Source organism: Spinacia oleracea, chromosome 1, assembly GCF_020520425.1.
Source record: "Spinacia oleracea cultivar Varoflay chromosome 1, BTI_SOV_V1, whole genome shotgun sequence".
Classification (NCBI taxonomy): Eukaryota; Viridiplantae; Streptophyta; class Magnoliopsida; order Caryophyllales; family Amaranthaceae; genus Spinacia; species Spinacia oleracea.
Window position 1 is genome coordinate 48583662 of NC_079487.1, and position 72089 is coordinate 48655750.

Genomic DNA, 72089 nt, shown 5'->3' on the forward strand with positions numbered 1-72089 from the left:
TACTATATTTTAAAGAATCTTATCATTTTTTTTATATGGAAAACCATTCCTTACAAAATTGTTATTCTTTATCAAATTTTTATTTCTTATATATAAATTAGCTATTTTTATATATGTGTTATGGAGTATATAATATCTTTAAATTGTTATTCGTTTCAAAATTTGGCAACATATATCTTTCATACTATATAATATTATTTTTTTACAATTTTATTTTTGAACAATTAATCAATAATTACACTACTTTATTTTAAAATAATATCGAGAATAATGTGGTACTCATGTGCGAGATTTTTTCTGGTACGTATTTTACCATCCAAATCAATAACTATAACTATCAGTCAATCAATCAATTACTATTACTAGACCTGGCAAACGGGTCATTTAGATCGTATTCAAATCAAGTCATATCGGGTCACTTTTACTTCGGGTCGGGGTTGGGTATGAGTCAAAATTTTAAGAGATTTTGTATTGTGTTTTATTACATTTTATGCATTTAATAAGTATTATAAAGTGAGCTCAACAAAATTATTTAAAAATATGAAACTTAGTCATATATTCGGTTTATAAATACAGTATCCGGAAAAATTTGCGTAACCCTATCAGATGCTGATGGTTGATCCAAAAAATTGGATATTGGGAACGATAACATATATTACTTAAAAACCAACGGGCAATTGATCCTGATAAGCCTTTTTCTTCTTTTTTTCCATCTTAAATATTTTTGTTAAACTCTTAAACTTCAAAAAGAGTAATTCGTACTAATCACTTTCTCATTCAAAAATGGTAATTTTCTCCTATTTTCCAATTAACGCTTGCCGAAATATGATTTTAATTTAACTTAATGAAAAAATTATTTTTAATAAATTAGTGTAAAATTAAAATGAATAAATAATTCATTAACATCGATGCGTTGCACGGGACCTAACCTAGTATAAAGATACTATTCGTGTTAAAAATAAAACTAACAAAATCACACATAATAACTTTTTTCTTATTTGTATGTTATTAAAAACGGTTAAATTTTTTTAAACTTTGACCAAATGAACAGTAAATGTTTTTTATAGGTAAATATTCAAGGAACGAATGTAGTACATAGCGTCGATTTTGACACATTTATCAATACACAATTTTGACCATCAACATCTTTAATTAATTAAACGTAGTAGTTAAAGTTGTAAAACTCAATAATAATAAAATTGATCGATGACATATATCTTTAAATAAATTAGTAACAAACTACTGTGTGGACCGGGTGATGCCCGGTTGCTACATTGAATAGTTAACTAGTGTGTGGCTCGGGCGATGCCCCGATCGCTACACTGAATAGTTAAAATGTTACATTTTTCTCGAGCTCAATATTTGACGAAATACATGTATTTTATAAAGTGAAAAACATCCATTAAGTTCGTCAACGTATTGCACAGACACACTACGTCATTTATCATGCCAAGTAATTTTTCAATTAGATCATCTTACACTTTGTATAATTTGTATTCTAGTGGAACTAAGTGATTCAAATTAATAAACACCAAATTAGATATAAGCAGCCATGCATGGTATTCCCAGTTGATGCTTATGAGATTTATGACATCATGCTCTTCATAGTTGTCCTAATTCTTTATTTTTATTTTTTTTTATCAAAATAGTCCATAGAAAATAAAAAATCAAATAAAAATTTAGTTGGATTAGACTTCATGTTAACATTTATTTGTAAATTTATGTGAAGAAATAAACCACAATTGGTGGTTGGTTAAGATGGTAATGAGAATTATCATCCAAACATGAGATCTAGAGTTCAAACCTCATTGTATTGATTTTTGGTTATCCATTACATGACATACCACTTAGTGAGTGAATGATGTGGCGCAAAGGGAAGAGTACTACGTGACACATAAACGTTTTCCACAACGCCTTTTAATATATTAGTATAGATTCTAAATTCTTCTTTAGCTAAATATTTTACCAAAAATATGTGTATTCCATAAAGGGAAAAAGATTCATTATATTCGTCAACTACACAAACGCACTACATCATTTATCATGCCAAATAATTTTACAATTAGATCATCTTAATTACAACTTCTATAATTTGTTTTGTAGTGGAACTAAGTTTTTCAAATTAATAAACACCAAATTTGTTACATGTATGACATTTCTATAGTTGATGCTTATGACACTTATGACATTTCAAATTAATTAAAGTCACATTAAAATTTAGTTATTTTAGACTTCATGTTATCATTTTTTGTTTTGGACTTCATATTAATGTGAATAGATAAACCAAAATTGGTGGGTGGTGAAGATGGTAATGAGAGTTATCATCCGTGATTGAGGTCTAATGTTAGAACCTCGTTGTATTGACTTTGGAATGTCCATGACATGACATAATACTTGGTGAGTGGATGACATAGCGTAAAGAGGATATTATTACGTGGCACATAGACATTAATTATTCACAATGCTCTTTAATATCTATTACTATATACTAAAAAAGACACCAGGAATGACACATGTCAATTTCTGGTACGATTTTTTCCCTCCAAAACCACTTTTCCAAAAAAGTGTATATGTTTTATTTTATTTTTATTCTCTACCTTTTTTAATAAATTATTTATGTATGGAAATAAAATTTAGTTTATAATTTATAGCAATAATAGATACGACGTAATAATAATTTTTCTAAATTGGTAATATTTTAGCCAAATCGCTATATTAATAATGGAAAATATATCACTCCAATTTTAGTCAAATTACCATATTAGCATCTTAAATATGCATATTAGATGAATTAATTTAAACGAGTATGTTAAAAATGTTTTAAATATGCAGTAATTTGGGAGATATTCATTTAAATATTTTGTAAAAAAAAATAATCAAAATCCGTGCGTGCACGGAATCTAATCTAGTATTAACCATTGTTTAGGCACGGGCAACTGCATTAGTAAACTTATTCTTACTTGAAAATGTTATTAATCAATTTGCCTTTCATTACATTTATTAGTTTTTTTTTTTTTTTTTTTGCAATTACAACATATAACATGTTATAACATAGTGGTGAAGACTTCATTATCTAAACGTGAAGTAAGAGGGAGGTAGACTACACCGTTGTTCACCAACGGATTTTTACCCCATACACAGAGGTAAAATAGTATTTTCACTTAATGCGTTCAAAAGTCAAACAAAGCACTAAGTATCAGCAATAATGACAGTAATTAATGCAACAATGACAGTATTTTAATATAACAATGCTAGTATTTACGCAAACGGTTACAATAATTATATAATACTTTGTATACATACTTTTACCCATTCATTTAATATGCAACACTTTTACCCATTCATTTAAGTGGTCCCTTTACTTTTTCCATTTCATTTCATTTCCTTTTTTTGTGGGTGATTGTGACAGTATTTTAATACAACAATGACAGTATATGTACAACAATGAATAATATTGTCGTTGACAATATATAACAAGTTAACACCATTTTTACACATTTATTTACGCTTGGACCATCATTTCCAATTTCTTTTCTTTTACTTTTTTTTTGGGGTTGGGTATGGGGCAAAAACCCTTCGTCCACCAGAGGTGTAGCCTACCTCGGTAAGGGGCTCAAGCCTTATGCATGCCCCATTTCTAAATTTAATAAATGACATTTATAAGAAATGAAATAGCCATAAGCAGCGCGCCACATGGCACATAAACTTATTTATAAACGCCTTTAATATATAGTATACAATAATTAATTAATATAGATGTGGTTAAAGCTAAAAGTTACTTGTGTAAATTGGTGTAATATACTCCCTTTTAGGTAAATAGTGTAACAAGTCAAAAGCAATGCATTTACTAAAAGAAAAGAAATGGATGAAGTATACTCCATCTATTCGTAAATGTTCTTCACTTTTCCATTACGTGTGGTCTCTAATGCACTATATTGAACATTAATAGTTTTAATTTCAAATTAATAAATCATCATTATCATTACCCCATTTCCTCAAAGAGGCTCCCGCAAAAAGCAATTTAATAAAAATTATAAAAATTTGATATTTAGAAAATTTACATCCAAAGTAACTCAATGAGATCTCACAAGTTAATATTTTATTAATATTTATAATACAAATTGGATAAAAGTTTTTTAAACTTTTACCATATACTAGGATTTAAACTTTAGAAACTTTTATCTGCTAAATCAAACACAATAGAGGCAAAAAAAAAAAAAAGCAAAAGCAAAAAAAGTATACAAGGATAGCCTAAGTCCAATTATATTTGGTGTCAAAACTTTTCGTTTTCAATTTCAATCAATTCTCATCCCTTCTCTTCATTACAATAACTAATTCTTATTGCCAAAAAGAGCAAAGACGGTAATTTCTGGTTTCCATACTGTCGATATCTATTCTCAATCCCATTTTCACTGGATTAGTCTAAAAATTTCAAGAATCGCAATGCAGCAAAGTTTATCACTGGGAAGTTTGAGCAGGACAAATGTTGGTTTTGTTGTATTTTTTTTGTTTAATAGGCTAGCCGACAAGAGAACATGAGATAGGGTAAGCCTGCCAAGTCAATCAAATCAAATCAAGCTAATATACCCATAGAACAACTCTAATTTGTATGAAATGTCATCTTCACTAATGAGCTACAAAATAAATGCAGTTAAAATCAACAGTATACTCTCGAAGCTTGTCTGCAACCTTGATCAGTTGGTTAAAAACAAGTTTTGTACTCATCTTTAACCAGTCCAGATGTATTCGAGATTGACAAACATGAAAAGTGCCTTGTTGACGACTTCACACTTGTTTTAGGCAATCACAATAGTTGAATATACCCAAATTAAACAAACACCCAAAGGGAAATGGGGCCTTTTACTTAAACATCTCTTGGAATTGAGGCTAGGCACTGGCATCACAGGCCCTCCTTCAGCATCCACGGGTTGAATCACAGTCTGTCGACCGAAGCTCATTTGATTGTCGTGCTCTTCTGGGCTAATTTTCCACCTTTCATCTATGGCCTTAACTGGCGCAATAGCTATCTCATACTCTCCGTTATATGCAAACACATCCTTGTAACCGTCAACTTGATCTCCAAACAGTGCGCCTCGCATTTTGTTACCTTGAGGAAAACGGTCCTTGAATATTAGAACAAAATCACATACGGAGTAACAGTTAGGATACAAGTTACAAGTACAAGTTATAATGGTGCAGTAAGTTAAAGATTTAACCATAACTCTCACGCTTGCCATCTACCCTGCAAAGAAATATGTTTTCATCTTTTCATCAAACAACGAGGATATACAACAATCAAATCCTTTCACTGGATCTTAAATACAAACTGATATCAGCGAGTTATCATACTCGGTCTTAGGAGCTCGATACATCTCACTTTTATATGCAAAGAATAACACAAGGCGACATTGTAATAAACAGGTTATATATAACTTGGAAATAACCATAAAAAAATACTTGTTATAATAATGTCTACATAGGTCACAACCAGTAATATCTGAAAATAAAGTTTCTTGTTTGAAATTATAAATATTTCCTAGAAACCACACTTAGTTTGGTAAGGCCTTTATTAACAAATGTTGCCTGGTTCAGGAAATTCTGTTAGGTGATAAACTGTTAACACTAATTTAGGGAGTATACGGGGAGACTTGTGTATTTATCAAACTAAAAGGTTTTTATTCTTGCAACCCTTTAACCTATATATTTAATTTAGGGAATAAAAATCCCTGGTCAACTCAGACACTTAATTCGATTTCATATAACAGTCTACAGCCAAGTTGCACAATTTCTAAAAAAACAAAAACTGAAAAGGAATTGGCAACGGCAACCAACAATTTCAGGCCACACTCAGTTCATCACATATCGTTTTAAGTGGGAGAGATGATATGTAATATATATTTGATGTTATGTATTTAGAGAATGCTTTCATTTGTAGGACCAAATGTGCATGAAGTGCATGTAAAATTGGTGCAAAACCAAAGTTGGACTTTTAAGCCTTGACATTTATATAGGTATACCTTATGATCTTCGAGAAGCAGTGACTGATACAACACTCCCTTCTTCGGAGACACCTTGGCTCGCCCTTTTTCTATGATTTTAACCTTCACTTTGTTGCCCTTGTTGTTACTTAGCATTCAGCTCATCGAGGTAACACGTTCAGATTCCATCTTTCACACCTTCACAAAGCCAAATGCAAAAGATTAGTGAACACATCATTAATCACAAATCCAAATACAAAACACGTTATGAACTACTTATGCAATCATTACAGGTTTATCTTGGCTGGTACTTTTGATCATCACCTACTGTTAAAGAAGCTTCTTCATATATAGGTTATAGTAACAAAAAACCAGAAGCCCTATAAACTATATGTACATTAGAACTATATTGATTATTTAGTAAAAGACTAACAAAAAGTTGTAACAAAATCTATGGACCATAACTTAATAGGTTAATCGCTAAATATATTATAATGTAATAAATTAATCAATCAAGACTATGGTGTAATATAGTATTATATGCCAGGACCCAGATTCAAACATGTGACCACAGAGATATCCCAACCATGTAAAACAAAGCCTTATTTTATGTATATAAGACATACCTGCAAAGCGGAGTCCCTGTTAGGGTCGTCTTAAATATTTTGGAGGCCTTGTTCTAAGCTTGTCCAAATCTTAAAAGTGGGCCCCTAATACAAAAAATTGTGATAATAAAAATATTATTTTACGAACAATACAATTTTATTCCTACAAATTGGAAAAAAACAAACAAACTTTATTTTAAAATAACAGCTCTACTCGACTCAGGCTGCTACTAAATTTTAGCCGGCCGAAAATTCACTTCCCTGCTCCTAATCTTTAACTTCAAATTAAAAGAAATAAAAAAAACAGGAATTAATTAATAAAGAAACGAAAGTAGAACAATAAAAATACATTACCTAAACAATTCAACCTAACAAAACGAATTAAGAAGAAAAACAATTGTGCTCATGGAACTTCAAGGGAACCCAGCATCCCCTTGCTGCGGCCCATTGCTGATTAATAAGAGTTCTTTTTTCACCAAAAAAAAGATGAAAAAAAATTGTAATTTCATAAACTGATTTTCTGATACTTACGAAATTGGTAAACATGCGATTATGTTCTTCATATTCATCGGATGTAATTCTTCTATTGATAACAAATTTAAGAGAAAATGCCATTGAATTGAATATCTGATAAAAAAATTGGACGAATTCTTCCTTTGAAATTGAAGAGAGTAATGAAAAATTGTTGATTAGAATCTGGAAGGATTGAAATGAGATACTGGAATTGGAAATTTGGGATAATATTAGAAACATGGAGTAATTTGGGGGAGATGAATACTATCAGCATTGATTTTTTTTGAAAAAGAAGCATTAATTTTGGGGAGTTGAAATGTTGAAAACTGAAACTTTGAAAAGGAAGCGTTTTGGGAGGAGCAGAGGACCGTTTTTTTTTTAATATGTACATTGGGCTGCGAAAATGGGCCCTTTTATTTTTGGTGGCCCTATGCTATTAACCAGGATGCACAGGGCACCACCGGGCCTGGTCCTTGTACAACCTCCTCCCACATTCGTTAATTGGGAACTAATCAACCTCCTCAACATATCTGAAGAGTATCCAGTGCATATAGCATGTGCAATCTAAAGATAGGGCTTTTAGGATTTGCAGCTGGATAATTGTTTTTGGCTTTTAGGATATGAAGATCATTTTTAGGATCTTAGGATCTTCCTAGCCCTTGATCTGAATATTATATGCAATCATTTTCAGGTTTATCTTGTAATAAAATTGGATATAACTTGTGATTATTATCTAGTGGAAAAGAAGCTTCTTTATTTATAGCTTATAGTAAATATTTGCTTGGCCTGGCCTCATATCGTATTTAAATTTTATCAATATATATTTAATAATCCTAGTATTATATATGACCAATATAATATAATATAATATAATATAAATGCAACATAACTAAGTCACAATCGCATGAATTTTAAAATTACAAGAGGACACTTAACATATCATAGTGAAATCACGAGAAATTAGACAAACCTTGTGTTCTTCAGTGTGGATTGCAGTTAATTAGGTGTATTCTCCCGTGGAATCCACCCTTTACCATTGCAACGTATACAGGATATACATATCTGTTGGAAGTTCATTTTGTAAAATATCTTCTGCATCCATTTCATAAACCTTTATACAAGGGAACTCCGTGTAAATAAAAAGAGAATGGAACACACATAGAGTACTTCATTACTATGGTTCATTAGCGTTTCATCGTTTTCCTAAAGTACAACATAAATTAACTTTAACATACTAATTGAGAGCTAAGATCAGTTTAAAAGTTTGACAGCTTGAAGAGGTCTTACCCTATGTAAAGAAAATTTTGAGAAACTCCACAGAGAAGATGGACTTCCTGGAAAAAACGAAAGAAGAGATACTGTGCACTGTTGGAACTGAGAGCTTTGAGCAGACATTTAGAGTTTGTTGTTTCTTTAACCCTCATGTTATGAAGTCAAATATATATGTGACATTGGTCCTGTATTGACATCAAGTAAAAGGATGAGCATCAAGTAAAATCTGAGAACATTCATCATTACACATGCTAGCAGTTCTGAAGATGTTTTTTCCTAATCAAAACCAAAGACTACAATCTTGGGTGTTTGTATAAGTAATGGACTAACCTCATTATTATTTTCCCATCTGCTAAATGGACGATACATGAGAGTTCTTATATTCTTCTCACCCTTCCTTGGCTTTGCAAGAACACTCTCATTTAGAGAAGCCATGGTAAATCCAAAATAATTATTCGTCACTTGAACTCTTTGGCCTTGACTTGTGCCATGAAAATCAATCTACAAGGAAATGCACAAATTTGTGAGTCATACGACTCATACAACATCAAAGGCATAAGAAAAGAAAGACAAAATATAGTTGATAGTTAAACCTCTATATGCGAGTATCCTTCATGTTGCATAGTGGTTATGCTTCCAAGCATGTTATAACAGAGAAAGCATTTTGTTCCTGGCTGCACAGGAGTTGCACCAGCTGAAATGACTCTTGTATTTTTTTTAAACCTTTCTGGGCAATCGTGGATTTTGGCTTCATCTCCACCCTCCCAACTTTCGTTGTGAACCTTAGAAAGTGATTCAGATCTTGTATACTTATTCAATTCTTTGTCAAAATTTTCTTCTGACAAAGATGAATTTAGTAATATTTTCCTGGTGTGACACTGATTCTCCAAATTCGTCTTCACCAAAATCACTAAAACTGGTAGATATACTTCACTCTTGCTGTTAGGTTATGATACATATGACAACTCATAAATCATGCGGAAAAACCATAAACCCAGGAATACATATTATTTACACATAATCATTTAGCATAGATTAGATTCATACTCTTTGTTGCGTGCCTTCCCTAGCTGCGCCCGAACCGAACAAGAACAAGTCTTTAGGACTCCAAGTGTCGTCCCTCCGTAGATAGTCCACAGCACGTCCGGATCCGCCTTAAGATTGACCAACTAGAATCGCCCTTAAGGTACTAGAAAATTTCGGCAATTTGAGCAAGATGTGTGTTTGAATTTTCTCTCAAAAAACTCACTTTTAAATACTTTGAAACTTGTGTTATAAATTGTGAGCCCTAGCCTCATATTTATAGCGGTATGGAAAGGGAATCGAAATCCTATTCAGATACAAATTAATCAAACTTAGAATCCTACAAGAACTCTAATTTAATTAATTTATCAATTAGAATTAGGAATTTAATCATTAACCGAACTCTGCATGTTTTAGGAAACGTGCACGAACACAAACACTTGCACACACACGCACGACAGCCACGATGGGCCTCATGCGTGCGCGCGAGCAGCAGCCCACTCAGCGCCCGCGCGCGCTGCGCGCTGCGCGCGCTGTGCGCGCTGTGCGCTGCGCGTGCTGTGCGCGCTGTGCGCGCTGCGCGCTGCGCGCAGCCTGCTGGGCCTGGCCTTGCTGTTTGTGCGGCGCGCTTGGCTTGCTGGGCGATGGCCTGGCTTCGTGCTGGGCCTCGTCCGGCAGGCCTCGTCCGATGCTTATTCGTACGATGCGCTTCCGATTAAATTTTCCGATTCCGAAATTCATTTCCGATACGAACAATATTTAATATTTCCGATTCCTGAATTAATTTCCGTTTCGAACAAATATTTAATATTTCCGTTTCCGGAATTATTTTCCGATTCCGGTAATATTTCCGATTCTGACAATATTTCCGTTTCCGATAATATTTTCCGATACGTACCATGTTTCCGTTTCCGGTAACATCTACGACTTGGATAATATTTATATTTCCGATACGATCCATATTTCCGTTTCCGGCAATATCATCGTTTCCGGAGTATTCATTTCTTGCCTGTGACGATCTTAGCTCCCACTGAAACCAAGATCCGTCGGTTCCGAATATTCATAGATAGAGTATCTAATGCCATTAGATACTTGATCCGTTTACGTACTATTTGTGTGACCCTACGGGTTCAGTCAAGAGTAAGCTGTGGATTAATATCATTAATTCCACTTGAACTGAAGCGGCCTCTAGCTAGGCATTCAGCTCACTTGATCTCACTGAATTATTAACTTGTCAATTAATACTGAACCACATTTATTAGACTTAACATAGAATGCATACTTGGACCAAGGGCATTATTTCCTTCAGTCTCCCACTTGTCCTTAGGGACAAGTGTGCATTTCCTAATTCCTTTGTCGCTCGATGCTTGCTCTTGAACATAAGGTAAGAGTTGTCATCCTTATTATGTCCAGAGGTGTTCCTCGGTTTCAGAGTTCAACTGATCAAATAAACAGATAATCATAGCCTATGATTCATCCGAGCACGGCCATGCATTTCACAGTTTCTAGCTCTCCGAGTGGCCTTGTACAACTTTTAAGCATCTCATCCCGATTTATGGGAGGACAATCCCAATCTTGCGATCTTGAGATTAGACTTCGTTTGATAGGTGATTACCTGAGCGTTGCCTTTATAGCCTCCTTTTACGGTGCGACGGTTGGTCAACGTCAAAGCAACCAGTTTTCAAACAAGTAATCTCAAATCACTCAGGTATTGAGGATTTAGTGTCTAATAATTTAATGAAATTTACTTATGACAGACTTTCATCTCTTACAGTAAAGTTTCATAGGTCTTGTCCGATACTAGTCTTCCCAAAGTAAGTATCTATGCAAATGATTATGACATTGCCATGTCCACATAGTTCAAGAAACAGAACTACTAGTCATCTTGCATTCTAATCGTCTAACGTTTTCTATGCGTCCAATTTTATAGAAAACTCCGATTAGGGACCATTTTCAACCTTTGACATTCAAGTTCACTTGATAGACATTTCTTAGTCACAGGACTGGTCCTGACAGTCTATCTTGAATATATCGTCAAATTGAAGGGACTCATCATTTAATAAACCATAAATTAAATGGAAAAATGAATTCCTTTCATTTATTGTGAATGATTAACCAATAATGTTTTACAAAGATTTAAACTCTAAAACTTTAAAACATTAAACAGAGACATCAAAGCCATTCTCCAATATGCTTGATTCCCATAGCTGCAGTGTGCGAGTTGTGCTTCGCTTGCGGCAGAGGTTTAGTTAATGGATCTGATATGTTGTCATCAGTTCCAATTTTGCTTATCTCGACTTCTTTTCTTTCAACGAACTCTCGTAGAAGGTGAAATCTACGAAGTACATGCTTGACTCTCTGGTGGTGTCTAGGCTCTTTTGCCTGTGCAATAGCTCCGTTATTATCACAATACAGGGCTATTGGTCCTTTAATGGAGGGGACTACACCAAGTTCTCCTATGAACTTCCTTAGCCATATAGCTTCCTTTGCTGCTTCATGTGCAGCAATGTACTCCGCTTCAGTTGTAGAATCCGCAATGGTGCTTTGCTTAGCACTTTTCCAGCTTACTGCTCCTCCGTTGAGGCAGAAGACAAACCCAGACTGTGATCTGAAATCATCTTTGTCGGTTTGGAAACTTGCGTCCGTATAGCCTTTAACAATTAATTCATCATCTCCACCATAGACCAGGAAGTCATCTTTGTGCCTTTTCAGGTACTTCAGAATGTTCTTGGCAGCAGTCCAATGCGCCTCTCCTGGGTCTGACTGGTATCTGCTCGTAGCACTGAGTGCGTACGCAACATCCGGGCGTGTACATATCATAGCATACATTATTGAACCAATCAATGATGCATATGGAATCCCATTCATTCGTCTACGCTCATCAAGTGTTTTTGGGCACTGAGTCTTGCTTAGAGTCATTCCATGAGACATGGGTAGGTAGCCTCGCTTGGGGTCCGCCATCTTGAACCTATCAAGCACCTTATTTATATAAGTGCTTTGACTAAGTCCAATCATCTTTTTAGATCTATCTCTGTAAATCTTGATGCCCAATATGTACTGTGCTTCTCCTAGATCCTTCATCGAAAAACATTTCCCAAGCCAAATCTTGACAGAGTTCAACATAGGAATGTCATTTCCGATAAGCAATATGTCGTCGACATATAATACTAGGAAAGCAATTTTGCTCCCACTGACCTTCTTGTATACACAAGATTCGTCCGCGTTCTTGATGAAACCAAAGTCACTGACTGCTTCATCAAAGCGTATATTCCAGCTCCTGGATGCCTGCTTCAATCCGTAGATTGATTTCTTTAGCTTGCATACCTTTTTAGCATTCTTTGGATCCTCAAAACCTTTAGGTTGTGTCATAAACACAGTTTCTGTTAAAACGCCGTTTAAGAAAGCAGTTTTGACATCCATCTGCCATATTTCGTAATCGTAATATGCAGCGATTGCTAACATTATTCGAATAGACTTTAGCATTGCAACTGGTGAAAAGGTTTCATCGTAATCCACACCGTGGACTTGCCTGTAACCTTTTGCAACCAATCTAGCTTTGAAAACTTCAAGTTTCCCATCCTTGTCCTTTTTCAGTTTGAAAACCCATTTGCTTCCAATGGCTTGGTAGCCATCTGGCAAATCGACCAAATCCCATACTTGGTTTTCAGACATGGAGTCTAATTCAGATTGCATGGCTTCTTGCCATTGCTTGGAGCTAGGGCTCGTCATAGCTTGCTTGTAAGTCGCAGGTTCATCACTTTCAAGTAATAGAACGTCATAGCTCTCGTTCGTCAAAATACCCAAGTACCTTTCCGGTTGAGATCTATATCTTTGCGATCTACGCGGGGTAACATTTCTAGATTGACCATGATTCTCACCAGATTCTTCTAAAGATCTCTGAGTTTCATCTTGAATGTCATCTTGAGCATTCTCTAGAGTTTGTTGTTCGACTCGAATTTCTTCGAGGTCTACTTTTCTCCCACTTGTCATTTTGGAAATGTGATCCTTCTCCAAAAAGACACCATCTCGAGCAACAAACACTTTGTTCTCAGATGTATTGTAGAAGTAATACCCCTTTGTTTCCTTTGGATAGCCCACAAGGATACATTTGTCAGATTTTGGATGAAGTTTGTCTGAAATTAATCGTTTGACGTATACTTCACATCCCCAAATCTTAAGAAAAGACACATTTGGAGGCTTTCCAAACCATAATTCGTATGGAGTCTTTTCGACAGCTTTAGACGGAGCTTATTTATAGTGAGTGCAGCTGTATTTAGTGCATGTCCCCAAAATTCTAATGGAAGTTCGGCCTGACCCATCATTGACCTGACCATGTCTAGCAAGGTTCTGTTCCTCCGTTCTGACACACCGTTCCATTGTGGTGTTCCAGGAGGAGTCAATTCTGATAGAATTCCACATTCTTTCAGATGGTCATCAAATTCATAGCTCAGATATTCACCGCCTCTATCAGACCGCAGTGCCTTAATCTTCTTGCCTAATTGATTCTCTACTTCACTCTGAAATTCCTTGAATTTGTCAAAGGATTCAGACTTATGCTTCATTAGGTAGACATAACCATACCTACTGAAGTCATCAGTGAAAGTGATAAAGTAGCTGAAACCACCTCTAGCATTTGTACTCATTGGTCCACATACATCTGTATGGATTAAACCCAATAGTTCATTTGCTCTTTCTCCAACTTTAGAGAAAGGTTGCTTTGTCATTTTGCCAAGTAAACATGATTCGCATTTACCATAATCCTCTAAGTCAAATGGTTCTAGAATTCCTTCCTTTTGAAGTCTTTCTAAGCGTTTCAAGTTTATATGGCCTAATCGACAATGCCACAGATAGGTGAGATCTGAATCATTCTTTTTGGCCTTTTTGGTATTTATGTTATATACTTGTTTGTCGTGATCTAATAAATAAAGTCCATTGACTAATCTAGCAGATCCATAAAACATCTCTTTAAAATAAAACGAACAACTATTGTCTTTTATTATAAAGGAAAATCCCTTAGCATCTAAGCAAGAAACTGAAATGATGTTTTTAGTAAGACTTGGAACATGGAAACATTCTTCCAGTTCCAAAACTAGCCCGGAGGGCAACGACAAGTAGTAAGTTCCTACAGCTAATGCAGCAATCCGTGCTCCATTTCCCACTCGTAGGTCGACTTCACCCTTGCTTAACTTTCTACTTCTTCTTAGTCCCTGTGGATTGGAACATAAGTGTGAGCCACAACCTGTATCTAATACCCAAGAAGTTGAATTAGCAAGTATACAGTCTATAACGAAAATACCTGAAGATGGAACGACTGTTCCGTTCTTCTGATCTTCCTTTAGCTTTGGACATTCTCTTTTGTAATGGCCTATTCCATCACAATAAAGACAGCTTGATGTGGACTTGTCCTGCTTTGATTTAGCATTGCCCTTGGACTTTCCACCTTTCTTGAATGGTCTCTTTCTAGCCTTGAGTAAATCTTTGGCTTCACAGTCCAGTACTATTTCAGCCTTTCTGACAAGGTGAATAAATTCTGCAACTGTTTCTTCTCTTGGTTCACTTAGGTATAGTTGCTTGAAGCGACCAAACCCACTGTGTAGTGAATTGAGCAAGACAGAGACTGCCATCCTTTCGCTTATTGGTGTTCCTAGTAGACTTAGGCGATCAAAATATGAACACATAAGATCCACATGGAACCTCAGTGGGACGCCTACCCTTTGTTTAGTGCGAAGGAGCTGAACATGTGTTTCTTGGACCTCCATCCTATAACACCTGTTGGGAGAACTAACCTTTAGACCAGACATTGATTCAATCAACTCATGGACGTTCAGGTCCCTGTCCTCCGTACTTCCATGACAGATATCCCTCAGATTCTTGATGAGCGTAAAAGGTTCATAGGCTACAAACCTTCTAGCCCAATCATCAGGGATATTGTTTAGCATGAGACTCATAACCTTTTTGAGATCCGCATCCCAGGCGTAAAATCTCTCAGGGGTCATGTCTCTGGCATAGTAGCTTGGCATGGGATGTGACAGTACATACTCAAGTCCATTGAGTTTGACTATTTCAACTAGCTTAGCTTCCCATTCAAGAAAATTTGTCAGGTTCAGCTTGACCATAAGCTCAGAACCCATGATGATGTTTTGATTGTTGTTTGCCATATTAAAACTACAATTGAAAAGAATAAACAAATAAATAACCATTCACAGTTTCTCTTAATAAACTTTAAATTCTAGCATACATGCATAATTCAATGTTTATTAAGCATTTTATTCAAATTATGTGTTCCGGCAGGTGTGAATAAAATGATTCCAAGATCCTAAAATCATTGAAGAACTAAGCACAGTTTGTCGACTTAATCCTAGAACATCTTAGGTAAGCAAAAGCCTTTTGCTAATAGTCTAGAAACTATTCTTGGTTGATAGGTACGTCTAAGAACTTATTAGGTAAACCTATCGAATTTGCCACGACATAAAAGGACTCCTTACTTATATCGTTGAGTTTCACCAAAACTAACATGTACTCACAATTATTTGTGTACCTTGCCCCTTTAGGACCAATAAGTAACACCTCGCTGAGCGAAAACTATTACTAGATTGATGTAAAGGATATCCAAGCAAGTGTATATTTTGGCATGGCACCTTTTAACTCAATTTTTAAGTTTGGAACTTAAGGCTCTTACTATGTTGGTTAGATTTTAAGTGAACTAAAATCCTTAATCATGCAACATAATCAAGCTTTTGATCTCATGCATTTTAAGACATATTTAAAACAATAAATAACTTAAAACATGCATAAGATATTTGTGATCTAGTATGGCCCGACTTCATCTTGAAGCTTTGACTTCAAAGTCCGTCTTGAAAATCTCCGTGGGAGGCACCATTTTCTTCAAATAGGATAAGCTATAACTAATTACAACTATTTGATGGTTCGCAGACCATATTTGAATTGAAAAATAACTTTGGTACTTTAGACCAATTACATTCAAATTAATGGTACGCAGACCATATTTTCTATCCTATTTGGGCCATACTAGTCACTTCATAACCTGCAAAACAGTACATATACAATATATACCATTCACCCATTCATTATCATGAATGGCCCACATAGCTGGTTAGTAAAACACATTATGCATCACGTAAACATTTGCAGCAATTAATCAAGGGCACCAATAATCTACCAATTATTCAGTCCTTATTAATTCTAATCAAGTTGTTTTAACCTTAAGGATTTGTAGACCTAATCAAGAGTTTATGACTAAAAAGCGCTCCCACTTAAACCAATAAATTCATATGCTTTACCAATTTTAAACATAAAAATGTATTTCTAGTCCAACCGGAAACATACAAATTTAATTAAAATTTAAAGCTCATATCAACTTATAATTGAATCCAAAATTTAATTTAATTTCAGTCGTATTTAAATTAATTCATGATTTTAATTTTAGTAAAATAATTAGAATAAATAACATTTATTATAATTATAATATTCAAAATTAAAATCCTAGAAAATAATTCAAATTATTAATTTTAAAATTAATTAAAATTACGTGAACTGAAATTTTCAAATTAAACATTCAAAAACGATCTAATCGTAACGCAAACACCCTACGCGTTGCACGCCCATGGACCGTACGCACACAGCCATTGCTGGCCATGTGCGCGCAGCCCATGCGCTCGTCGCATAGCTGCTGCTTCCCTATCGCAAGCCTCCGCACGCATTGGTGCTCGCTGCGCGCGCCAGCGCTCATCGCACGCGAGCTATCGCTCGCAGTGCGCGCGCGCGACATCGCTCGCTGGGCGCGCGACATCGCTCGCTGGGCGCGCGAGCCATCGCTCGCTGGGCGGGCGACATCGCTCGCTGTGCGCGCGAGTAATGCTGGGCGCAGCGCTCGTGGCACGCGAGCTTGCGCTCGCTGCGCGCGAGGCTGCGCGCTCTTGTGCGAGGCAGCGCGCGTTGTGGCGCAGCTCGCTTGCTGCCCACACGCGACTGCCTTGGCTCGCTCTTCGCCCATGCCCATTCGTTCATTGCTCGTGGCACACGACACAAGGCAGGGCTGCTGCCTTGTGCTCGTGCACTACGCCCTTGCTCATTGCATTCGTGCCGCACGGGCGACGAGCTCCCTTGCTCGTCGTCGCATGCCCGCATTATACAACACCCCTTAAGGGTAACACGAAGCGTCCATTGCTTTGTGCGTGCAAGTTATATGAACGAATCGCATAAAAATTTAAAATTTATATTTAAAATTAATGACAAATTAATAAATAATATTAATTTCATAATTTTAGGGCGAAAAAATCGAAAATTTATTATCCAATTGATTTCCGATTGATATGGATTCAAGTCTAGGTCATAAAAATTTAAAATTTATCGTAAATTTATAATTTTTATGGTGGTTTTTAATCATAGGTTTCTAATTAAATTACAATTAATTATGAAAATCAAATTAATTCTAAATTATTCTAATTTTCAACAAATTAATTATAATTAATAATTAGATTGCATAATTAACAAGACTAGGCATTCAAACTTGTTAAACATATGCAGTAGGTCAATCAAAAATTCAAGATTTATCAACAAGAATCGCAAATATTTAATTTAACATCTTAAATTTACGAAATTTTGCATTCGAAAAACTAAAACCTTCGAAAAGTCATAGTTAGGCTTCGAATTTGAGAATTCTGGGTTCGGCAGAAAAATACTATTTTTGTCAAAATTTTAGAATGCCTTTTACATGCGGAATTGACACAAAAATCACTCAATTCAGATGAGTAACGAAGAAACTGCCGAAAAACTGCGTACGTATAATTAAATAAACGCAATTTGCAATTAATTAACAATTACGAAAATTAATCACCCCTTTTAATTCTTGCAAATTTGTAATATTTAACCATGTTCATGCAATTTAGATTATGAAAATAATAAGGGGCTCGTGATACCACTGTTAGGTTATGATACATATGACAACTCATAAATCATGCGGAAAAACCATAAACCCAGGAATACATATTATTTACACATAATCATTTAGCATAGATTAGATGCATACTCTTTGTTGCGTGCCTTCCCTAGCTGCGCCCGAACCGAACAAGAACAAGTCTTTAGGACTCCAAGTGTCGTCCCTCCGTAGATAGTCCACAGCACGTCCGGATCCGCCTTAAGATTGACCAACTAGAATCGCCCTTAAGGTACTAGAAAATTTCGGCAATTTGAGCAAGATGTGTGTTTGAATTTTCTCTCAAAAAACTCACTTTTAAATACTTTGAAACTTGTGTTATAAATTGTGAGCCCTAGCCTCATATTTATAGCGGTATGGAAAGGGAATCGAAATCCTATTCAGATACAAATTAATCAAACTTAGAATCCTACAAGAACTCTAATTTAATTAATTTATCAATTAGAATTAGGAATTTAATCATTAACCGAACTCTGCATGTTTTAGGAAACGTGCACGAACACAAACACTTGCACACACACGCACGACAGCCACGATGGGCCTCATGCGTGCGCGCGAGCAGCAGCCCACTCAGCGCCCGCGCGCGCTGCGCGCAGCCTGCTGGGCCTGGCCTTGCTGTTTGTGCGGCGCGCTTGGCTTGCTGGGCGATGGCCTGGCTTCGTGCTGGGCCTCGTCCGGCAGGCCTCGTCCGATGCTTATTCGTACGATGCGCTTCCGATTAAATTTTCCGATTCCGGAATTCATTTCCGATACGAACAATATTTAATATTTCCGATTCCGGAATTAATTTCCGTTTCGAACAAATATTTAATATTTCCGTTTCCGGAATTATTTTCCGATTCCGGTAATATTTCCGATTCTGACAATATTTCCGTTTCCGATAATATTTTCCGATACGTACCATGTTTCCGTTTCCGGTAACATCTACGACTTGGATAATATTTATATTTCCGATACGATCCATATTTCCGTTTCCGGCAATATCATCGTTTCCGGAGTATTCATTTCTTGCCTGTGACGATCTTAGCTCCCACTGAAACCAAGATCCGTCGGTTCCGAATATTCATAGATAGAGTATCTAATGCCATTAGATACTTGATCCGTTTACGTACTATTTGTGTGACCCTACGGGTTCAGTCAAGAGTAAGCTGTGGATTAATATCATTAATTCCACTTGAACTGAAGCGGCCTCTAGCTAGGCATTCAGCTCACTTGATTCTCACTGAATTATTAACTTGTCAATTAATACTGAACCGCATTTATTAGACTTAACATAGAATGCATACTTGGACCAAGGGCATTATTTCCTTCACTTGCTCCTCTTGCTCGTCAAATGAGAAAATTCCATTACTGTTCTTTGAGTGTAAGGTGGGAATATCTTATGTTGGATATTTCATTGTTGAAGGAATTATTGACTCCCAAATACCATATTTTCCCATGACATCAATAACAGCTAACGAATTGGCAGATCGTTTCCAAGCCATACGGCATACCCTCTCATCAAAAAAAATTCGGTCAATGTCTTGTTTCTTTGCAAAATCCCATATTACACTTGGTTATCTAAAGCAGACGTAGTTAGATACTTTCCATTAGGTGACCAGGACAAGAAACAAATAGGTTTGAATTGATCACCTCTAAATGTAGATACCTTTTCAGTTGTATCTCTATCATACATTACCACATAATTTTTCAGAGGTGGAACAGATAATAATTCGCCATCAGGACTCCATCTAAACCCATTTATAATGGACATCTCAGAACTTATATCAAGAGCACTCCTTTGAGAGTATGCAACATACTTTCAGATATAAGTTCCCAAAATATCATCGTCCCCTTAGTATCAAGAGAAGCCAAGTATTCATTATTAGGATCAAAAGACAAGCTAATGACGGGCCCTTTATCCCCTTTAAGAACTCTTGATATTTCAGCATCTACAGACTACAGTGTTGATGAGTTTGATGCCCTCGTCATCACCAGCAGCCGCCAACAAACTTCCTAATTTGTTAAAAGTAAAGGTGTGAATAGGCAACGTGAATCTGGTAATATTGTTGTGAAACTCCTCACCTGACAAATCAGAAGAAACTCTGATTAGGTAAGTAACTAAATATTTATTATCCATGCTACAGGGGAAGATGTCAATCACAACAATATCGTCGTATTACTGTTTGAAACCCAAGTCATATTAATGTTTGAAACTCAAGTCATATTAATGTTTGAAACCTCGTATCAATCACAAGGCAAGTAACTAAATGTACTTGCACAAACCCAAGTCATATTAATGTTTGAAATTTAGGGAATAACCAGGAGTACTTAAAAATCAATCAATGGTAGTCACAACATATTGATACAAGCGAAGATATCAAACACAACAACATCGCCGTAAAAGAAAGACTGGATATAAACGGAGGACCAATCAAGTAGATGTTAGTCCGACGAGCAAGAAATGAATCAACGAAGACGAAATGAGTTGTCTGCACCCAAACACTATGAGGGTTCATACTATACGCACGTCGATATAGCACCCAAACACTCCTACATTATACTAAGCACCCACAATTAGATCGGAAATTTGAAAGGAAAGGCTAAACAAGAACAATCTCAATCTAAACCCTAAACCCAGAGTTCATTTTAGATCAAAAATTTGAAAGGACAGTCTAAACAAGAACAACCTCAATCTAAACCCTAAACCTAGAAATCATTAAAATCGAAGGTGAATCTACAATTGACATACCAGATTTCAATCACCACATACTACATACTGAATTATGAGCAAAATTAAGTTGAAATTCGATCACACAAGAACAACCCCAATCTATAACCTAAACCTAGAAATCAGTAAAAATAAGGGTGTGAAGGAAATAATGCCCTTGGTCCAAGTATGCATTCTATGTTAAGTCTAATAAATGCGGTTCGGTATTAATTGACAAGTTAATAATTCAGTGAGATCAAGTGAGCTGAATGCCTAGCTAGAGGCCGCTTCAGTTCAAGTGGAATTAATGAAATTAATCCACAGCTTACTCTTGACTGAACCCGTAGGGTCACACAAATAGTACGTAAACGGATCAAGTATCTAATGGCATTAGATACTCTATCTATGAATATTCGGAACCGACGGATCTTGGTTTCAGTGGGAGCTAAGATCGTCACAGGCAAGAAATGAATACTCCGGAAACGATGATATTGCCGGAAACGGAAATATGGATCGTATCGGAAATATAAATATTATCCAAGTCGTAGATGTTACCGGAAACGGAAACATGGTACGTATCGGAAAATATTATCGGAAATGGAAATATTGCCAGAATCGGAAATATTGCCGGAAACGGAAATATTGTCAGAATCGGAAATATTACCGGAATCGGAAAATAATTCCGGAAACGGAAATATTAAATATTTGTTCGAAACGGAAATTAATTCCGGAATCGGAAATATTAAATATTGTTCGTATCGGAAATGAATTCCGGAATCAGAAAATTTAATCGGAAGCGCATCGTACGAATAAGCATCGGACGAGGCCTGCCGGACGAGGCCCAGCACGAAGCCAGGCCATCGCCCAGCAAGCCAAGCGCGCCGCACAAACAGCAAGGCCAGGCCCAGCAGGCTGCGCGCAGCGCACAGCGCGCACAGCACGCGCAGCGCACAGCGCGCACAGCGCGCGCAGCGCGCAGCGCGCGCGGGCGCTGAGTGGGCTGCTGCTCGCGCGCACGCATAAGGCCCATCGTGGCTGTCGTGCGTGTGTGTGCAAGTGTTTGTGTTCGTGCACGTTTCCTAAAACATGCAGAGTTCGGTTAATGATTAAATTCCTAATTCTAATTGATAAATTAATTAAATTAGAGTTCTTGTAGGATTCTAAGTTTGATTAATTTGTATCTGAATAGGATTTCGATTCCCTTTCCATACCGCTATAAATATGAGGCTAGGGCTCACAATTTATAACACAAGTTTCAAAGTATTCAAAAGTGAGTTTTTTGAGAGAAAATTCAAACACACATCTTGCTCAAATTGCCGAAATTTTCTAGTACCTTAAGGGCGATTCTAGTTGGTCAATCTTAAGGCGGATCCGGACGTGCTGTGGACTATCTACGGAGGGACGACACTTGGAGTCCTAAAGACTTGTTCTTGTTCGGTTCGGGCGCAGCTAGGGAAGGCACGCAACAAAGAGTATGCATCTATTCTATGCTAAATGATTATGTGTAAATAATATGTATTCCTGGGTTTATGGTTTTTCCGCATGATTTATGAATTGTCATATGTATCATAACCTAACAGTGGTATCACGAGCCCCTTATTATTTTCATAATCTAAATTGCATGAACATGGTTAAATATTACAAATTTGCAAGAATTAAAAGGGGTGATTAATTTTCGTAATTGTTAATTAATTGCAAATTGCGTTTATTTAATTATACGTACGCAGTTTTTCGGCAGTTTCTTCGTTACTCATCCGAATTGAGTGATTTTTGTGTCAATTCCGCATGTAAAAGGCATTCTAAAATTTTGACAAAAATAGTATTTTTCTGCCGAACCCAGAATTCTCAAATTCGAAGCCTAACTATGACTTTTCGAAGGTTTTAGTTTTTCGAATGCAAAATTTCGTAAATTTAAGATGTTAAATTAAATATTTGCGATTCTTGTTGATAAATCTTGAATTTTTGATTGACCTACTGCATATGTTTAACAAGTTTGAATGCCTAGTCTTGTTAATTATGCAATCTAATTATTAATTATGATTAATTTGTTGAAAATTAGAATAATTTAGAATTAATTTGATTTTCATAATTAATTGTAATTTAATTAGAAACCTATGATTAAAAACCACCATAAAAATTATAAATTTACGATAAATTTTAAATTTTTATGACCTAGACTTGAATCCATATCAATCGGAAATCAATTGGATAATAAATTTTCGATTTTTCGCCCTAAAATTATGAAATTAATATTATTTTTTAATTTGTCATTAATTTTAAATATAAATTTTAAATTTTTATGCGATTCGTTCATATAACTTGCACGCACAAAGCAATGGACGCTTCGTGTTACCCTTAAGGGGTGTTGTATAATGCGGGCATGCGACGACGAGCAAGGGAGCTCGTCGCCCGTGCGGCACGAATGCAATGAGCAAGGGCGTAGTGCACGAGCACAAGGCAGCAGCCCTGCCTTGTGTCGTGTGCCACGAGCAATGAACGAATGGGCATGGGCGAAGAGCGAGCCAAGGCAGTCACGTGTGGGCAGCAAGCGAGCTGCGCCACAACGCGCGCTGCCTCGCACAAGAGCGCGCAGCCTCGCGCGCAGCGAGCGCAAGCTCGCGTGCCACGAGCGCTGCGCCCAGCATTACTCGCGCGCACAGCGAGCGATGTCGCCCGCCCAGCGAGCGATGTCGCGCCCCAGCGAGCGATGGCTCGCGCGCACAGCGAGCGATGTCGCGCGCCCAGCGAGCGATGTCGCGCGCCCAGCGAGCGATGGCTCGCGCGCCCAGCGAGCGATGTCGCGCGCGCGCACTGCGAGCGATAGCTCGCGTGCGATGAGCGCTGGCGCGCGCAGCGAGCACCAATGCGTGCGGAGGCTTGCGATAGGGAAGCAGCAGCTATGCGACGAGCGCATGGGCTGCGCGCACATGGCCAGCAATGGCTGTGTGCGTACGGCCCATGGGCGTGCAACGCGTAGGGTGTTTGCGTTACGATTAGATCGTTTTTGAATGTTTAATTTGAAAATTTCAGTTCACGTAATTTTAATTAATTTTAAAATTAATAATTTGAATTATTTTCTTGGATTTTAATTTTGAATATTATAATTATAATAAATGTTATTTATTCTAATTATTTTACTAAAATTAAAATCATGAATTAATTTAAATACGACTGAAATTAAATTAAAATTTTTGGATTCAATTATAAATTTATATGAGCTTTAAATTTTAATTAAATTTGTATGTTTCCGGTTAGACTAGAAATACATTTTTATGTTTAAAATCAGTAAAGCATATGAATTTATTGGTTTAAGTGGGAGCGCTTTTTAGTCATAAACTCTTGATTAGGTCTACAAATCCTTAAGGTTAAAACAACTTGATTAGAATTAATAAGGACTGAATAATTGGTAGATTATTGGTGCCCTTGATTAATTGCTGCAAATGTTTACGTGATGCATAATGTGTTTTACTAACCAGCTATGTGGGCCATTCATGATAATGAATGGGTGAATGGTATATATTGTATATGTACTGTTTTGCAGGTTATGAAGTGACTAGTATGGCCCAAATAGGATAGAAAATATGGTCTGCGTACCATTAATTTGAATGTAATTGGTCTAAAGTACCAAAGTTATTTTTCAATTCAAATATGGTCTGCGAACCATCAAATAGTTGTAATTAGTTATAGCTTATCCTATTTGAAGAAAATGGTGCCTCCCACGGAGATTTTCAAGACGGACTTTGAAGTCAAAGCTTCAAGATGAAGTCGGGCCATACTAGATCACAAATATCTTATGCATGTTTTAAGTTATTTATTGTTTTAAATATGTCTTAAAATGCATGAGATCAAAAGCTTGATTATGTTGCATGATTAAGGATTTTAGTTCACTTAAAATCTAACCAACATAGTAAGAGCCTTAAGTTCCAAACTTAAAAATTGAGTTAAAAGGTGCCATGCCAAAATATACACTTGCTTGGATATCCTTTACATCAATCTAGTAATAGTTTTCGCTCAGCGAGGTGTTACTTATTGGTCCTAAAGGGGCAAGGTACACAAATAATTGTGAGTACATGTTAGTTTTGGTGAAACTCAACGATATAAGTAAGGAGTCCTTTTATGTCGTGGCAAATTCGATAGGTTTACCTAATAAGTTCTTAGACGTACCTATCAACCAAGAATAGTTTCTAGACTATTAGCAAAAGGCTTTTGCTTACCTAAGATGTTCTAGGATTAAGTCGACAAACTGTGCTTAGTTCTTCAATGATTTTAGGATCTTGGAATCATTTTATTCACACCTGCCGGAACACATAATTTGAATAAAATGCTTAATAAACATTGAATTATGCATGTATGCTAGAATTTAAAGTTTATTAAGAGAAACTGTGAATGGTTATTTATTTGTTTATTCTTTTCAATTGTAGTTTTAATATGGCAAACAACAATCAAAACATCATCATGGGTTCTGAGCTTATGGTCAAGCTGAACCTGACAAATTTTCTTGAATGGGAAGCTAAGCTAGTTGAAATAGTCAAACTCAATGAACTTGAGTATGTACTGTCACATCCCATGCCAAGCTACTATGCCAGAGACATGACCCCTGAGAGATTTTACGCCTGGGATGCGGATCTCAAAAAGGTTATGAGTCTCATGCTGAACAATATCCCTGATGATTGGGCTAGAAGGTTTGTAGCCTATGAACCTTTTACGCTCATCAAGAATCTGAGGGATATCTGTCGTGGAAGTACGGAGGACAGGGACCTGAACGTCCATGAGTTGATTGAATCAATGTCTGGTCTAAAGGTTAGTTCTCCCAACAGGTGTTATAGGATGGAGGTCCAAGAAACACATGTTCAGCTCCTTCGCACTAAACAAAGGGTAGGCGTCCCACTGAGGTTCCATGTGGATCTTATGTGTTCATATTTTGATCGCCTAAGTCTACTAGGAACACCAATAAGCGAAAGGATGGCAGTCTCTGTCTTGCTCAATTCACTACACAGTGGGTTTGGTCGCTTCAAGCAACTATACCTAAGTGAACCAAGAGAAGAAACAGTTGCAGAATTTATTCACCTTGTCAGAAAGGATGAAATAGTACTGGACTGTGAAGCCAAAGATTTACTCAAGGCTAGAAAGAGACCATTCAAGAAAGGTGGAAAGTCCAAGGGCAATGCTAAATCAAAGCAGGACAAGTCCACATCAAGCTGTCTTTATTGTGATGGAATAGGCCATTACAAAAGAGAATGTCCAAAGCTAAAGGAAGATCAGAAGAACGGAACAGTCGTTCCATCTTCAGGTATTTTCGTTATAGACTGTATACTTGCTAATTCAACTTCTTGGGTATTAGATACAGGTTGTGGCTCACACTTATGTTCCAATCCACAGGGACTAAGAAGAAGTAGAAAGTTAAGCAAGGGTGAAGTCGACCTACGAGTGGGAAATGGAGCACGGATTGCTGCATTAGCTGTAGGAACTTACTATTTGTCGTTGCCCTCCGGGCTAGTTTTGGAACTGGAAGAATGTTTCCATGTTCCAAGTCTTACTAAAAACATCATTTCAGTTTCTTGCTTAGATGCTAAGGGATTTTCCTTTATAATAAAAGACAATAGTTGTTCGAGATGTTTTATGGATCTGCTAGATTAGTCAATGGACTTTATTTATTAGATCACGACAAACAAGTATATAACATAAATACCAAAAAGGCCAAAAAGAATGATTCAGATCTCACCTATCTGTGGCATTGTCGATTAGGCCATATAAACTTGAAACGCTTAGAAAGACTTCAAAAGGAAGGAATTCTAGAACCATTTGACTTAGAGGATTATGGTAAATGCGAATCATGTTTACTTGGCAAAATGACAAAGCAACCTTTCTCTAAAGTTGGAGAAAGAGCAAATGAACTATTGGGTTTAATCCATACAGATGTATGTGGACCAATGAGTACAAATGCTAGAGGTGGTTTCAGCTACTTTATCACTTTCACTGATGACTTCAGTAGGTATGGTTATGTCTACCTAATGAAGCATAAGTCTGAATCCTTTGACAAATTCAAGGAATTTCAGAGTGAAGTAGAGAATCAATTAGGCAAGAAGATTAAGGCACTGCGGTCTGATAGAGGCGGTGAATATCTGAGCTATGAATTTGATGACCATCTGAAAGAATGTGGAATTCTATCAGAATTGACTCCTCCTGGAACACCACAATGGAACGGTGTGTCAGAACGGAGGAACAGAACCTTGCTAGACATGGTCAGGTCAATGATGGGTCAGGCCGAACTTCCATTAGAATTTTAGGGGACATGCACTAAATACAGCTGCACTCACTATAAATAGAGCTCCGTCTAAAGCTGTCGAAAAGACTCCATACGAATTATGGTTTGGAAAGCCTCCAAATGTGTCTTTTCTTAAGATTTGGGGATGTGAAGTATACGTCAAACGATTAATTTCAGACAAACTTCATCCAAAATCTGACAAATGTATCCTTGTGGGCTATCCAAAGGAAACAAAGGGGTATTACTTCTACAATACATCTGAGAACAAAGTGTTTGTTGCTCGAGATGGTGTCTTTTTGGAGAAGGATCACATTTCCAAAATGACAAGTGGGAGAAAAGTAGACCTCGAAGAAATTCGAGTCGAACAACAAACTCTAGAGAATGCTCAAGATGACATTCAAGATGAAACTCAGAGATCTTTAGAAGAATCTGGTGAGAATCATGGTCAATCTAGAAATGTTACCCCGCGTAGATCGCAAAGATATAGATCTCAACCGGAAAGGTACTTGGGTATTTTGACGAACGAGAGCTATGACGTTCTATTACTTGAAAGTGATGAACCTGCGACTTACAAGCAAGCTATGACGAGCCCTAGCTCCAAGCAATGGCAAGAAGCCATGCAATCTGAATTAGACTCCATGTCTGAAAACCAAGTATGGGATTTGGTCGATTTGCCAGATGGCTACCAAGCCATTGGAAGCAAATGGGTTTTCAAACTGAAAAAGGACAAGGATGGGAAACTTGAAGTTTTCAAAGCTAGATTGGTTGCAAAAGGTTACAGGCAAGTCCACGGTGTGGATTACGATTAAACCTTTTCACCAGTTGCAATGCTAAAGTCTATTCGAATAATGTTAGCAATCGCTGCATATTACGATTACGAAATATGGCAGATGGATGTCAAAACTGCTTTCTTAAACGGCGTTTTAACAGAAACTGTGTTTATGACACAGCCTGAAGGTTTTGAGGATCCAAAGAATGCTAAAAAGGTATGCAAGCTAAAGAAATCAATCTACGGATTGAAGCAGGCATCCAGGAGCTGGAATATACGTTTTGATGAAGCAGTCAGTGACTTTGGTTTCATCAAGAACGCGGACGAATCTTGTGTATACAAGAAGGTCAGTGGGAGCAAAATTGCTTTCCTAGTATTATATGTCGACGACATATTGCTTATCGGAAATGACATTCCTATGTTGAACTCTGTCAAGATTTGGCTTGGGAAATGTTTTTCGATGAAGGATCTAGGAGAAGCACAGTACATATTGGGCATCAAGATTTACAGAGATAGATCTAAAAAGATGATTGGACTTATTCAAAGCACTTATATCAATAAGGTGCTTGATAGGTTCAAGATGGCGGACTCCAAGCGAGGCTACCTACCCATGTCTCATGGAATGACTCTAAGCAAGACTCAGTGCCAAAAAACACTTGATGAGCGCAGACGAATGAATGGGATTCCATATGCATCATTGATTGGTTCAATAATGTATGCTATGATATGTACACGCCCGGATGTTGCGTACGCACTCAGTGCTACGAGCAGATACCAGTCAGACCCAGGAGAGGCGCATTGGACTGCTGCCAAGAACATTCTGAAGTACCTGAAAAGGCACAAAGATGACTTCCTGGTCTATGGTGGAGATGATGAATTAATTGTTAAAGGCTATACGGACGCAAGTTTCCAAACCGACAAAGATGATTTCAGATCACAGTCTGGGTTTGTCTTCTGCCTCAACGGAGGAGCAGTAAGCTGGAAAAGTGCTAAGCAAAGCACCATTGCGGATTCTACAACTGAAGCGGAGTACATTGCTGCACATGAAGCAGCAAAGGAAGCTATATGGCTAAGGAAGTTCATAGGAGAACTTGGTGTAGTCCCCTCCATTAAAGGACCAATAGCCCTGTATTGTGATAATAACGGAGCTATTGCACAGGCAAAAGAGCCTAGACACCACCAGAGAGTCAAGCATGTACTTCGTAGATTTCACCTTCTACGAGAGTTCGTTGAAAGAAAAGAAGTCGAGATAAGCAAAATTGGAACTGATGACAACATATCAGATCCATTAACTAAACCTCTGCCGCAAGCGAAGCACAACTCGCACACTGCAGCTATGGGAATCAAGCATATTGGAGAATGGCTTTGATGTCTCTGTTTAATGTTTTAAAGTTTTAGAGTTTAAATCTTTGTAAAACATTATTGGTTAATCATTCACAATAAATGAAAGGAATTCATTTTTCCATTTAATTTATGGTTTATTAAATGATGAGTCCCTTCAATTTGACGATATATTCAAGATAGACTGTCAGGACCAGTCCTGTGACTAAGAAATGTCTATCAAGTGAACTTGAATGTCAAAGGTTGAAAATGGTCCCTAATCGGAGTTTTCTATAAAATTGGACGCATAGAAAACGTTAGACGATTAGAATGCAAGATGACTAGTAGTTCTGTTTCTTGAACTATGTGGACATGGCAATGTCATAATCATTTGCATAGATACTTACTTTGGGAAGACTAGTATCGGACAAGACCTATGAAACTTTACTGTAAGAGATGAAAGTCTGTCATAAGTAAATTTCATTAAATTATTAGACACTAAATCCTCAATACCTGAGTGATTTGAGATTACTTGTTTGAGAACTGGTTGCTTTGACGTTGACCAACCGTCGCACCGTAAAAGGAGGCTATAAAGGCAACGCTCAGGTAATCACCTATCAAACGAAGTCTAATCTCAAGATCGCAAGATTGGGATTGTCCTCCCATAAATCGGGATGAGATGCTTAAAAGTTGTACAAGGCCACTCGGAGAGCTAGAAACTGTGAAATGCATGGCCGTGCTCGGATGAATCATAGGCTATGATTATCTGTTTATTTGATCAGTTGAACTCTGAAACCGAGGAACACCTCTGGACATAATAAGGATGACAACTCTTACCTTATGTTCAAGAGCAAGCATCGAGCGACAAAGGAATTAGGAAATGCACACTTGTCCCTAAGGACAAGTGGGAGACTGAAGGAAATAATGCCCTTGGTCCAAGTATGCATTCTATGTTAAGTCTAATAAATACGGTTCAGTATTAATTGACAAGTTAATAATTCAGTGAGATCAAGTGAGCTGAATGCCTAGCTAGAGGCCGCTTCAGTTCAAGTGGAATTAATGATATTAATCCACAGCTTACTCTTGACTGAACCCGTAGGGTCACACAAATAGTACGTAAACGGATCAAGTATCTAATGGCATTAGATACTCTATCTATGAATATTCGGAACCGACGGATCTTGGTTTCAGTGGGAGCTAAGATCGTCACAGGCAAGAAATGAATACTCCGGAAACGATGATATTGCCGGAAACGGAAATATGGATCGTATCGGAAATATAAATATTATCCAAGTCGTAGATGTTACCGGAAACGGAAACATGGTACGTATCGGAAAATATTATCGGAAATGGAAATATTGCCAGAATCGGAAATATTGCCGGAAACGGAAATATTGTCAGAATCGGAAATATTACCGGAATCGGAAAATAATTCCGGAAACGGAAATATTAAATATTTGTTCGAAACGGAAATTAATTCCGGAATCGGAAATATTAAATATTGTTCGTATCGGAAATGAATTCCGGAATCAGAAAATTTAATCGGAAGCGCATCGTACGAATAAGCATCGGACGAGGCCTGCCGGACGAGGCCCAGCACGAAGCCAGGCCATCGCCCAGCAAGCCAAGCGCGCCGCACAAACAGCAAGGCCAGGCCCAGCAGGCTGCGCGCAGCGCGCAGCGCGCACAGCGCGCACAGCACGCGCAGCGCACAGCGCGCACAGCGCGCGCAGCGCGCAGCGCGCGCGGGCGCTGAGTGGGCTGCTGCTCGCGCGCACGCATAAGGCCCATCGTGGCTGTCGTGCGTGTGTGTGCAAGTGTTTGTGTTCGTGCACGTTTCCTAAAACATGCAGAGTTCGGTTAATGATTAAATTCCTAATTCTAATTGATAAATTAATTAAATTAGAGTTCTTGTAGGATTCTAAGTTTGATTAATTTGTATCTGAATAGGATTTCGATTCCCTTTCCATACCGCTATAAATATGAGGCTAGGGCTCACAATTTATAACACAAGTTTCAAAGTATTCAAAAGTGAGTTTTTTGAGAGAAAATTCAAACACACATCTTGCTCAAATTGCCGAAATTTTCTAGTACCTTAAGGGCGATTCTAGTTGGTCAATCTTAAGGCGGATCCGGACGTGCTGTGGACTATCTACGGAGGGACGACACTTGGAGTCCTAAAGACTTGTTCTTGTTCGGTTCGGGCGCAGCTAGGGAAGGCACGCAACAAAGAGTATGCATCTATTCTATGCTAAATGATTATGTGTAAATAATATGTATTCCTGGGTTTATGGTTTTTCCGCATGATTTATGAATTGTCATATGTATCATAACCTAACAGGGTGCAACTACAAAATTGACATACCAGATTTCAATCACCACATACTACATACTAAATTATGAGCGAAATATAATTTAGTTGAAATTCGATCACAATATGAAATTCGCACCCAGATTCTCTTACCCAAATGGAAGATCCGTCTCCTTCCACACGTGTAACGACTCTCCATCGGCTTGCTATCAGAAATAATCTTCTAAGGTATCCTTCAAATAAATAAAAAAACACCATTAAATCGGGAAAAGAAAGACCAAAGAGGGCAGAAGGTGGAAAAGAAGAAGCCCTATTGCAGAAACCTGAATGAATTGATTGAGAGGAGAGAGAAAGACGTATCACGACGAGGGAGAAATAAAGGTGGAGAAGGGAGTCACCGTGAAGAAGAAGAAGGGTGGAGGAATTACTTGAACAATTGGAGCATTAAGGGCATTTTAGTCGGCACACTATTGTTAAGAGAAATGTCATTTTTTTTATGAAGGTTTTGAGGGGTGTTGTGGGTAATAATAAAAAAGTTATTTGCCATCTTTTGGCTTTTTAAAGGGTAGAGAAATACTTCCCCCGTTCTTATTTACATGACATAATTGGGTTTATGACACTATTCACACAAATTTCTTTGACTTCATTTTGTGATTTATATTTAAGAAAAAACATAGTCGTGTGGGGTTTTATTAGATTCGTCTCAATAAATATTTTTTAAATATCAACTTTTTATAATTTTTTCTTATCCATAATTGGAGATATTAACGTTTGAAATCATGCATTGGGAAACGTGTCTATATAATTGTGTCATTTAAAAAAGAACAGAGAAAGTAGTAAACTTGAGAAAAACAATACTTTCTCCGTATTTATTTAAGAGATACAATTGGCCGCAGTGGCGGATTTTTCAGGGGGGCATATGGGGCCTGGCCCCTCATAAAGCCCAAAAAAATTTCCTTATAAAAAGCAAACTCAAAAAAGCCCAGCAATGTAAGGATTATAATATAATTGATTCACATACCATAGTAGCAACTAGCAAGTAGCAACCGATCAAGTTGACATCAAGAAATCTTACTCCCAAGTGGTCCCACCACTTACCTTTTTTTTTTTTTTTTAGTTCTTTTATAATTTTGTGAGGATGTGTCTTTGTACGTAATTTTTACATTAGAAAATCAACGCATGTACTTTCTTACTCCATAGCAAAATAACTTTAACAAACTCTAATTTTCTAATTTTCAAATTGACATCAGGAGTACTTTTCTTCTTTAATCAAGGATTTTTGTTAAGCTTGTTAATACTTACTCGTATTTTATTAGTAACTCTTAAAGTTTTAGTACAAAATATTTTATTGATTATTTTAAATTGTTAAAAACATGGACCTGTATTATTTAATTTTCACGTAAGCATGATGTTCTGACACTCAATTTTTTTCTTCATAGAAATTCATAGAAATAGTTTTTTTTAATTATAATATATATATATATATATATATATATAATGAATTTCAAAATAATATTCCTATTGTATTGTTTTTATTCTAGTTGTATACTTGTATTTATACTGCTTCGTACATATTTTTCGTGTTTAAGTTATGTTGGCCCCCGAAAGAAAAATGTTGAAGATCCGCCACTGCTTGGCCGGGCATGGGTATTAAGAAAAAGAATTGAATGAAATAAAGTAATAAGACAAGTGGGGTTGAGTAGATATTTTAATAAGAAAAACAAGTGAGGACCATGTCATTTTAGGGAGTGGGGGGTGGGACCGTGGGGGTGGGGTGTAGATATATTATTTAATTAGATGGTGGGGTTGATAAATTACTAAAAATGGCAAGTGTATCTCTTAAATAGATACGGCCGAAAAAGACAAATGTATCTCTTAAATAAATACAGAGAGAGTAAAACAGAGGAAATAATCCGTCAACAGAAGCAAACAGCAAAGTAGAAGAAAGTAAAGGAAATAACGTAATACTGTTGGATTTAACTAAAAAAGAATCCAATCATCATCATTTAGTATAATTATGTTAATTACATCCAACCACATGAAAATAATTATCAGTACTCTATTTTAATCTTAACAAAAAGAAACTTCCATTAGACGCAATAATTCTCTTTTGATATCATTAATTTTTACAGTACTTATTATGTAGCCAGGTTAGCTTGTTGGTTAGGCCAACTAATTTTAGATAAAGGTGGATTTGCTTGTTGGATGTACCTTTGCAATTTTATTACTACGGAGTAATAGTTGTCTACATTCAAGACTTTAGAAAAGAAGATATCAACATTCCCTTTTTTTGGATGTAGTTATCGTATTGCAGTACCACGTAGTTTGAATTGTACAAATATAGAATTAATTGGTTTTTATTACCGGAATATTTGGGATAAGTGTTAGGTTATCAACGATTCAATTGGCATGCGGAAAAATTATAATTCACATAATCAATTAACATAATTGAGTATAAATACAATTAAGGTAATTTTGTGAAACACTACCTTTAAGTTTGGTGGTTCTGTGAATTGCTACCTTTTAAAAAAACTTTTTAAAATTTAACTACCTTATAAGTTGAGTTTATTTGACTAACACTACTATTTGACGTTTTCCGTTAATGTTTTCCGCCTTGTATTTCTTCTATTCTTTTAAACCTCTCTGTTCATTTGTCGTTTTATTCATTTTCCATATTAAATAACCGTTGTAGTGGAGTTAATAGACGGAACCCAAATTCTTATATGAGACTGTCCTCACCATCAACTGATGGTGAGACCAGTTCACACTTGCGAATTTAGGTATGTTACTTCTATAGTTTAGACATGTTACTTTTTTTTTTTTTTAATGTTAGAGGAGGTATTTTTTTAGTTTAGGTATGTTACTTCTATAGTTTATACATGTTACTTTTTTTTATACGGAGTAGTTTTAGGGGAGATAACTTCTTAGTTTAGGTATGTTACTTCTATAGTTTAGACATGTTAATTTTTTTTTTAATAATTTTAGAGGAGGTATTTTTTTAGTTTAGGTATGTTACTTCTATAGTTTAGACATGTTACTTTTTTTTTTTTTATAATTTTAGATGAGGTACTTTTTTAGTTTAGGTATGTTACTTCTATAGTTTAGGCATGTTACTTTTTTTTATATAATTTTAGAGGAGGTACTTTTTTAGTTTAGGTATGTTACTTGTATAGTTTAGATCTGTTACTTTTTTTTTTTAGTTTTAGGGGAGGTACGCTATTGGTTTCGCGCTCGTCACACCATCAAGTTGATGGTGTGACTGGTCTCACAGGAGACGCGCTGTAGACGGAAAACATTAACCAAAAACGTCAAATGTTAGTGTTAGTCAAATAAACCAAACTTATAAAGTAGTAAAATATAATTTTCTTTTTAAAATGTAGCAATTCACAAAATCTCAAAATTAAACATAAAGGTATTGTTTCACCAAATTTCTTAAATCATGCGTGCTCTCCCTAGCTGCTCCCTAACCGAACAAGAACAAGCTTAGGACTGCAAATTTTGTCCCTCCGTAGATAATCCACATCATGTTCGACAAACAAGAATATCAATATAAGGTTTTATGCATTCGGGAACTCACTTTTAGGTGATAGGCAATGTGTGAAAACTCATGTGTAATTTTATGTACACAAGAGACGTATATATAGGAAAAAGGAAAACCCTAGGATGCCAAAACCCTAGAATTAGGATTAGGAAGTATTTGGAAAAACCCCAAAAAACCTTAGGTGAAATCTGTCGGCTAGCTTGATGCCTTGCGGCCCAAGTTTCTTATTAAGCAAGCAACCTTGGCGCCCTAGCACGATGGCGCCCAGCGTTGGGCTGGCGCTGTGCACGCAGGCGCTGGCCTCGTGAACTAGCGATGGCCTTGCACTGGTCCATGGGTGTTAGCGCTTGCGTGCTACCCCTAGGGCGCTGACCTGGAGTTGGCGCTAGTCTAGCTTGCGCTGGCACATGCTCTGGCGTTTGGCTGGCGCGCGCGCTCTCCATTAGTCGTGTTGCACGCGGCCCCTTGTCCCGTGCTTCCGGCTCATGGACTGAGCTTTGCATTTCCGATTCGCTTTCCAATTCCAGTAATATTTAAGATTCAAACAATATTTCCGTTTCCGGTAATATTTCTGATTCAACCAATATTTCCGATTTCGGAAATATTTCCGTTTTCGAATATTTTCTATTTCCGGCAATATATCCGTTTTCACCAATATTTCTAGGACAAATTGTTTTTTACCACCTACAAAAATCGAATAATTATTTTTTACCACCTAAAAAACTAAAACTTGTATTTTACCACCTAAAAAGTAAATAAAACTTGTTTTTTACCACCTGAAAACGAAAAAAAAGATGAAACATCTATGTGTGGCTACCTAATTCAATCTTCCTCCAATGTTTTACACTCCCTATGTGATATTCTTTAAATCATTCACCCTTCACTCTTTATTTCCATTGAATTTGGTCAATTTTGTGAATTAATGATGGTGAAAAATTATGTTAATTCATGGAAGTTAAAGAAGCGGAGGAAGAGAATAGAGTTATATACATGAAATCGTGGAAGAAAAGAACATATCAGAAATATTACCGTTATTGTGACTCCCCACACATAACATTTTCATCTATTTTTCCATTTTTCAGGTGGTAAAGTAAGTTAAAATTTTTTTTAGGTGGTAAAATACAAGTTTTAGTTTTTTAGGAGGATTTTTTTTATTTTTTTTGGTTTTCTTAGGTTGTAAAAAATAATTTGTCCATATTTCTATCTTCAATACGAAACAAACCATATTTCCTCTTTCGTTAATATCTTCGATTCCAGCCATATTTATATTTCCGATACGAAAAAAATTTCTGTTTCCCGCAATATCTTCATTTCCGTTTTATAATTCCGATAATATTTCCGATACGAACCATATTTCCTCTTTCGGCAATATCTTCGTTTTAGACTATATTTTCTTATTTTCTTTTTGATGGTTTGTTTAACTCCCGCTGAACCCAACTTCCATCATATCCGACTATCCATTATTAGAGTTTTTACTGAATATTATATTCACCTAAATACTTGATTCGTTCACGTACTATTTGTGCGACCCTACGGGTTCAGTCAAGAATTAGCTGTGACATTAATAATATTAATTCTACTTGAACTGAACCGGCCTCTATGTAGGCATTCAGATCACTTGAGCTCAATGAATAATTAACTTGATTAATTAATTTTGAACAACATTTATTAGACTTCACATTAAATGCATTAAATGAAAACTTGGAGGAAGGACGTATTTCCTTCAATAAGAGAAGTGAAAACCATAAGATTTAAGGGTCGTGGTTTTTTCTCCCACTACAAATTTCTCTTCCTTCTTTCTACAACTCTAGGACAAACCCTATCTCATGCTTGTCGGCGGCTTGAGTTCTTCGCTCGACTCGGGTCGCCGACGAGCATTCGTTCTTTTTTTCATAGTTAGGTTATCGCTGGTGAAGGTAGAGGTTGCTTTCCACCAGATCGCGAAGCTAGGGTTTCTATTTTGGTTTAATGAAAAGGTTTCACCTGTTGTTTTAGGTTCTTCGATAGAGAAGAGGAAGAAGAGACCAAGCAAGGAATTGCCGGAAGCTTCAATTTCCTTCTATTGTGCATTCATCTTAACGAAAACCACCTGATTATAGGGTATGTTTCTTTAGTTGGTTCAACCAATCAAGGAGTTAATTTAAATTTGTTCGTTCTTGGGGGGTGTACGGATTGCGTTCACAAATTAAATTATTCTGAATCTTGCCCAAACATCGCCATAATTAATCTCCGACAAAGGTAAAGTGCCGCCACCTTTAATTCGCAGGTAAAGGTTAAGTTTAGGGTTATGGTTTTAATTTCGGATAGAACTAGGAGGAAGTCTTTGTGTATACTAGGAATACCATTTAAATGGTATACTAGCAATAGAATAATACTAAAATCAGAAGTGGGGTCATTTTAGTTAGAAAAGAAAAAGGAAATGGGGGTTAATTCTTAGCGCCATGGAATTTTGGTGAAATTGTAAAGAGAGAGTGAAAATTTCCCCAATTGCGCCAATGTCACTGCTGAAATTTTAGGCGGCAAAAATGGTGAAATTATTTGCATAATTTTTTTCCGTAAACTTTAATTTCTATTCTGTTTAATTTCTTCCCCCAATTTCTTCCCCCAATTTCATAATTATCTTTCAGATCTGGTTTGTTTGATTAAAAATTTGAAATCCGTATGAATGAAGCCCTCGAATGTGGAAGCTGGGCTCACCTTGTGTATGGTGTTTGTCATGAAGTAGGCGTGGATAAGTTGGCCAAAAATTGGTAGGCGCCGGAAATGAGAACTTCTAAGGAGGGTGAAGGAGTGGTTGGAAGCAAAAGGAGGTTGCAATTAAACTAGGTATGTTTCCAAGTTTCCGTAATTAGTTGTAAATAAACCAAATATTTCATTTTTTCATACAATAAATGCATTCAACTATTAGTGGAAAAATAATTTCGAAATATTTATTAAAACGAGGTCATTCAATTCAGTGAGTAGAGACTGAGAATTAGTTATGGTATGAATTTTTTTATTATCCATGTTATAAATTTGAGTAATGTTGAAATTACGGTTTGAATTTGGTTACGAAATATGGGGGAAAAAATTAGGATAAAGATGATTGGGATAATAATTAGGATCTCAACGATGATTGGAATAAAATTTAGGGTATTGTTATTGATAAATTGTGAAATTACGGAAAAAATTTTGTTAAAAGAGGAAAAGGCAATGGGGAACACGAACTCATTGGTAAACATTTTTAAGGTTTGGTATCGGAATCCTGTACCATACTCCAAATTAAACACAATAAATTTCATTATGTAGGTTCTTGAATTGGATGGGGAGGAGGAAGAGTTGTTGGATGATGTAGGGAAATATTGTAGTGATGATGGGTTTGACGAAGATGATGGGGTAGGTGATGGTGTAGAGTCTGAAGATGGGGGAGTTGAGGAGGTAGAAGTTGGTGAAGAACGTTGGGAAGATGACGAGGATGATGTTGTGGATGATTATGATGAAGCATTAGATGAAGGAGATGAATTAGATGAAGAATTGTGTATTGAAAATGATGATGACCTGAATGAGGTTAATGATGATAATTATGATGAATCCGGAGAAATGGGAGTGGGGCGAAACACTACTTGTATGGAGGATGGAGACATTGGCGGCCCTGGTGATGGAGATGGGGTTTCAACCATTAACGCAGATATGTATACAACTCCTACGAAGCGGAACAAAGGTCCCGTTCTACCGACCCCTTCTGTTGGAATGTCTTTTGCTAATTGGGAAGCATTGAATAACTATTTTCGATCCTATGGGGAGCAACAAGGTTTTGGTGTAGTGTGTATGGGAGGGAATAAGAGCGGGGTGAAAGACAGTGAAACAGGCAAATCGAATTCCCTGAGGACCTATGTTTGGAGGTGTGAGTGTCATGGAAGGCCAAAATACCGGCGGATGGTGAATGGCAGGGTAGTTACCTGCGCAGAGGAACCAATTCTTAAGAGGAAGACAAAGAAGTGTAGTTGCCCTGTTATGCTATATGGGGCTCGGACCAAAGAGAATTTATGGGTTGTGAAGAGTGTTGTTACTGAACATTTGAACCACATTCCCACTCCTACCAAGTCTAACCATATTTCCATGTTCCGGGTCAGGAAAATAACTCAGACAATCCTGAAACAGATTGAAAATGATCACGTTTCAGGTGCACCTGTGGCTCAGATTTTCAATAACTTAGCGGGAAGAAGGAATGGTGTAGAGAATATTGGTTTTACGAAGAAAGACGTGCATAATATTTTGAATAGGAGGATGCGATTGAGGCTACGAGATGGGGATGCTGTTGCAATGATAAATTATTTAGATAAAATGACAAAGGATAATCAAAATTTTTTCCATCTCCACCGGCTTGATAAAACAGGGAAGTTGCAAGATGTAATGTGGGTTGATGCTCGTAGCAGAGCCGCGTATGAGTATTTTGGGGATGTGGTTTGTTTTGACTCCACGTACTTGACAAACAAGTATGAGTTGCCATTTTCGAACTTTGTTGGGGTGAATCACCATGGGCAAACAATTTTGCTTGGATGTGCATTAGTGTCTCATGAAACTGCGGAAACGTTCGTTTGGCTCTTTAGGGCATGGTTGTCTTGTATGGGGGGTAAAGCTCCCGCTGCTATTATGACCGACCAGGATGCGGCTATGAGGAAGGCAATTAGAATAGCAATGCCAATGCCTAAAACCAGACATCGTTGGTGTATGTGGCATATTATGCAGAAGTTCAGCCGAAAATTGGGTTCGATGACTGATTTTCCCCAAATAAAAGTTGCCCTACAGAATGTCATATACAACAGTTTGACCCCTGTTGAATTCGAAGAAGGTTGGGCTGAAGTGGTGGAAACTTTCAAGCTGAAGGAGGCTAAGGAAAGCTACAAGTGGCTAGTAGGTATTTATCATGGTTTGGTACTACTTTTAATTCTAATCGTGATATGGTAAAGTATACATCATACGAAACCGCGATAACATTTTGGATTGGTACACGTTTTCATTTAATTATGTACCAAACTGCAATAAATATTTGATTTACATGTGCAATGTGGTAGGTATTTCATATATGGCATTGTCTTTGGTGAGAATGTCTTTCATGTTCAATTCCTTTGTTGTTAATTTACCTAATGACCTTTTTTAAATGTATAGGGTTGTATAATCAGCGAGAAATGTGGATACCTGCATATGTGAAGCATATTTTTTGGGCGGGGATGCAGACGACTCAGAGGGTTGAGAGTATTAACAGTTTCTTCGACGGGTACTTGAAGAAGAATACGAGATTATATTAGTTTTCTCCTAGGTACTGCAAGGCCATGGAAAGTAGGGCCAATGATGAAAAAGCTGCTGATGTGAACTGCTGTCGTTTTACTCGGTCTTTGGTTGGAGAGTTTGCTGTGGAGAGGAAGTTCCAGAAACTATATACGGATGCGAAGTTCGTTGAAGTCCAGATCCAATGTATGCGGGTATGTTACGTAACACCTATTACTTCGAAAGTAGTTTCTGATGTGGAGGTTGAGCATACGGTGTCTGACAAAGTATGGGTATGGTCCAAGTTCTTGAGAAAGGAAATATCTTTGGCAGGCCGGAAGCGTATATACGTCGTGATGTTCAACAAGGAGACCTCATTTGCAAAGTGTGACTGCAAACATTTCGAGTGCCACGGCATTATGTGTAGGCACATCATTAAGGTGTTGGACATGGAGGATGTGGAAAATGTGCCTGCTGGATATATAGTTGACCGATGGAGGAAAGATATACAACGCAAGCACACTCTTGTGAAGGTTGCTTATCACGATCCCGAGAAAACAGAAGAAGTTAAGCGCTATGACCGGATTATGAATGCGGTGGAACCTGCTGCCCTCCGTGGATCACTTTCCAAGCAGAAGCTGGATTTGGTCATAGAAGGTATTATGAATATTGTGTTACGTCTTGATGAGAGTGATGCTCTTTCAGCAGTTGGTGATAACGAAGCTGGTGCACTGACTTCCGGGGGGAACAGGATGGCGATTGTTGGTCCTACGACACCAGGCTCCGTTAACAAACCTCCAAACAGCGTTGGGGATGATACTACCACACTTACCCCCCCTGTTATGGTTAAAGATCCTGTTCCACGCGGTGGTTTAAAGGCTCACAGGACTCGTGAAAAAGATTTTTACAACCAGGTGAGAATAAAAACCCCGCAAGGAAGCAAGTCAGGAAAAACTAGAGTGTTGTACCACAAGACTTTCCAGAAACCAGCAATTGTCAGAACACTTGCCTTCCTCAACACAACTACGTGCAGCCGCCAAACACCTTCCATCCTGGTTGGGGATCCCACGATCAATATGTGAGTGAATCACATACGCTACAAATTAAACTTAAACAAATATTGATGTGAGTTTGTGATATTCTATTTAAACAAATATTGATTTGAGTTTGTGATATTTCCAGGGGTATAGTGCTGATTACCCGCCTCAAATGGCTGGGCAAGTAAGGGGGACTATGGTATACCCTCAGCAGAACTACAACAATGGGGTATCTGTTCAACAGTTTCAGGTGATTTTTTTTGTGTCCTTTTGTACCACTCATGTTATTAAATGTTTATTAACCGTCAACAACATTTAGCTTGTATTTATTAGCGTTTGACATGTATACAGTCATCTGGAAGAGTAAGTGGAGTTGTTGCCACAAATTTGTTTCCCTCAGGACAGACAGAAATTCGCATGTCTGTGGGTGGGATTCGTATGACCCCGGAGGGTGGTGACGTACTTTTGTCCCAAGACCGTTGTGGTATATCAATGTAACAAAACATATCTCGTGGTCCAATTGCCCAAAACCTATCCGGTTTACACATGTCCCAGAACATTAATGGTGTGCAAATGTCGCAAAACTTGAGTGGAGTGCAAATATCTCAGATGTCGCAAATGTCCCAGAATGCTGGTTCCATTCGTTACTTCACCAGTAACAGCAGCAACAGAGGTGGAAATTATCAAGAGGCCGGGACTCATTGTATGCCTGCAAATCATAACCAGCACCGGCATAGTTTCCAGGTTGTGAACGAAACCTCCCATGGGGATCACCGTAGTTATCAACCAACTACTAAACACTTGTTGCAGTCCAATCCGGGTTTTTTAGTCAATGAGGGTGGGTGTGGAACGCATTCTATACATGGCGCCAGTGGTAATCCAGTATTCACTCAAGACCTGCTCGGTTGTCATGACCTTACGAAGAATTAGAATTGATTTCCATGGTGAAATCCACCCAATAAATCTACCTTTGTGGTATGTTATTTGAAGTTGATTGACTTCCATCCAATAAGTCTGAATTATGGCGTGTTACCATTTGAAGTTGATTGACTTCCTCTGTAACCATATGATTCAATTTGTAACCCAATTTGGGGTTTACAGGATGTCGTAACTTAAATAAGGTTACTTTAGATACTTTCGTAAACTGAATTTTCATAATTGACACAGAACTCTGAATTACTTCGTGTTTGCTATGTACTAAACCATGTATAATTCGGTAATTTGGTACCCTACTTCGTGTTTGCTATGTTTTACAGTATTTGTGTTAGTGTTTTTGCGGTATCTGTTATAGAACGACTATTTGTTAAAGTTATAGGGGTACTACATCTTGTCGTAACACCAGTACTTTTTTTTAAAAAAATAAAGACGAATAATACGTATGAAGAATAAGAATAAGACTAGTAATACGAAAAGCATCATCCGCAAAATATTACATGGAAGGCAGCGCCGCCTAGGTTGAAACTATAAAATACACCTATTACATTTCCGACGAGCTAAAGGTAGGCAATGTCTGAACAACAACAAATAACTTACCTGTTACTATTACGCCATAGAAGTAGGATAGAAAAATCTACCCAAACCTAATAACTAAATACGTCATGGTGATGAATACTATGCCGATAAATACTACGCCGTAGTTAAGCTAGTACCTAACTAAGTTCTTATACTATAGGTAAAAACCACCCTACATAATAAGTACTACACACATACTGATGGGGAAAATTGTGTATAATAACTCCAGACTCTGGCGCTTACAGTTCCAGTTTACGCGCAAGTGGTTGCTTCTGGAGCTTCACCGACTGCATAAATCAAATAAACGATTACAATCAACTTAAATGTTTTCTAATTGTCTACATTACATAGTTCGTATGAGACATAATAATAGCGGTAGCGGTACCATACTCACCCATAACGGTACCATACTCACCCATAAAATACCGGTATGCATTGTAATGCAGTACTATGTACACCTGTTTGGTACTATGGAGTCAACCCAATGCAGTAAGCATACCTGTTTGGTACCCTAATGGAAGTACCAGACGGTGTAAAACAAAGCGTTGGGAACCGAAATAAGAAATTAAATGAAGTACCTCAAATAAGACAGTAAACAGGAGGTTGGCCGAACCCAAATCAGATTCATTGTAGTTTGGTAACAAGTCGTTTCCCCGCCACATAAGGACTACCCCTCCGCATTGATTCTCAAACCATTTGGATTGATATTCTCCTGGTAAGTTGCTAATTAGCTCCCTGCAGTCGTTGTTACTTATTCGGGCTTCAGTAACGACCATGAGTGATGGATGGTGCCTTGCAAACATCTCAAAGAAGGTGGCTCTGAATGAGGGTCTGGTCATGGATAGGTTGTTCCATGCAACGACCACCGTACCTCGTGGTATGAAGGCGGAAACCTCCGTCCCAACCATAGTCTTTCCCTCTAAGCACACCTCAGTGTAAGCCCGTCGTTTGGTCTGAAAATACCTTGGAACAACAGTAATTTCCACCCCAGTAAACGTATGTTCCACACTCATAACATGAATAGCATGAGCGTTGGATGCAATGAAAACGTGGCTCCTGGAATCAGGGAAATTGTACACAGGGAGGTCGTCCACAACTACAGCTGGTCTAGAGTCTACCACAGCGAGGAGGTTGTTCGGGTACAACAACCACGACCCTTGTGCAGCAAGCCGGTTGGAACACCAATCTAAGTAAGCCCAAAACCCAAGATGCATATTAGGGTGGTCCGTAATTAAAGGGTGGTGTGCAGGCAGGATTTTACCTGCAGAGGTGACCATCACAGAACAAGGGAACATAACAGGGTGGTAAGGCAACTTACTAACGGCACAATAAAGCTGGATATTCAGGTCAGTTTTGATTGCGTGCGGCACACAGAGACCATTTTCTGCGTCTTCGACGTCTATGGAGTAGTAAGTGGTGTTGTAGTTTAATTCAGGCCCGTTTGAAGATTTTGGCTGCTCGAAGTACATTATGGCTTTTGGGTGGCAGAGTAGTGTTCGGCTGCTATCACAAACAAGGATAGATTTGCCTTTGTCCATTTTTGGCAGGTTTGCCGGTGGAGAATTTGGAAACAATTAGGGTTTGAACAGCTAGAAGGAGAAACAAGTGGGTTGGTTTGAGGAGTCCCCACTGGAAGGAGGTTGTCAACTATAAAGGGAAGTGAACACTACACTAAAGTTGTCGGTGAAAAAACGTAGTGAAATAAATTCCTAACAACCTAGGTGGGTTAAAAAGTTATTACGTCGTTTGGTACCACCATGTTTACTGATCTTATTACTTGGTACCGCTCCAGAGTACTTTTCCAGTAAATGCAAACTACTGCAATTTAACGTTATCTGCATAATTGTTCTTATTGTTGAGTGAAATCAATAGTTGAATGTTGAACACAATTTATCCGACTTTGGTGATATTTTCGTTTGATTCAGTAGTTTGGGACACTAATATTGTCGGTATGGAACAACAGACTACTAAGAATCGGATTTTAGGGTTATGTGTTGTCGTTACTATGACTTGTATAGGACACTATTATTGTCGGTATGTAACAGTAGACCACTAAGAATTGGATTTTAGGGAAATGTGGTTTCGTTATCATAAGTAGTTTGGGACACTAATATTGTCGGTATGGAACAACAGACTACTAAGAATCGGATTTTAGGGTTAGTTACTATGACTTGTAGGACACTAATATTGTCGGTATGTAACAGTAGACCACTAAGAATTGGATTTTAGGGAAATGTGGTTTCGTTATCATAAGTAGTTTGGCACACTCATATTGTCGGTATGGAACAGTAGACTACTAAGAATCGGAATTTAGGGTTATGTACAAGTTAGTGATATGTTTGAAGGTAAAGGGTGTAGGGTACTTTAATGTGTTAAAAGTCGGATATTATAGGTCTTTAATTTGCCGTGACCTATTCGACACTAGGGTGTCCGAACATTGTTAACTCATATTTGAAATGACTCCAAACCCAATATTAGTAATAAAATGTAATGATTACATTTGTGAACTTTTATTAGTATTAGTACCTCATTAATAGGTTGTTTACGTCTTACAATATAATGTGTTTATGTCTTACAATATGTGTTTAAAATTGAAAATTCTCACGTCTTAGAATAAAATGTGTTTACGTAACAATATAACAATGTAAGATTACATGGTTGTCTTAATTTACGTATGTTATGATGTTCGATGATGTTATCCTGATATTTATATTCAAAATATCAAGTGTTATTAATTTATGCAAATACGAAAATTGAAATTTTATGATTTCATGATGACCACGATCTGTACGCATACGACCATACATTACACTTAGTAAGACTATTACTACATAATTATATACATATGTGGTTATAAAATGATAATTACCTCCTAAGTGAATGAATTAGGTAAATCTAAGGTAATCGGATTGAATGGATTTTTGAAATCAACTATCGGGTTCTTAACACTACTAAGGTTTGTGAGCGTTTTCGGATTTATACCGTCATTGGTTAGATTTTCAACCCTAGACCCAAATGAGATTTGGGCGACTTCTCGACCGGGTACACATTCAGTCCCTTAACCAATACGAATAATTTACCAATGCGATTAATTAACCGATACGATTAATTAACCAATACGATTAATTAACCAATAACAAATACGATACATTAAAAACTAATTTTAAATTAAGGTCCCAAACGTACGAAATGGCCTATCCCAAACAACGTAGTAATAGGAGAATTCCAAAATTAATTTGAAACATTGAGCGGGAATTTTCCCGCCTCCCTCAGTAAAAATTCAAAAGTGTTGGAAGCTTGTCAAAGAATCTTTGACTTTGACCACCACAGCTATATAAGCCACAAGAAGTTGGCCACTTCCTAGCTCATTTTAAATAATTTAAAATCAAATAACGCCGGCTAATGTCTCATAGTTCTAATTCCCTAAGGTCACCGCCGACAAACGTGGGATGCGTAGATGGCCGGAAGATGCTCTGGTGCGAGACGATCAGTTGTCCAACATGCATCACTTGCATAACTGAACTAAGGATTTCACAGACAACCACAAATCCACATAAATTATATTTTAAATGTCGATTTTGTGGGTGGTTCCGGTGGGTTGAAGATCACAATTTAATAACAGAGGAAAACATGCTGCCATCGCGTCTTGTTGATGTTGGGCTGGACCGCGTCCTCCACCGCCTCGACAAGATTGAATCATGCATTTGGATGTTGTATAAATTATTCGTCGTTTGTCTTATAGTTTTTGTGTATTTTCTCCTCCCAAAGTAAATCGACGTTTCCTTTGTAAAAGATCGTAATAATCAATAAAAAGCGTATTTTAAGAGTTGGACAATTTCATCAATATCTTTCGTATGTAAATTACCTCTGTGTGTCGTATTCCCGTAAGTTTTGTTCGCGTTAATTGGGGGACTGTTTTTAGTTATTATGGATTAGGGAAAGCTAATATTACCTTTCATTGGGTCTGTCCGTCTGCAACGCTTAGCACATCAATAGACGTCGTTTTGCTCGGGAAGTCGTTCCCGGGATCACAGCCTACGTACGAATAAAAGGAACAAATTGTTATATGTTTTATCAAACATTATTGAGCTACAATGAACCACAAACATACATTCCTCCCTTGTAACCCCCATTTGTACACTATCAAACATTTGGTGTTTTATATGCCCTCGTTTGGTATAGTAATACCCCAAAATACGTGTTTTCTCGGTCAAATCTGTTTTATACGGATCGAAAATGCATGGCCGAAACTGAATGGTTTGGTACACCATGTAGTTATTGTTTGTGTACCAAACCGTCGTTTGGAACCTTATCTCATACTATATGTCTATGTAAAACGGAAGACACTTACATGAAATTGTAACGACGCAAGGTGTTTAGGTTTTGCTCCCCCCATTTGACAAACGGGATCATGCCGGTACGTAATCGATGGCTGGACTTGGTTGACAGACCAAAACATAACAACACCCCCGGCTCGTCCTTCGGGACCGAATAAGTCATGTTGGTACGTCCCAAGCAGTGTTTGTGCGATAAGCAGTAGTTGAGGTTCATTTATTCTTGACTCGGTCACGATGATAATGGACGGTGTAAGTTGGGAAAACATGCGATAGAAGTGTTCCTTGAACGAAGGCCTGGTTACACCTCTAGCATTCCAAATGACCACTAACATTCCCTTTGCCAGTAGTGTCGGTGTTGTATGACCGACGTATTGTTCTGTTGATCCCAGGTGAATATGGTGGTAACCCTTTTTATACAGGTTCCCTTCACGGTAGAAGACATCAACGTCAATTGAGTGAATGTAGTTAGAGTTTTTCATGACATGAAGTCCATCGGTGTAAGAACCAAAAAATATAGGGGTTTTTTGATTGGTACAGTGTATACCGGTGTTTGGTCAATATGTAGTACTGGAATGCGATCAATGAAAGGTAAGTAATTATAAGGGATTACCTCAAACGCCTCAAACTCGGCCCTACTCCTAGCTTCCCACTCTATGTAAGCTAACAAACCAGCTGGAATACGACCACCCGAGTCTTCGGGAGTGGGGAGGTGGAATGGTAATACACGGTTGTTCTCCGTTACCATGAACCTACCGGGAAATCCTTCTCTGTCCGATGTTTTTGAAAATATTGCCCGTACGATAGTGTCCCTATCAACGGGGTTCCACTCCTCTTCCCCTATGATCTCGTCATAGGTCTGAAAGTAAAAGGTTCGATTTATATCCAACTCATATCGCATACCCGCAGCCGGGGAGAAGTACATTGCTTCGCGAGGATGATATAGGAGGTTCCTGGTTGGGGACGTTTCATTGCTTACACATTGTTTTAAAACGTTTTGGGTTGGTGATTTTGGCATTAGGCTTCCTTTGATTAACAGTATAGGGGGACTTCGGGTTTGATTGTAGGGGAGGACCTCAAGTCAGTCAGTCGTTAGTGATAAATAGGGCAACTGGTAACTTTAATTACGGATGTTGGTGTTAAAGTACGTTGTAGTTATTGCATTTCCCCTTAAAATTTTATAATACATAAACAATACAAATTCAGATACTTTGACCTTGTATTTTTTCCTCGTATTTTTTGTGAATAGTACATTACACAAGTAAGTTTATTTTATGTCTTTTCATTAATATACTCTAGGTACGCCAACCACCCTTTACTAAAGTTGTACTTGGACTTAAACCCCAACCACCAACAAAGGTAATCATTCATTGTTGCATTCCTTATCCTGTACTTCTATAATTAAAATGAGGCATTCCTAGGTTTTATTTCATTTTGCATCCAACTTTCTATAGAGATTTAACAAGAAACTACTTCCAGTCATGGCGGGTGGTCCTACTCGGAAAGAAAATAAAAGGTAACTTCTGCTAATGTATGACCTTGTTCTGTTAAAGACAAATATGTGATAAATACGGCTTTTTTGTTGTGTTTATGATTATATTACACCATTGACATCTATTTATTTTAGTTTATTAATGTCGATCGTACTTTACTAATACGGAGTGTGTACAAAATCGCTTGGTATGGTACATTTGTGTAAATATATTTGCATTCATGGAAAAGGCAAGGCAGCTGAACAGGAAGAAACACCAAGGACTAGGAGGTATACAGCCAGGGAGAAGGGAAAGGCCAAGGTAATGGATAGTGACGAAGTGTTAAAGGTCATGGCTGATTCCGGCCAACGCGACGTAAAGGACGTCGTCGGGATCCACACGGTATGTAAAAGGGCTGAAAGCCTTGTCTTCCCCCACCTTCTGGCAGCTGTGTCCAGGAACGGGGATGAAGCCATAGGTGGAATAAACTTCAACCCTAAATGGCCGTACCTCACACCTCTCAAGATAGTTAGTGCAAGACGCTTCAGGAAAGAGGCGTACTGTTTTTTATATTACTTACTAGATTCGTATAAGATGGCTTTTAGTTTTAACCTGAACAAACTTAAAAAAATCATCCTTAAGTGCATGGAAAATGATCTTTTCTACCGCTACCTTGTCAAATTCTTTGAGATGTTCAAGCCCTTGAAAGGGTGGTTGGATGAGGTCAATTACAGGTTACAGGTACATGAGACAGAGTCGGGTCCATTCGGCCTACTAGTGCTTGGTCGGAAATACATGGGTTTCAAAGAAAGGGAGACCACGTTCGAGTGGATGAATTTCGGAAACGAGGATCATTTTACTACCTCTCTTACGATGAAGACAACTACCTCCATTTCAAGAACGAAATGATAGATCTGAATGGGTTGGAGACGATGAGTGAGTTGGATTTACTCCTTGAAAACCCTTTTTACTCTACGCATAACTACCCTGCTCATTACGATCAGCAGATGGAACTGGCCTACGCTTCGAGATGTTCTAAGATATATTATCACGACGAGGACATGGTGTACTTTCACCCTGACTCAGCTGATGAGTACGATAGTTCTAACAGCGACGCAAGTGAAGAAATTTGATGCTAATTGGTACCTACACTTCGCTAATATGGGTACCAAATGATGCGGTTTGGGATACACAAACATTACGTAATCGGTGTGTCCTCGGTAAGTTTATGTTTTGTATTCTGAAAGTGTTATTACTTTATCCCTAGGAGGTTTGCAAAATTCTCCCAAAAGCTTGTATTTTTTGGTCGTTTTCAGTAAGGCCCTAGGACTGTATTTGTACTATGTAATCGGTATTTGGTACACACGGTAGTACCAAATAGCCAATTCGTATTTTATGTGAATTTATATGAGTTCACAATTAATATGTTATTAACATTACATTTGTCATGATAGTCTAGCATTACTAATAAATAAACCTTGTTCAATTTAATACAAATTCTAACATTATATATCATAATACAACACTTAAGGAATTTAATTCTTCAGCTTACACAACACTGATTATAAGAATATAGCCGACTACGAATACAAACCAATATAATAAGAACCCTAGTTGTTTATAATTGTTGTAGTTGACTCACCCTCAATCCTTGCCATCTTCATAGACCCAACTCCGACGTACGGGCTACTTTTTTCTTTCTTGACACGTAAACCACCGGCTGTACACAAAATTGTAAGTATGAGTTACATAGTAGACGTCGAATTAGGAAACGTATTGAATATAATTGGGTGCGTCCTCATTTGAACTTATATACTCTTGTACTTACTTAGCTACCTACCCACAACATTAATTTGGAGAGGCCATCGCACAATCTAAAAGTGTCCAGAAATATTAAGGTGGATTGCAAAGATGATACTAGTGTAGTTTGTGTTTGGTACCACATTCGTAAAAGTTATTAAGAAAAGTAGTAGAAAGGTACAAATACATGCACGGGAATGGAACCCTTTTCGACCTTATTACGGTACTAAACTCTCAGATTAAGGTCAAATTTCATGTAAAGGTAATCAATGTCGTTTTAAAGGGCATTTAATCTAAGTAGAGTATGTAGAAAGAGGGGTGTTGTACGCTTTTTACCTCAAATGTGAAGTTGAACAACCCGCTTTCTGCCGTGGAATCATCTTCTTTGTAGGATATGAATAGATCGTTAACGCGCCACATAAGAACCACCCCCCCACACTGATCTATGTTATCGAACACTGCACTCTCGTACTTTCCTGGTAGGGTAGTTATCAGTTCCTGACAATGTTCGTCGCTTATCCTGGCTTCAGTGACAATCAAGAGAGCCGGGTGGTGGGTTGCAAACAGTTCCAAGAATGTCGCCTTGAATGATGGCCTTGTCATGGACTTAGCGTTCCATATTGACACAATCAAACCGCGTGGGATCGTATTTGGTACCCCCTCGAATTTGTTTTGTCCCTCAACAAAAATGTCTGTGTAGGCACGAGACATGCCCCAAAAAAATCGCCGGCTCACTCTGACATTTAGGCTATAGAAAAAGTCCTCCGCCCTCATAATGTGAATAGTGTCTGAGTAGGATGCAATGAAAATGTGTGCGTCGAAGGCGGAGATGTTATAAATTGGTAGATCCTAGACATCTATGTCTGGGACGGGGTCAACGACTGCAAGAAGCTCCGTTGGGTACAACTTCCAGTCAAGTTGTTCCCTCAGTTGGTTGGAGCACCAGTCGAGAAACCTCCAGAAGCCCAAATGCATGTGCGGTTGGTCTCTGATTAAAGGACGGTGAGCTGCAGCAGCATTCCCTTCAGTTGTTGCCTTGATGGCACAAGGGAAATTTTCATGGGTGTACGGCAATTTGTCCATGACAGCAGTAACTTGAAAATTCAAGTCCGTCTTAATTGCTTCATCTAACGGAAAAAGCATTTCTAAGTCTTCCATGTCGACGTAGTACGAGGTGTTGTTGTAGTCCAACTCAGGAACGTTTGTTGATTTTGGTGGATTGAAATAAAAAACACAATTTGGATGTGAAAGGTAATTTTGGCAAGTCCCAGAGACCTGGTTTTGCGCAACCCTACTCGAAATCGACTTCAGTTTCTTCATGCTAAAAGGTAGTAATGAGAAATTGGCTTTTGAGTGAGGGGGAAACACTTATGGCTATAAGTTTGTATAAAGGGAGAAGATTAAATGAAGTTATACTAGAACAGGTAGTTGATAGCCATTACTTACAGTGGTTGAAAGTAATTAATGTGACTCACATTTCCCAACGTTTTTACGTAAGTTAGTAAATGAACTTCAAATATTTACATTTGGAACCCCAAACTACCAATTAACTAGGTTTGGTATACGATGATTTATTCCCGTATACTTTTTAAACCGGTATGTACTCAAACAAAACAATACAAACTTATCTATATACACACTTATAAATACTCCGTATCACACCTGGACCATAAATACATGAAACATATATGTGTTATACAAAAGGTTTAGTTAATAAACAATCGTTGAGAGTGTGGATTGTTTGGGACTCTGTATTTAGGAGGTTGAGACAGCATAACCTTGGGAATGGTACTTTATGGGGATAAAACAATGACAAACTTGGCGTGGTAGTTTTTAAGTTTGGTAGGCGGGTATTGCGCACCATACCCCCGATGGGTAGTTACATATAGAAAGGCAGTTTCATTATAATAATAAAGGTAGTTATTCATTTCCACATTATTTGGATAAGGACGGACCCAGGGATCGTCTTCTATAAATAGGAGAACACATTCACGTTTATAGAGTGCATGTATTGGAGAAATACGATAATAAAATGGCATCGTCCGCAAACTCAAGATGGTCTGGCGTCCCTCATAGACCCACGGCGGAAGAACGTGCCATGGAAGAAATTAATGCAAAGGTCCATCAAGGAAGCGCAAATAACTCAACGTGACTGCATAAAATCAACAATGATAAGAATGAGGTGGGAAGGGAATAATCGGGCTGAGACCCTTTTCAAGGATTTGCTACAGAGTTATGACGATGTGGAGAAGGGCTTTGATGAAATGAACAAGGTAATGGAGAATGGGATACGAAATTGCAAAGAACATATACATCGACTCAAATCCATGCAACGTCATTTCTTTACATCGCTACACTAGGCGCTGCGTATCGGTGGTCATGGGGATCTTTGTGACCATATGAAAGAAATCATTGAGCAATATGACGACGCAGAACAAAGGGTGATTGATCTTAATATAGGAATTGAGCGTATCAAGTCCCCTACGCTTGCTCCGTGAGACTGATTATTCCCTTCGTTAACGCAATTCCGTATGTTTGCTAAAGTAAGGCGTGAAGCATTATAAGTAGTACATATTAATAGTAAGTTAGTGTGACGCAGTGTAAGTTGTAAATGTTATTTTAAAAATTGATGTCATTGTGTACAACTGTGTAATGTTGGTGCGTCTTTCTGTTTATGAAATTAGGCTTTGCAGATGTGTGTAAGTGTGTCTTATGATAAGTGATTGCAAGTATGTTAAGTGTTTACAACTATTTAATGAACCATATTGTGTAATTACCATTTGTGGGTAATTTTATTGTAATTTTCGATAACGCCTTTGTACTCGACTACGCTAAATTTTCATACGGGCTACTTAATACTCGACAATCCTATTTTTTCGTCAACATTTAGTGTAACGAAGCGACGCTGTCTGGTAATTTCTTTGGGGGTCTTTAATAAAGCTGAAATGTTAAAGCGTATTAGGTTGAAAATCGCGCGAATTGAATATCATAACTGACAACAAAGGTCAGCAGTTTGAAGAAGATATAAAGTTTGAAGAAGATATAAGGTTTCTTAAGTGTAAATGTTGGCGTCAATAAGTGTGAGTATATTGTGACGGTTGATTATCTATATTGTGACGGTTGATTATCTAAATAATATAAAACCGAAGAGGTGGCAGTTTCGTGACCGTTACATCAAATCCTCTATAAATAACACTTAGTATGAGGGAGATATTCAAAAACTTTATTCTCTCTTCACATCTCTTCACAACAAAGCATTTCATTTGCAAAATGGAAATTCCACCAAATGCATACCCCAACGTCTGCCCTAACCACCATTACCGTTATGATCATGTCGCACAACACAAAACTGCTCGCAAACCAGATCTCATACAAGAATTCGAGATCGACCTCGCGGAAAAGTACGGTCATGCGGTGGTTGCACCAGACCAACACGGTGATGAACATCCCACGAGCTTCGATATTGTTGCAGGAGATGAGAATGTAATGGGTATCATATGGTCTAAGATGGACAAGCCAACTAGGGCTAATTTAGTGTTCGCATGCAAGAAGTGGGCCATGGAACTGATCAATCAATACTACCGCCCCCACTTCGACTGCAGATTCTCCGAAAGAGTACATACCGTTAATTTTCGATACTATGAGATCCTAGAGTACAAAGAAACAAATGGCACTTACACAAGGATTAAATATAAGTGCGTCTGTGACCTGTGGAAGGAAGCATCAAATCTCTTCAACCCTAGGGAAACGCTGCTCAATGTACCGCGTGACATTGATTTCAATAATTTCGATCAAAGTGGAAACAATGCAAACTACAATTGGAGGATTCAGTGTGGTGCCATGTAATATCTTGGAATTGGAATTCTCTACCCATTTTCGTTCTGTTATTTCAATGTCATAGTTTTAGGTGTGTGATTGTTTTCTTTTCATCTTATGTTTTGCTTAATTTTATTTAAATGCCCTAGTGTGAAGTGTGATTTGGTGTGTTTGTCATCCTCCTTTAGATTATGTTATTGTAATGTAAAGGTGTGATTTGGTTTAATAACTATGATTGCTAAAATGAAGTATGTTTTTAAAATTTGTATAATGGTAATTAGGTTTTCAATAACGAACGACAAATAACACTAACAGTTTCAAAGGTCATGTTATAATTTCGTCGAATGGTCTACGATTACCCTTATTCCGTAGGCATATGGTACCATTGAGTAAAGTAGTACCAAACCAATGAACAACACATGTTTGGTACTGTTTATATTGCGACAGAGGTACCAACGGTATAATTTTTTCAAATTAAAGGAATTGTGTAAGGTTAGCATAACCAAATATGGGTGTTTTTTTTTATTAAATGGATAAGGTGGCAGTTATGTGACGGTTAAAACAGGCGCTCTATAAATAACACTTCCTGTGAGGGTTATTTCCATAAACTTCATTGTCTTCACAAAGCATTTCCATAAACTTCATTGTCTTCACAAAGCATTTCCATAAACTTCATTGTCTTCACAAAGCATTTCATTCGAGAAAATGGAAATTCCGCCAAATTATTACCCCAGAGTCTGTCCTAACCACCGTTACCGTTTCGATTATACGGAACAACACAAAACTGCTCGCAAACACGACCTCATACAACAATTCGAGATCGACCTCGCGGAAAAGTATGGCTATGCGGTGGTTGAACCAGACCAACACGGATGTGCGAAGTCCAAGAGCGTCCAAATTGTTGCCGGAGATGCTAATATAATGGGTGTCATATGGTCTAAGATGGACAAGCCAACTAGGGCTAATTCAGTGTTCGCATGCAAGAAGTGGGCCATGGAATTGATCAATCAATACTACCGCCCCGACTTTGATTGGAAATTCTCCGAAAGAGTACGTACCCTTAATTTTCGATACTATGAAACCCTAGAGTACAAAGAAACAAATGGCACTTACACAAGGTTTAAATATAAGTGCGTCTGTGACCTGTGGAGGGAAGGGTCAAATACCTTGAACCCTAGGGAACCACTACTTAATGTACCGAGTGACATTGATTTCAATAATTTCGACACAAGTGTGGGGAATGCAAACTACAGTTGGAGGATTCAGTGTGGTGGCATGTAATGTCCTGGAAGTCTGGCCATTTGCATACTATTATTTCAATGCCATAGTGTTAGCTGTGTGATTGTTTCATATTTCACAAATTTATTGCTTTAGTTATTTTTTTAATTACCCTGTGTGTTTGACATCCTCCTTCAGCATAATATTTCCTTTGATTTGGTTAGTGTGAATGTAAAAGTGTGATTTGGTTAGTTTAAACATATGTTTATGTGTTGATTCCAGATTACTCTACAAACAATACACAAGATCACATTTTTCAATTTTTAAATTCAAATTAACGAGAATTAACCACAATAAAAACCCAACTACCGAACTTGATACCAAACGGGTGATAATTTACGGCTGATAATGTACCAAACCAAGGTATTGTACGTTTTTATCTCATATTAGTATTCAGTTGAGTCTGAATCAAATAGAAGAGGTATACCAAACTGTAACCCTTATAACATATGATTAATATTACCGAAAATTAAATAGTTCATTTACAAAGAACCGTCCAGAATCATATTACCCAATGGTAACGGGGGATAATGTAATCCATGATTCGTATTACCCTCTTCGCTTTAAATAATGGAAACTACTGAATAATGGAAACTACTTCACACGATCTGCATAAATATATACAGGATGAATTATACAAAATGTAGAAATTCGTGCGCCAGTACTTATGTATCTCAACTCGTGTGCCAGTACTTAATGTTTTGTTGCAACCGTTAATTTCACTCTTAATATCTCAACTCGTGTGCCAGTACTTATGTATCTAAAAAAAACTAATGTGTCAAAATTGTATTTCGATACAAAATTACCAGCCTGTCGAACGGGTCGGACCTGACTTAGAACTTGATATAACCTTTTTATCCTTTATAACAATAAACACTGCTGAAATGATAAGTAGTTATTGACTAAATTCATAAACACCGCAAATTTTGATTACTGAGGTCACCGTGTTTGCGTACTATTTTGTCTAACTCTTAATCATCCAACTTTTGTAGCAACAATTACTAATGTTCGTGTGGTACATATATGATCTTGTTTGGTACTCAATTTATGCTTGGTACCATGCAAAGCCGGAACAAAGTTCAGGCTGTACCAAACTCGTAGATTGTACCCAAACTTTTCTAATAACGGTACCAAACAACCTATTAAGTACCACAACACGTACCAAACTCGTATTGTAAATCTTTAATGCACGATACAAAGCATACCACAAAACTTACAAAACATACCTGCAAGCAATGAATCCCATCTCCTAGGAATAATGTGAGTATCAAAAGACAACAACTATGATTTAGTTCACGCGTTAATCACATTTCAAAAATTGACCAGATAAGTGTGCAATTGTTTTCTCGGTTAAAAACCCTAAACGTTAGCAGATGAAGCACGACCAAACATCAACGAACTGGGCAGTGGGTTGCAACGATTTGGGGAAGAAGCGGGCGGCAGGAGTTGAAATCTGAATTCAAGTGAGACAAAAACAGTGCCTTCCGAGCTACATTGATGTCCCCCTGTCCCAAAACAAGTTTGAAAAGACGACTGTAAGTTTATAGTGTGGGGGTATAGCACTTACAGTTACAGTAGTAGAGGACTTACCACTTGCATCGTCTTTGTAAATGCCCTTGCACTTTCCTGGATAGCCATAAGCATTACTATTCCACACGCATGACTACAAAGCCAAACAAAACATATCAGTAAGACTTAAGGTGGTTACTCGACGATGAAAAGGTAGCATAAACAGTACTTGTCGTTGTAGTCAGGGAAGCTAATGGAGTCCAAGGGCCAAGTATGCATTTGCTTCAACTTCCAAACAAGAGCTGCATGATACTGCGTGTCCCTCCAATGTAGAACGTACTCCACAGCTGCTATCTGGAATGAGGAGACCGTATTATGTTAGTACAATAAAATGAGTGAAGTCAATGTTCTTAAACTCCCACCAAACCAGGTTAAGTAAAAACTAAGTAAAAACTACATATCACATGATTAGATACCAATTTTTTAACATCCCCAGAATGCTCGGAAGCAGGATTAGTATACATGCTGTCAATGAACCATATCTTCTGGTCTTTCAGTGCAAAAGCAACACACCACCAATGTCCGTTGTCCACAACTGGAACATAGACCTGGACATGATAATTACAAATTCTTACAAATCGCATACCTGTGTGTCGCGGACAATTAATACACCAAAAACTAAAATAACAAATTGTACAAGGACGTTCCTCAAAAAGAAGACAGATCCCGAACTGACCAAATAGAGAGCAATCATTCAACGTAAAAGGCATGTAGGAACTTATTTCCAAATCCTTAAAATACGGCCTCATCACTCAGTTATTAGTCCGAAAATAGTCAGACACATGTTGTTGGCATATAATCAGACATCTAAACATGGAGTAAAAAGACTAATTAGACTTACCACAGATAAATCAACTGACACAATCTTCTGGAGAGGGGTGGACCACTTCTTCAGCAGACCAGCATATGTTTCCCTCGTCTTTAATTTCTGATACTGTAAAGCACAACAACAAAAAACTAAGCAACCTCGTACGCTTACTTTATTGATTTCATTAATGGTGAATATTAGGAGAACATACCGCAAATGAGGAGTCCAGCATGATTCTGCGAGAATTTGTTGGGTATTCCAGAGCCCATTCCCTGTTGTATATGTTTGCAACGGCCCGAACATACTGGGAATGCACGTACTCCCTAGGACGCACAACCGAGTAGCACATCATCCGATTTGCATCATTATCATCACACTCGATAAGCATGGCCCCCCTGCAAACATAAAATACAGATACAAGTGATTATCATTACATAAATGTACAACGTACATTAGTGTATACAACGTACTTAAGTGTTACATGAGTAAAAGTTGTAGAACGTACTGCTCTTTCCCTTTAGGATTGTATGACTCCACATAAGCTACTACGTCACTCTCAAGTTTTGTCATTCGTACTCGCGTCTGCCGGTAGCGTGTTTTTGGGTTTGTTCTCGGAATCCTTAGGATCAATTTCTCCCGTGGTCGTTCTTGGTCATTAGTTTGGAGATTCTCATCAGTGTTCTTCCCTTCAGTGGGGTTATCTTGACTGGTGTTCTCTTCACTGTTCTTATCTTCAGAGGGGTTATCTTGAGCGATGTTCTCCAAGGGCGATGCTGCAACCGTTCCTTGCACAGGACCATTAGCCGGTCCCTCATCATCGTCATCATCCCTATTATTCGGCCCCCCATCCTTGACGCCACCATCCTGCTCTTCCGGCTCCTCAACATTCTCCTCACCATTGTCTTCATCATCCTCTTTGTCTTCAACTACACCCAGCTGTCCCAGCTTCTCCGATGACATTCCATCTGAAGGTGGCCCGTCACCAGCTTGAACCTGTCCGTGCTGATGTGTCTGGTCGATCGGGTGCTTGCTTGTTTCTGGGTCAGTTGCTACTACACCAACATCATCAGCAGTGTGGACCAAAGGTACATCACCGTGGCTGACAGCAGTGTGGACCAAAGGTACATCACCGTGGCTGACCGGGTCTAGGGGATTCATAACTGGAACACTCCCATGAGGGCCCAAAATACACGTCCCCCATCAGACGGTTGCAACTCCACATCGGAATCGTCATCGGCATCCAACTCTGTAAGCACCTTATTGACAGACTTGTCCAACGGCATAGCCACACCATCAACATCTATCGTCAAATGATCGGTACCATGATATGACCTCATTCCTCTTTCACGGGATACGCCCCGGTGATCTTGAAATAATGGAGCAAGCTGCCCCATAACCTAAACAGAAAAAAAGGTAAAGTAATTCATACACACAGACATGACTCCTCCAGACCTTGGTGAGTACTATTTTTTACTAGTTAAACATGTATGCCTGTTTATCACTAACACTCAATATTTGAAAATTATCCCACTACAGAGAGTACCAAACACCATCAATATCATTCATATGGTACACCTAAAGACATTTATGAGTACAATTTGAAACCCTAAAACATTTATGGCTATTAATCACTAACATCAACATAAAATTGAGGAAAGCGTTTAACTTCCCATACCATCTCTGTGACCTCCTGAGCTAGGGTGCGTCTCCATTATGAAGAAGTCATCTGTGCTACCATCTCAGCAACCTCTACTGCGGGAGACCGTCTACCCTCCCTGTCGTAAAGGGGATGAGGATCCCCGTACACAACTTCAACAGTCTGGAAAGATTATAAAAGGAATAGATTTCAGTCAGATTAGATAATACAAAATTTAATATGACAAATACGACCGACTAACAACCAGTTACCCACCGTAATCCTTCCATAATCTTCACTCGCTTTCCTATCCCGATTCTTGGCCTCATCCACTTCCTCCTGTGTCCAGACTTTGATCCTTGGAAACTGATCCCATCTCACAGGTTGCCTGGATAAATGGTCTAGGTAGAAAATCTGTAAAACAAATCCACTTTCAGGTAAGGCACTGTAATATAAGACAGGATACTAACACCACAACAATAACAGTATTAACCTTTTATATAATTTAAAACATTAAATATTTCAGTAAGATAGACGCACCAGCAAAAACAACACACAACCACCAGTCCCAGCGGCATACCCCTGATGGTCTATCTTCCGCTGACAGGCGTCTCCGTAGTCTAAAAGCCATGTGTGACAAAACTCACACCAATTGTACAGTGATGCATTCTTTGCCACGGAAACTGCACCTAGCAATTTTAAAGACATGTTACCCCCATCGGTAGAAGGACATAAAATCTGCCCCAGCAACACAATCATGAAATTTTCCATGAACGAGGCCCTATCACGGTGATTAGCCAGGGGCTTTATCTTTCCTTCACCGTCAACCGGCCCTGCCAATTCCTTTACAGATTTTGCTATGATTATTGTGCTCTTTGAGGTTGATGTATTCTTTTCACCATACTTGAGGGCCATCGCTTTAAGGGTGCCTGGAGGAAGATCAGACTCCTTCACTAGCACCGGAAGACCGTTGTTCTGGAATCCGAATACATATTCCCAATGGGAAGCAGTTATCGGCAACACATGGCCGTCCCCTCCAACAAGGTAACTGTTACCCCCATCCAACCGGGACATCAGCCAGTAGCACAACTGCCTAGGTAGCTTGGATATTTTCAAATCCAACATCCCCCCGAAACCCATTTTCCTAACGCAACTTCTCCTTGACTCATCAAAAGCAGCAATAATCTTAGAAAATGCATCCGTGCGACAGATAACGCTTGGTTGCTACACATAATAGTTTAAGTAAAAAATTGAAATTATCAACTGACAAAACCTAATCAAAATAAACAATTCATCTTTAAATAAAGGATCAATAGTACCTTCCGGCCACAATTAGCCCGCTGAGTAGCAACTACCACGCCGTGAAACTTCGCATACTCACCCCTAGACATAGGATGTTTGGGAATCGGTACCTAAATATGAAAAAAACATTAGCATCTACTACGTAGAAAAAACATTATTATACCCTAAAAATCCTTAAAAACAATGAATAAATTTCAAAATTATATACCCGCACAAACATCCTCCTGTTATTCCCTCTGATTGCCTTCTGTTTTGCAGGGGGCTTTCCTTTTGCTACCCCTGTTTCATCAAACTTCCTACCCATCTGCTCCATCGCAGGAAGTATCGTCTTCTTCACAGGTCTCCTTCCCTCGTCAACATCATCATAATCCTCTCTACGCCTCTTCCGCATCATCTGCAGATGTGCCTTCTTCTTCAAAGCATTCTGCCCGACCTCCTTCCAACTCTTCCCTCTTTTCTGAACGCGAACAACAACATCCTCTCCTTCATCTTCATACCCACCATCCATATATTCACCGTCTTCTTCTTCTATATCTTCTTCCTCCTCTACTTCATCGTATGAAATAACCCTCCTGCTTTTAGCAGATTGCCTTTTCTTTGGCGCACGTTTCACTGTTCTCTGGCATAATTCATCCTCGAATTCTTCGTCCTCATATATCTCATCCTCATATTCATCATCTTCAACATCTTCATATGCATCCCCGTCAAAAACAGATTCTTCACTGTCATCCCAAGACAGCGATCGCCCTTCCTCATCTTCTTTCATTTCTTCATCGACGACAGGGTCTTTGCCCTTTAGCTTACTATTCCGAGCAACTTCCACGCGTTTTTCCTTAAAAACAATATTGAAATACATATCTTGTTAATAAACGTATAACAATATACATACTATCAATTATCAGCAAATACGATACACTCATAAAATGAGCAGTGACACTCACCCTAGGTTTGCTGCTGCTACCACTTTGTCCCTTGATAACCATCCTACAAATACAATTTTACCAATCATTATACCATGCATACCTTCGATATAACAGTACCAAACACATTGGTAATTTAGGTTTGGTACCAAAGAAAATACCAAATCATATATCCTTTACCTAAATGTACCAAAAGATGTAATATTTTCCATTTGGTACCAGATCAAGTACCAAACAACAATAAAACAAACAAAGGTAGTTTTAAAAGCATGCCATCACACGAATTAAACATTAATCAAGCACCCCTTCATATCAGTTTAACTTTACCTAAACGAAGGCTTATCAAATTACTTAATTCGACTAGGAAAGTAATTCAACAACAAACATCACAGTATAAAATTCGCATAATAACCACAAATTAACCACTAATTAACCCCAAAATATGAAAAGTCCATAAAAATAGCTACTTCATCACTAAATTAAATATACACACTTAAATTTCCATAACAAGAGCTACTTCAAGTAATTAGAACATAATTGTGAAAAAAATTCACTTTCAATTCATTAGCAACACAATTGTCAAACAAAATGGTGAAACCCTAAAAATCAAATCAGCCCCAAAAAACTGTGAAAAGAAAAACTATTACCAAAACAAGAACTAAAGAACAATTCATACAGAAATAAATTAACTTCACATGGAAAGTAATTCAGAAGTTCCTTAGTTAACAAATATCAACCGAATATAATCGCCCTGGCAAACACCCTTTTTGGACTGTATGAATTGGAAACCGGTCACGAAGTGGCTAACCTTCTAACGAGAGACTGAGAATTTGGGCAGTTCTTGCCGGAGAATTTGGAGGGAGATCAATTGAGCGGGAGAGCACGCAATGAGGAAGAAGACGAAAGAACCGTATTTTGGAAAGAAACAGTAAAAATGTAACCACCATCTGATTTTTTACATAACATTAAATTAATAATCAGTAAATTATAAAATAGAAACTAAAGATAAATTGAAAAGTCAAAAAAAATTTTGAAATTCAAATTTTGGAACAGAATTTTAGAGAGAGAAGTTGCAAAATATCTGAAGTGGTGATTAAGGTGGGCCACCCACCTTTACTCCACTTACAATTACCTTCTTTTCCCTAGTATACCATTGTTATGGTATACCCAGTATCGTTTTAGACAACCTCTAGAACTAGTGGGTTTTTGGTTGTGTTCTTTGTGTTAAGAGATTTTGGCTACTTTTATTCATTGGGTTTCTAACCGTCGTCGTCTCGTAGTGTCGGATAACTGCGGTCATGACGGTAAAGATTAAAGTTAGTAGGGGTTTCAAGTATAGGGCCAATTTCGTCCCTCTTGTTTCCGTAGCTTCTTTAATTCGGTTATGTTGCCTTGTTTATTTATTTTATTATTTTTGGAATGGTTGTATTGTGTTGGTGTATGTTGTGGTTTAGGGGGTTTAATTGTCAATTTTGTGGTTGTAGTATAACATATGCGTTGCTTGCAGTTTTAGATAGTCAATCCTTTAGGCTCCTTGTGGTTTTTATGTTGTTAGGTAAAGTTTAAAAGTTCATGGTTGGATTGTTCAAGGTTGGGAAACATAGAGGTTATGTATATAATTGGGTGTCGTGGATTTCCTTATTGGTGTTAAAATAGTGTCAGCCCTTTACTTTGTGCAAGGGTCCTTAGTTATTACTCCCATTATAGGTAGTATGTTGGGTCCTAGGATGAGGAAAGAAGGTAGTATGTATAGGTTTTAAAGTAGTACTTGGTGGATGCGAGTGTTGGTTACTTTCTAGGTTTGTGAAGAGCACTTCTTTTTCTTTCGCCACTCTCAAAATCTCTTACCCGAAGATAGCTCGCCCAATGCAAATTTTGGGGGTTCAAAGTTTGTCCAGGTTCAAAGGCGACAAACTCCGAGTATCCGTTCATGTGGATACCGAGTCATCTATGGTGGCCCAATTTATGTGTGAGCTTTTTCTCACAAGTTGGGTCAGTCATCTCGTGTTTACACCATTCTTTTGTTTTTTTCTTCGTCTTATTTTTTTCTTCGTCTTCATCTTAAAGGGTAAAAGACTCCCCGAGGTGCTAATTGCCCATGCCACGACACAAGTGGAAAAGGGAATGGGGGTGCAAGATGAGGCCATCTTTCAAAGACCAACGTACATGTGGCTTATATTTATGTACTTCTTTTAGTATCTGCAAGCAGTTTGAACTCATATAAGCATCTTTGGTTATTGGGTTTGCCGCTTCTCCTCTCTCTCCCTCTTTCTCTCTCTCTTTTTAGGGTTTATAAAAATTAGGGTTTTCTAGGGCGAAAATAGCCAATTTTCTTCGGAAATTTGGTTATTTTCGCCCCTTCTCTTTCAATTCTGTTGTGTTTTTTGCGTTAGATCTCAATAAATTAAACTACATAGTTTCAGTGTAGTAAGTATCCCTATGGTGGGTTTGATTGTTTCAGTGTCGTACGTACCCCTATGGTGGGTTTGTTTTTAGTTAAGTTTTGTGTGTTTTGTTTAGTTCAGGTTATTTCTTTGGTAAAGATTTATGCGGGATCGAAGAGGATGTCAATCTTTCGACTACAATCAGACGAATCAAATGAAAATCATATTTGTCACGGCTACAACAGATATAGACACCCTTGTCAATGAAAGCTGTAAATCACAGCGATATAAAAGAGGGTATACAGAATGTTTGATATACTACGATCGTAGCTATGGTGAAAGGAAGTTTTTATTTGATTCGATTGTTATATATTTGTTAGATTTAAATCTTTATGTAGATGTCGTATGACTTTTTATCAATGAATTGATTTGTTTATAAAAAAGAAGCATATTTGGTTGTGTTTGGGTCTTATTTGATTCTAAAACCTTCCTAATGAGTTTTAGATTGTAATTTGTGAAGTCTTTGTTTAATATAAGTTTACCCTATATCAAACAAAAACAATTAAAATAATTAAGGAAACATCGTTCTTTAAACTTATAACTTTGATTTACACATTTGACTTTTCGTTAGTGCTTCGGGGAATTTCACTACTCTATGAATTGAAGTCAGCTACAACAAAAACTACAAAGTACTTAATTTCTAAAATTTAATAAATGTAAATTTTCGATTATATTTCCGTCCAAGTGTTTGTTGAAAATTCAGAAGTTGACCCGTAATATTTATGCTCATGATCCGTTATCTTATTGTTTGGAGAAATGATTTTGGCACATCCTATTTGAGAGCACAATTTTTTGTGTGCTATTCTATTACACGGAGGTGTGCCAAAATTAGTTTCTATAAACTAATAAATACTAAAATCATATTTAAAAAACCACACGTGTTACTTATTATCACCGACATCTGAATGTGAAAGGAATGATTTAAAATATTGTGTTAAAATGCAAGAAAGAAATACAAAAAAATAAAAATGAATTCAAAGGTAATTAACAATCTAGAGCGATTTCTGGCAATAATGCGAGAAGATGCTAAAATTCACAAAATAAGCCCCATGTTATGTTAATTCAATTCTACCGTCCATGTAAGAAACACATACTAATTTTTTTTTCAGGTTCGACAACAAACCCCCAATTCAAATGGCGGTGTTGTTTTGAATTAGCGGTTATGTTTAAGGTCGATGATAAAATTCGCAAGTATTTTGTGCTCTCACAATTATTTTGCATGATAAGAAATTCTGAAAATTGAAAATTCAATATTAAAACAAATATAAATAAGGCATTCATTAGGGCCAGTCACATCAAAGTTCTGTTAGGTTATGATATATATAACTGAATATAAATCATGCGGAAAAACCATAAAGCCAGAAATCCAAATTAATTGCCACATAACAATTAGCATAATTTAGGACACATACACTTTGTAGCGTGCCCTCCCTAGCTGCGCCCGAACCGAACAAGAACAAGCCTAGGACTCCAAATGTCGTCCCTCCGTAGATAGTCCACAACACGCTCAGATCCGCCGTAGATTTAATTAACTATAATTGCACCTAAGGTTCTATGTAATTTTCGGATTTTATAGCAAATAAAAATCTGAGTTTTAAGCCTAAAACTTGAATGAATACTTGAATTACTAGTTCTCAATTGTGAAATATGATCACCTATTTATATGGTAAGGAAATCGGATATTAGAATCCTACTAGGAATTAATTTAGCCAATCTGAATTTAACTTAAATTCAATCACTTAATTTCTAGTAGATTTAGGAAGTTAATCTAAACGAATCCTAATTGATCAAGGCTTCGTACACAAACACAAACACACACGCACAGCAGTCCACGAAGGGCGCCATGCGCGCGCGCGCTGAGGCTTGGCCCAGCAGCTGCTCGCAGCCCACGAAGGGGGCGCCAGCTCGCTGGCCTTGCTCGCGGGCATGGCCTTGCTTCGTGCTTGGCTAGGCCTGCTTGCTTGGTCGCAGTGGGCTGCACCCATGTGTTTGCTTGTGCGCGTGGGCTTCGCTAGGCGCGGGCCTAGCTTCTTGTTGAGCCTTGCGTCTAGCAAGCCCGTCCGATGTTTATTTCGTACGTCGCGCTTCCAATTAATTTTACGATTCCGGAATTCAGTTCCGATTCGAACAAAATTTAATATTTCCGATTCCGGAATAAATTTCCGTTTCGAACAAATATTTAATATTTCTGTTTCCGGAATTATTTTCCGATTCCGATAATATTTTCGATTCCGACAATATTTCCGTTTCCGACAATATTTGACATTCCGGCAATATTTCCGTTTACGACAATATTTCAGATTCCGGCAATATTTCCATTCCCAATAATATTTTCAGATACGTACCATGTTTCCGTTTCTGGCAACATCTACGACTTGGATAATATTTATATTTCCGATACAATCCATATTTTCGTTTCTGGCAATATCATTGTTTCCGGAGTATTCATTATTTGCCTTTGACGATCTCAGCTCCCACTGGAACCAAGATCCATCGATTCCGAATATCCATAGATGGAGTATTTAATTCCATTAAATACTTGATCCGTTTACGTACTATTTGTGTGACCTTACGGGTTCAGTCAAGAGTAAGCTGTGGATTAATTTTATTAATTCCACTTGAACTGAAGCGGCCTCTAGCTGCATACAGTTCACTTGATCTCACAAAATTATTAACTTGTATAATTAATACTGAACCGCATTTATTAAACTTACCATTAAATGCATACTTGGACCCAGGGCATTATTTCCTTTAGTCTCCCACTTGTCCTTAGGGACAAGTGTGCATTTCCTAATTCCTTTGTCACTCGATGCTTGCTCTTGAACATAAGGTAAGAGTTGTCACCCTTATTATGTCCAGAGGTGTCTCTCGGTTTCAGAGTTCAACTGATCAAATAAACAGATAATCATAGCCTATGATTCATCTGAGCACGGCCATGCATTTTACAGTTTCTAGCTCTCCGAGTGGCCTTGTACAACTTTCAGCATCTCATCCCGATTTATGGGAGGACAATCCCAATCTTGAGATCTTTAGATTAGACTTCGTTTGATAGGTGATTACCCGAGCTTTGCCTTTATAGCCTCCTTTTATGGTGCGACGGTTGACAACGTCAAAGTAAGCAGTTCTCAAACAAGTAATCTCAAATCTCTCAGGTATTGAGGATTAGTGTCTAGCTAATATTTTAATGAAATTTACTGATGACATATTTTCATCTCTTACAGTAAAGTTTCATAGGTCTGTCCGATACTAGTCTTCCCAAAGTAAGTATCTATGCAAATGATTACGACATTGCCATGTCCACATAGTTCAAGAAACAGAACTACTAGTCATCTTGCATTCTAGTCGTCTAACGTTTTCTATGTGTCCACCTTTATAGAAAACTCCGACTAGGGACCATTTTTCAACTTTTGACATTCAAGTTCACTTGATAGACATTTCTTAGTCACAGGACTGGTCCTGACAGTCTATCTTGAATATATCGTCAAATTGAAGGGACTCATCATTTAATAAACCACAAATTAAATGGAAAAATGAATTCTATTAATTAATGTGAATGGTTAACCAATAATGTTTTACAAAGTATTAAACTCTAAAACTTTAAAACATTAAATAAGGACATCAAAGCTATTCTCCATCATGCTTGATTCCCATAGCTGCAGTGTGCGAGTTGTGCTTTGCCTGCGGCAGAGGTTTAGTTAATGGATCTGAGATGTTGTCATCAATTCCAATCTTTCTTATCTCGACTTCTTTTCTTTCAACGAACTCTCGTAGAAGGTGAAATCTACAAAGTACATGCTTGACTCTCTGGTGGTGTCTAGGCTCCTTTGCCTGTGCAATAGCTCCGTTATTATCACAATATAGAGCTATTGGTCCTTTAATGGAGGGGACTACACCAAGTTCACCTATGAACTTCCTTAGCCAAATAGCTTCCTTTGCTGCTTCATGTGCAGCAATGTAATCCGCTTCAGTTGTAGAATGCGCAATGGTGCTTTGCTTAGCACTTTTCCAGCTTACTGCACCTCTGTTGAGGCAGAAGACAAACCCAAACTGTGATCTTAAATCATCTTTATCGGTTTGGAAACTTGCGTCCGTATAGCCTTTAAAAATTAATTCATCATCTCCACCATAGACCAGGAAATCATCTTTGTGCCTTTTCAGGTACTTCAGAATATTCTTGGCAGCAGTCCAATGTGCCTCTCCTAGGTCTGACTGGTATCTGCTCGTTGCACTGAGTGCGTACGCAACATCCGGGCGTGTACATATCATAGCATACATTATTGAACCAATCAATGATGCATATGGAATCCCACTCATTTGTCTACGCTCATCAAGTGTTTTTGGGCACTGAGTCTTACTTAGAATCATTCCATGAGACATGGGTAGGTAGCCTCGCTTGGAGTCTGCCATATTGAACCTTTCAAGCACCTTATTGATATAAGTGCTTTGACTAAGTCCAATCATCTTCTTAGATCTATCTCTGTAAATCTTGATGCTTAGTATGTACTGTGCTTCTCCTAGATCCTTCATCGAAAAACATTTCCCAAGCCAAATCTTGACAGAGTTCAACATAGGTATGTCATTTCCGATAAGTAATATGTCGTCGACATATAATACGAGAACAGAAATTTTGCTCCCACTGACCTTCTTGTATACACAAGATTCGTCTACGTTCTTGATGAAACCAAAGTCAATGACTGCTTCATCAAAACGATATTCGAGCTCCTTGATGCTTGCTTAAATCCGTAGATTAATTTCTTAAGCTTGCATACCTTTTTAGCATTCTTTGGATCCTCAAAACCCTCAGGCTATGTCATAAACACAGTTTCTGTTAAAACGCCGTTTAAGAAAGCAGTTTTGACATCCCTCTGCCATATTCCGTAATCGTAATATACAACGATTGCTAACATGATCCGAATAGACTTTAGCATTGCAACTGGTGAAAAAGTTTCATCGTAATCCACACCATGGACTTGCCTGTAACCTTTTGCAACCAATCTAGCTTTGAAAACTTCAAGTTTCCCTTCCTTATCCTTTTTCAGTTTGAAAACCCATTGCTTCCTATGGCTTGGTAACCATCTGGCAAATCGACCAAAGCCAAAACTTGGTTTTCAGACATGGAGTCTAATTCAGATTGCATGGCTTCTTTCCATTGCTTGGAGTTAGGGCTCGTCATAGCTTGTTTCTAAGTCGCAGGTTCATCACTTTCAAGTAATAGAACTTCATAGCTCTCGTTCGTCAAAATACCTATGTACCTTTTCGGTTGAGATCTATATCTTTGCGATCTACGCGGGGTTACATTTCTAGATGGTCCTTGATTCTCACCAGATACTTATAAAGATCTCTGAGTTTCAACCTGAATGTCATCTTGAGCATTCTCTAGAGTTTGTTGTTCGACTCGAATTTCTTCGAGGTCTACTTTTCTCCCACTTGTCATTTTGGAAATGTGATCTCTTTCCAAAAAGATACCATCTCGAGCAACAAACACCTTGTTCTCATATGTATTGTAGAAGTAATACCCCTTTGTTTCCTTTGGATAGCCCACAAGGATACATTTGTCAGATTTTGGTTGAAGTTTGTCTAAAATTAATCGTTTTGCGTATACTTCACAACCCCAAATCTTAAGGAAAGATACTTTTGGAGGATTTCCAAACCATAAGTCATATGGAGTCTTTTCAACAGCTTTAGATGGAGCTCTATTTATAGTGAGTGCAACTGTATTTAGTGCATGTCCCCAAAATTCTATTGGAAGTTCGGCCTGACCCATCATTGATCTAACCATGTCTAGCAAGGTTCTATTCCTCTGTTCTGACACACCGTTCCATTGAGGTGTTCCAGGAGGAGTCAATTCTGATAGAATTCCACAATCTTTCAGATGGTCATCAAATTCATAGTTCAGATATTCACCGCCTCTATCAGACCGCAGTGCCTTAATCTTCTTGCCTAATTGATTATCTACTTCACTCTGAAATTCCTTGAATTTTTCAAAGGATTCAGACTTATGCTTCATCAGGTAGACATAACCATATCTACTGAAGTCATCAGTGAAAGTGGTAAAGTAGCTGAAACCACCTCTAGCATTTGTACTCATTGGTCCACATACATCTGTATGGATTAAACCCAATAGTTCAGTTGCTCTTTCTCCAACTTTAGAGAAAGGTTGCTTTGTCATTTTGCCAAGTAAACATGATTCGCACTTACCATAATCCTCTAAGTTAAATGGTTCTAGAATTCCTTCCTTTTGAAGTCTTTCTACGCGTTTCAAGTTAATATTGCCTAATCGACCACGCCACAGATAGGTGAGATCTGAATCATTCTTTTTGGCCTTTTTGGTATTTATGTTATAAACTTGTTTGTCGTGATCTAATAAATAAAGTCCATTGACTAATCTAGCAGATCCATAGAACATCTCTTTAAAATAAAACGAGCAACTATTGTCTTTTATTAAAAAGGAAAATCCCTTAGAATCTAAGCAAGAAACAGAAATGATGTTTTTAGTAAGACTTGGAACATGGAAACAATCTTCCAGTTCCAAAACTAGCGCGGAGGGAAACGACAAATAATAAGTTCCTACAGCTAATGCAGCAATCCGTGCTCTATTTCCCACTCGTAGGTCGACTTCACCCTTGCTTAATCTTCTACTTCTTCTTAGTCCCTGCGAATTGAAACATAAGTGTGAGCCACAACCTGTATCTAATACCCAAGAAGTTGAATTAGAAAGTATACAGTCTATAACGAAAATACCTGAAGATGGAACGACTGTTCCGTTCTTCTGATCTTCCTTAAGCTTCAAGCAATCTCTCTTCCAATGCCCCTTCTTCTTGCAGTAGAAGCATTCAGATTCAGAAGTGGGTTGGCTCACCTTCTTCTTTTCGGACTTGGTGCCGCCAGGTTGCTTAGTCGAGCTGGCCTTCTTGCCACCTTTCTTAGCATTCCTCTTCTTGCTAAATTTCTTGAACTTGCCCCCACGCACCATAAGCACATCTTGCTTATCACTTTTGAGCGTCTTTTCAGTGGTCTTCGGCATACTGTGAAGCTCCGTGAGCGTTTTGTCAAGACTATTCATACTGTAGTTCAGCTTGAACTGATCATACTCGCTATGAAGAGAATGGAGGATGGTGTCTACAGTCATTTCCTGAGAGAATTGCTGATCCATCCGACTCATATTCTCATGAGTCCAATCATTTTGAGAAAATGTGGACTTACGGGCTCGCCTTTCTTAAGCTTGGTCTCAAGAATTTGCCTATGAGTCTCGAATCTTTCGACTCGAGCCAGATCTTGGAACATGTTCTTTAACTCACTGATGATTGTGAAAGCATCTGAGTTGATGAACGTTTTCTGTAGATCTGCACTCATGGTTGCAAGCATTAGACATTTCACATCCTTGTTATCATCAATCCAACGATTGAGGGCTGCCTGAGTGACCCCGTCGCCCGCGGCTGATGAGCGACATTTATGTCGCTCTTAACTTAGGATTTTAGTTTATTTCAGTATCATTTTATTATTATTTTTCCTTAGTTTTATTATTTTTTAGTTCGTTTATCGCATTTTTGCATTAATCTTAACATTTTCTCGTCTTGCGCATATTTTAGTCGTTTTTGCTCTAAACGTGTCTTTTGTGCGCATTCTCATTGCGTAAGAGTCATTTTGAGTATTAGCTTGTTAATAATGTGTT

The 72089-nt window shown here is 37.8% G+C and overlaps 3 protein-coding genes, 1 long non-coding RNA gene and 1 pseudogene across 4 annotated transcripts; 3 read left to right on the forward strand and 2 right to left on the reverse strand.

Annotated features, from left to right (window-relative positions):
• Positions 1-4255: 4255 nt before the first annotated feature.
• LOC110791147 (protein ENHANCER OF LHP1 1-like) lies at positions 4256-32160 on the reverse strand (annotated as a pseudogene).
• Positions 32161-38434: 6274 nt separating this feature from the next.
• On the forward strand, positions 38435-40530 carry LOC110791152 (protein FAR-RED IMPAIRED RESPONSE 1-like). The gene is made up of 3 exons (XM_021995905.2): positions 38435-38455; positions 38531-40139; positions 40391-40530. Exons 1-3 carry the CDS (start codon positions 38435-38437, stop codon positions 40528-40530), a joined length of 1770 nt encoding a protein of 589 aa, XP_021851597.1.
• Positions 40531-40554: 24 nt separating this feature from the next.
• On the forward strand, positions 40555-41447 carry LOC110791151 (protein FAR1-RELATED SEQUENCE 6-like). The gene is made up of 2 exons (XM_021995904.1): positions 40555-41356; positions 41404-41447. The coding sequence occupies exons 1-2, from the start codon at positions 40555-40557 to the stop codon at positions 41445-41447; spliced, it is 846 nt and encodes a 281-aa protein (XP_021851596.1).
• Position 41448: 1 nt separating this feature from the next.
• On the forward strand, positions 41449-42010 carry LOC110791148 (uncharacterized). Its single transcript, XR_002534021.2, has 3 exons — positions 41449-41567; positions 41672-41776; positions 41878-42010. It is a non-coding gene; the product is annotated as an uncharacterized lncRNA (long non-coding RNA).
• Positions 42011-56332: 14322 nt separating this feature from the next.
• On the reverse strand, positions 56333-61909 carry LOC130464223 (uncharacterized). Its single transcript, XM_056833689.1, has 9 exons — positions 61262-61909; positions 61071-61163; positions 57724-57855; positions 57477-57601; positions 57329-57401; positions 57139-57243; positions 56965-57019; positions 56797-56877; positions 56333-56346 (listed from the first exon to the last, which is right to left on the reverse strand). The coding sequence occupies exons 1-9, from the start codon at positions 61907-61909 to the stop codon at positions 56333-56335; spliced, it is 1326 nt and encodes a 441-aa protein (XP_056689667.1).
• Between the last annotated feature and the right edge of the window lie 10180 nt (positions 61910-72089).

What these genes read in the sequence shown, in the direction of transcription:
- LOC110791152 (XM_021995905.2), top strand. Translation starts at nt 38,435, where the DNA reads ATGGGGAACACGAACTCATTG. An exon ending in TGGGGAACACGAACTCATTG is followed by an intron (nt 38,456 to 38,530) that starts GTAAACATTTTT and finishes TTCATTATGTAG; the next exon opens with GTTCTTGAATTGGATGGGGA. An exon ending in AAGCTACAAGTGGCTAGTAG is followed by an intron (nt 40,140 to 40,390) that starts GTATTTATCATG and finishes TTAAATGTATAG; the next exon opens with GGTTGTATAATCAGCGAGAA.
- LOC110791151 (XM_021995904.1), top strand. Translation starts at nt 40,555, where the DNA reads ATGGAAAGTAGGGCCAATGATGAAAAAGCTGCTGATGTGAACTGCTGT. An exon ending in TAAAGATCCTGTTCCACGCG is followed by an intron (nt 41,357 to 41,403) that starts GTGGTTTAAAGG and finishes TTTTACAACCAG; the next exon opens with GTGAGAATAAAAACCCCGCA.
- LOC130464223 (XM_056833689.1), bottom strand. Translation starts at nt 61,909, where the DNA reads ATGTATTTCAATATTGTTTTTAAGGAAAAACGCGTGGAAGTTGCTCGG. An exon ending in TTCCCTGACTACAACGACAA is followed by an intron (nt 57,402 to 57,476) that starts GTACTGTTTATG and finishes TTGGCTTTGTAG; the next exon opens with TCATGCGTGTGGAATAGTAA. An exon ending in ATGGGATTCATTGCTTGCAG is followed by an intron (nt 56,878 to 56,964) that starts GTATGTTTTGTA and finishes GGTACTTAATAG; the next exon opens with GTTGTTTGGTACCGTTATTA.